Genomic DNA, 72,089 nt, shown 5'->3' on the forward strand with positions numbered 1-72,089 from the left:
CAAGCTCTGAATCTCTTTCCTTTTAGTGAGAGACTATTTAGCCAAATACTTATTTTCTAGTGTTGTCCAAGTTGAGAATACAGGATAAAATCAAGATATAATATTGTCCAGAAAGGGCCAGACAGCTAAATCTGTTAACCACATGAAAAGCCATATGCCTTTTCTTCCCAATTATCTGATCTCCCCACACCTCGACTAGAGTTTTCTATCTAAAGCTAACATTCCAGAATTTTATATAACTCAGTTCTGTTAACTGAACCCTATCTTTTGTAAAGGACAAATATTCTTGTTTATAAATATGAAGATCATCTTAAGGTTATATCAAGGGGAAAAGGTATACTTTGAAATCTAGAAAGGACTCTAAAAATTAGGTTTTAGTTTTCCAGTAAGTCATGAATGAAATTGTTACTTTTTTCCTTTTAAATAAGAAGCCATTCATTTTTCACTCCAAGTTCTATCAAAGACTTTCATGACTTTTACATCCCATTTTCCAATTAACAGTACAAATTAAAATTAAGTTCTAAAAGACAGTCATTTTTCCCAGCGGACAAATCCCCTTAACTGCAGTATATGAACTCTAGATTACTCAGAAATCTGATTCATCAGTTATATGTTGAGGCGGTATTACTCCACGTCTGTTTTTTCAAGCCATTTTAATAATAGTATGCAGACACCAGTTAATCAGTTCTTTGTTTTTGAGACAGACCCTCACTCTGTCACCCAGCCTAGAGTGCAGTGGTGTGATCTCCGCTCACTGCAACCTCCACTTCCTGGGTTCAAGCAATTCTGGTGCCTCCACCACCCAAGTAACTGGGATTACAGGCGCACACCACTGTACCCTGCTGTTTTATATTTTTAGCAGAGGCGGGGTTTTGCCATGTTGGCCAAGCTGGTCTCACGATTCCCGACCTCCTCAGGTGATCATCTAGCCTCCCAAAGTGCTGGGATTACAGGCATAAGCCACCACACCCAAGTACATTTGGCAGTGATACTCAACTCCTTCCAAAAAAAAAAAAATTCTGGAGTGGGAAAATCTTTTGGCAAAGTAAAAACTAAAAAATAAATTAAGCCTGCTGGCTGGATGTGTGAGCATACTAAATTAAAAATAATAAAATTCTGGCCGGGGTGGTGGCTCACGCCTGTAATCCCAGCACTTTGGGACACCCAGACGGGCAAGTCACCTGAGGTCGGGAGGTCAAAACTAGCCTGGCCAACATAGTGAAACTCTGTCTCCACTAAAAATGCAAAAAAATTAGCTGGTGTGGTGGCACATACCTGTAATCCCAGCTACTAAGGAGGCTGAGGTGCGTTTAACATTCCTTTTCATGTTTAGTTTTCCCTTCTAGTACAAGAGAGACTGAGATATTTTCCATATGGAGGGACTCAGTAAGGTAGTAAACTACAATTCTGGAGGGTGAGTGCTTTTTATTTATTGAGGCTCTTCACAGTACATGAAATCTGCAATCACTATGACAGTACCAGAGAGTTATCATTCCCAAATACATAGTTCATGCTGTGATTGTAAATCATTTCACACCACCTAAATGTACTGTTACTACTATCATATACTTCTATTAAAGAGAGAGCTCATTATTAATGAATCTGGAAGCTAGCCAACCCCAAATGATTAAGAAAAATTCAATTCAGATTCTTGGGGGAAAAGCATGAAAGCCTGCTCACGCAACCCTTTTCTATTTTCAGTATTACCTTCTGCACTTTGTTTGTGTTACAAATCAGGTCACTGGCAAAACACCAAAAGTATCTGTAAGAAAAATTTTCCTATATACCTATCACACTTAAGACAAATTAGATTAGTGAGATACATTGTTAAAGGCTCAAGGTATAATTTGGTAACATAAAGAAAACTGGCACCCTTAATGAAAGGTACAAGTTTGGTTTCATACCATCACTGACATAACGTTAATCATTAGTGCAAGTTTCTAAAACAAAAGAAGTCCAGCTCATAAATTAACACAATCTCCATGGCTCTCAAATCAATTAAATACTAGATTCCATACATTCCTGAATCCTAAGAAATTTAAAGTTTATTCATTTAAACTTCATTAGAATAGTGTACTAATTTTTAGTATAAACCCAATAAAATTTGAAACATTTAAGAATAGTTTGAACTACGTGAGAACTCTAAACGTATAAAAGATATTACTTTCTAATTTTTAAGTATACTCAAGAGATTGAGTCTAGCCAAATTAATCCCAAAGTCAATGAAGTTTATTTCTCCATTTGCCTTCCCTCTTCAGCAACTTTGTAAACTGAGAAAGGCCTCTGTACTTCTCTTCCTGGATGTAAAAGTATATTATTCCAAAAGGAAACTTAAGGTACATCCCCACCAAAGGGATTCCAGTGGAAACCCAGAAAAAGAAAAATAAGTTAAATGTCCCTAATAACGTAGCATACTTTTTTATAAGAAATTTTTATATAACAATCCAGTATAATCAAGCTACCAATGATCTTACACAACCCTTTACATGCATATATACATACACACAGTTTTCTCTCAAAAAAAATTTTTTTATAACGAAGTCTCGCTCTGTCATCAGGCTGGAGTGCAAGGGGTGCGATCTCAGCTCACTGCAACCTCTGCTTCCCAGGTTCAAGTGTTTCTCCTGCCTCAGCCTCCTGAGGAGCTGGGATTACAGACGCATGCCACCACACCGAGCCAACTTCTGCATTGTTTAGTAGAAATAGGGTTTCACCATGTTAGCCAGGATGGTCTCAATCTCTTCATCTCATGATCCACCCACCTCCCAAAGTGTTGGGACTACAAGCACGAGCCACCACATCTGGCTCTCTCACAAAATTTTTAAGGGATAATTTGCCATTTTTATGAGTCAAAATGTGTCAGTTTGTCTCAGCACACAAATTTCCCTGAAAATGTTTTGTTAAAGTTGACAGGATGGCACATGGTAATAATTATATCAGATCTTACACAAAGTGAGTAAAAGGACAATTCTTTTTAGTTATTCACTAGCTACTATGTTTTTAGAAAAAGAAGTAATCACCATATTACTATGGGTGATAAGGTCCCAGATTAAAAGAGGATTAAACTAAAAATCTAGAATTCCTCTATTTCAAAATAATGGCTTAGTTAGATTTACCAACTGTAAAATTTCCCATTTTCCCAGGGGAAACAAGAGGAAAAAAATCAGTAACGGGGTTTGAGAAATTTTATAAGGCATTTATCAAGCCTTACCACACCAGTAATCTCCCTAACAGATGTGCTGATATTCTAAAATCTAGAAATAGGCCATAGAACTAAGTGGTATAGAATAGACACAGGTAAAAAAAACAACAGCCGTTATTACTTGTGACATTTTATTGGCATATGACAATTTACAAGGGTCCCTGTTGCATTATACATCACACTGAGTAAGAATCATTTAGCCATCTACATTCAATCTTACTGGGTAATATTTTTCTCAAATTGTAATTCCCAACACTGATTTTACCTGTGACAAAAGGAACAATAGTAATTCCTGAAGTAGACTGTAATTGGAAAAACATTTTGCTTTTAATATAAAAATTCCTAGGATGCTGAAAGGTACACATAAACACTAAAAGAGTCATGGCCTTCTTAAACAGCTTTCTTAATCCTTTCTGGAAATATCCTTTGGTTCATTTTTACTGCCTTCTCTAGGCAAAACAAAGTCTGTTAATGCAGTATCAAAAAGTTATTTCTTAGCACTTGTAAGCAAATATCCTTATCAAGAGGAACGTTCAACTTTTATAATGTTGTAAAGTGTGGAGTTAAACTGTGGCTTAAAAAAATATACAGGCTACTTTTTATATGCTTGGATCTGAAAAAGATAACAACCACAATGACATTCTATTACAGAGTTCTCACAATCACCCTAGCCTAGTATTATATTCTGGTATCATACTCTTTCCTCAATTTTGCTTAACAGAATGAAAGTAACCAAAGGTTAAAGTAATGCATTTGAACTTAAAATATAACCCGCCCACAGGAATTAAGTAGATTTATTCCCACTCCCTATTAATTTCACAGATCTTTTACCCATTGTCTTAAGTAGATAAGCAGATAGTCATGCACACAGATTTGATGTCTAATCAAGTAACTCTTACTTATTTATTTGTATACAGAAGGGTCATGAAAATTCTGAGTTGGGGATTACATCATGTTGCTTTCACACGTAAATATTATTCTGAACAGGACAATATTAGTTATGTCCTGATTAATGCAATACATACTTGCTTTGGCAGGTATTTCCTCTGTTTTAATAGACAATTTCAGAAAGACACGTTATGGAGGGAAATCACACAATACTAAGGAGCTGAGGGCCATAAACATCACATATGTTGAGGTTGCTTTTAGTTTTGTTTCCAACAGCTCAGCTCTCAACCAATGTCCCTGGCTGTAAATCCAGGTTGCTAGATGCATTGCAAATTCTCAAAAGTGTTTAAGATGAAAGAGCAATACACTTAAGATCTTCAAAAGTTTACATTAACAGAATAAGCATTAGTTCCTTTTAACACACACAACTAAATTAACAAATGTGTCTAGTTTTATATATGCCCAAAAAGCAGACTTAACATTGAAATTTACTATTTCAGATTTTCACTTCTTTAAGAGCTATCATATAGACACAAAATAAAATTCACATTTGAAAAATTATCTACCTGAAGAATACAACCCTTAAGAAGAAAAAGAAAAAGCCATTTTACATACTGCAACTGAAACGGGAGGAAAAAAAACCAAGTTAGATCAATGCGGCAACAAGCTTCCTGCCAAAACTTTTATTGGTGACATTGGAAAACAATTTACTTAAAATACTATTAATGAACAGTATGTTATGTTTCTCTATTTTTACTAATAGATGCACTACAAACTAATGTTCAGCTCAAATAAATATGTAAGATATAAAATCAGGTACTAATGTATCAACTTATTATGCAGAATAAACCTCCTCCATACCAACCCCAGGATTACAGGTTTTGCTCTGTTTAAAACTAAGATGTTCAGTAGGAATGGGGTTTCTATTTGCAGCATTATTACAAACCAGTTTCCTCTCACAAATAGCTAATATCTAAGACCATGACTCAAACTATCAAATTAGAAAAAGAACACTCAATTTTGAACGCAAATAGAAAAGGCTCCTAAGAATGTTTATAGGCCACTGCTTACTTTCAGTAAAAATAACATTTTCTCAAACTTTTCAATCTAATTTTTAATAGCTTGTACATTTTAGTTATTGGCAAAGCTTTTTTTATACCTTAAGCATTTGCTTAAGTTCTAAACTAGCTTAGTTTACCAAAGTATCAACTTTTTGTCTGTGGTGTACTTCAAAAATTAGTCACCCTACAATGTAGTGTGTTCAAATTAAACAGATGTATACAGTTAAAATAATTAGTGTAGTCTCTATAAACAATTCCTGTTCCAGGATTTATATGCAGAGCTAACGTTTACTTCAGAATAAAACATTAACAAACAGGGAAGGAAGAGAATCAGAACTTTCACAGAGCTGTACTTGACCATATCTTATAGACAAAGCAGAATTACAAGGCATGTAACAAAAACGTTAAAATTTTTTTTTTTAAGTTGATAGTTACAAATATGGTACGTAACAATTTTCTACTTTATTCAATACAATTTTCAACATACAGTCTACTATTTCTCAAGATATTTGAAGACTTAAAACAAAATTTCTATAGACTAGTTGCAAACAGTAAAATTTAAGTAAAATGCTTACATTCTTATTTGAAAACAAAATTTCAGGTAAAAAATGGTGAGTGCAAGTTCTGCTCTCTGTTGCAATCTTACTTCATATTTATTATTCCTAAAAGAGAAAAATTAAAGATTAACAGAAGATGTGGAGAGTAAAAAGGAACCATATTAGTAACTGTTCCTAAAAATGAAATAATTAACCCACCAAACCTATACCAAAAAAATCTGTCAGAATCACAAGTTGAAGTCTTGTACCTTTTCTTCCTTGCGTCTGTCCTTCTTTTCTTCATTATTTTCCATGGTCTCTTCTTCATCTTCAACAATCCCATCCCCTTGGTATTTGTCATGAGTCCATTTAGGACTGCTACCTGATTTTTTGAAGTTAAAGCGCCCTCTGCCACGTTGAAAAGTACCACGACCTCTTCCTCTTTTGGCCCAATAATCCACACCATCATCTCTGTCGTCATGCTACAGAAAGGTTAAAAACAACTGTCAATGAAATGCGTTTCTTGTAAAGATGATGATCATTTCTCCAATCATAAATCATAGTATTAATCTTCTGAAGACTGGGTGTATGAGACTGGTAATATTCTAAAACACAATAAAACAAAACCAGTAAAACTGAATTTTTTCAACAAAAATACATTCCATCGTCAAGAGAATACCTACATCTTACTACTTAGCAACCCAAGCACTGAGGGTCACCCAGATAATCATTAGGAGAATCTCAACTGCTAAATTACCATTTTCGGAATTCTGAGTTTTGTTTTTTTTCTATTATTATGTCAATTTAAGTCCACTTCTTATTTTATCTCATTGCATGTGGCCATATGCAATGAGATAAGATAACTAGCTTTTCCCAGCAAAATTACCCTAGTCATCAAAATGCAGAAAGTCACAAATATATCATTATAACAACATTCACTAAATAAAACCAGTGTTATTATTTTATACTTTACATACAAAACTAGACTTTAAATCTTCTGAGATTTAAATCTAGATCAATTTATAGTATATATCAATGTTCTGGGCTAGAGAATTTCAGCGGTAAATCATGACACCGTCCCTAGAGTTAACACCTCACTCAGCTCTTCTTCATCTAAAGTGTTATCGCATTCCAGCTTTAATTATTCATTAATTGTATTCAAATACAGATGTTCCCCAAATTGTGAATTGTTCTATTAAGCAAAAACAATCTGCAAAGCGGAAAAGTACTCGATTTTGTAGATGAGTTGGAGATGGGTATTACGCATACAAAAGGTCAAAAAGGAGTCCTATAAGTAATTTAATTAACTGCTAATAATTTTTTGGCTTTGTCACCCACAAAAAATGGGTAATAAAGCACAATGATGACCCTTTATGAGAAAAGGGGGTATAATACTATGTAATCTATGTTGTATAATCTATGGAGTACTAGTAAGCGAGCAACCATCCAAAGCCGCTGAAACTTTTTTTTACATAGTATGTGATAGGAGTATTTTTTTTCAAAACATAGATTGTGCCTTTGGACACACTCAACTGATTAACCCCCTTCAGAGCTTGGAAAGTTCAATTATATGGGTAACTAACAGACCATATGAAGGAGAACTTACCAACTGCTAATAATCTATATTCACCAAACCAATGAAATCTTACTACATAGAGGTGTACATGACTCTGTAATGAATTAATTTTGGAACTATCAAAAGTGTAAATTTAAAGCCAAGAGCGTTTATTACAAACCAAAAACAAACTACTTTATAACAGTCTGCCACTAAAAATAATTCCCACTCAACTACGTAATTTCATGCTTCCTTATTGCATTAACATACCCAACATTATAGTTAGTGTTTTTTTTAAATGATATTTATGTAATACTCCATGGATTCTAGGTTTTGGAGAAGCACGAGTTTAAATCTTATCAGAAACTGTAACAACTCTGGGAAACCTCTCTAGAATTTACTTCCTTATTTCAATAATGTGTTCCTTGAGGAAACACAGACCAGTACAAAGTGCCTGGCCCAGTGTCTGACAAGCAAGCACTCAATAAACGGTGGCAAAAAATGTTTTTATAGTGCCTAATATAGGTCTGGCACTGTTCTGAACACTTTACATGTATTTTTTTCATCTAAACCTCACAACAACCCTCTAAAATACTGTTACTATTCCCATTATAGAAATAAAGAAACTGAGGCACAGAGAAATTAAGTAACTTGCCCAAGGTCACAAAGCTAGCCCTTTTTTCTACCCCTTGTGACCATCACCCATAAAACCCATTTCCCAGATACCTTGGTGGCAGTATATGATTACCACACCAGGCAACTAAGAGTTAACAGATAATAGAAAAGCCAATGGCAAAACTAGACGCTAGGGTTAAACTAGCCATTGCTTTTAATATACAATTATCTGAAACTTGGTAAAGACAACAGCAGCTAAACAAATTGTGTCTTTCATAGGGTATTCCTGGCAGCTACTTGAGATTTTTCATGCTAAACATACTCTTCATACTCAAATTTTTATATCAAAGATTTCAATCTCATTATTAAAATTGTTAAATTTTAATTATCTCAGATTACAAATAGCCAGAAGTGGGATATTTATACACAGGTAGGAACACGTTAACAAAGGAGTCTATATTAGAACCAAGACCTTCTGAATCATCTATTCTCCACTGATCATCAACTTTTGCAAAGGGTTAATTACCAAAACTTCAATCCTGAACCTCCTTCCCAACCAGGGATTTTCTCTTCCTTTGAAGACAGCAACTCAACACTGAGAACCTGCCTACTTCAGTACTTTCCCACTTGCTACAACTCTTCACACTCACCACCCCCCACCCCCCACCCCCCGCCTCCATAGAATTTTGGGTTCTAACTAAAACTACTATCTTTCCTGGAATTTTTATTATTGAAAACATTACCAAACCTTTGCATAAAACAAAGCTTAGAGATAGGAAATTTCAGAAAAGAATAAAACAAAGATTACTACAACTCAGTATTAAACAACAAATATACAAGCCTTTCAGAACCCTGACTCTGGAGCCCAATGCATGAATTTAAGTCCTGACCCCATTGCTACTAGTCACGTAACTCTGGTTAAGCTACTCAACCTTTGCACCTCAGTTTTTTCCATCCATAAAAATGGAGTAACAGCCCCAACTCAAAAGGCTTTTTGTAAGTATTAATACATACAGTACACTCAGAACAGCACCTAGCATAGTACCTAATGCCAAATAAATGTTATTTATTATTACTAAGTATTAATGTTTCATCCATATGAGCAAACTCTTACATTGGTCAATTGTTCTGAAAGAACCTAAGGGAATGAATGTCTAGTTTTAGACTTCTTTTCTTCTCAATTGTATTTTTCTTTCTTTTCCCTCAACATTGTCTGAAAGTTTCCTTTACATATAAGATACAAAATCTTTTAAATTCAACTATCCATGTGAAAACCAAAGTTGCCATTTTAATGGCTCATATGTAGACCAAAATAATTTGCTTTGTGAATTGATTTATAAGGGGAAAAGTGTGTTAATTTTACTTGATATTCTAGGGAACATCATCAGTCTGTGGCAAATCAATTTGTAGGCTTTATAAAGAGACCAAGATTTTTAAATATAACCCAGAAAAACAATATTTAAAAATATTACTCCTACTTACAAATGGCTAAATTCTTAAAATAAGACACTCTTCTTAATAAACTACTGCCTAATTAAAAGCCAACCCAAAATGAGTTGTACTAGTTAAGGGATAGCAGACTCAGAATGCCATAGAAAAGTGGCCTAAACTTTGTATTATTAAATTGTTAAAAGTGGTAAACAATTACTATCTACTTGTTCACCTCTCATTCCCTCCTAACTCTTTGACCTATCATACTTGGTCTACTTCTTTGACAGTGTTACTCTCTCTCACTTTTCACCCCACTTTTTAAATGTTGGTCTTTTTAGCTCTTCTGTGATCTTATCACAGCTTTAATGGTGACATATAAAATGATAGCACTTAGATATCTGTTTCTTTAAATTTGAATTAGCAACTATCCACTGGACAGTTCCATTTCTCCCAGGCACTTCAAATCCAACCTGTTCAGAACAACCCAATCTTCTGAAAGGAGCTTCTTTCCTATAGATTCCTTTAGATTCTTTCCTGTCACTACCAACATCCCTGAAATCAAGTCCCTATAAATGTTATTTCACCTTTTCTCAACTCTAGCCCCTTAGTTTAGGGACTCAATATTTCTCAAACAATTTAACTTTTAATAATCATGCTTTTTGTAAACTCTGCTTAAAACTCTATTTTCTTAATAAAGCACTAAGACCTTTCACACTGTGGCTCCTTGTACTCAATTTTCCCAAACTTATACCAACCATCTAGCTATCCGAGTACTAGAGTTCTCTATATCATGCTGTTTCACTCCTTCTGCTATGTGCAGTACATTTGCCTACCTCTTAACCTCAACATTAAAGTGAAGTTCCTCTACAAAAATCTCTCCTAATCGCTCCCTCCCCTTTGCAAAAATCCACCTATTCCTTCTGTGGGAAAAGCCACCATATATATTTAGAACGTTTGTTTCTCTACTACTAGTCTCTTAAGTCAAAAACTGGAATCACATCCTACTTGTCTTTCCATCCTTAGTACCTAGCATAAACTAAGTCTGTTAATACATAAATTCTTAAACCACAAAGTAGATGAATCTTTCAAATTTTTCCATACCTCAATCAAATGCCTTTTACTTTCCAGAATGTCAATTCAAGCCACTCAAGAAGCATAAACTGAGAAAACATTATGCATAATGCACTGTAAACATTTTTTGTTCTTGGTCATTAACATGCCAAAAAAAGAGGCAAATGGAAATGTATTTTTGAAACAAATATACTGTTTTCCCAGACAAAATAGAGATCCACTTCAAAACACAGCTATAACCTCTAAGTAGGTATGTCATGGACATTCACAGGCTTATTCAAATATATTTATAAAAAGTCAACTAAAAAAGTCAACAGTTCTTCGAGTCCAGTAAAATTTTCCTCCATGAAAGCAACTAATTTTCAGAACCAGTCTCTGAAACACCAATTCTCTGAAAAGCCATGACAAAAAAATGAGTATTTCTGAAAATAGTTTTGGTATGTTCTTGTCCACCTCTATAAGGCAGGAGGGACCCTTTTCCCCATGCCAAAGAGCCAAAAATGGCTATCTTTAGAGAATCCTTCAGCTACCATCTCTAGCTTCATTCTTGAAAAACTATTTCAGAGGGAAAAGCATCTCTGCCACAGGAAGCACAAATAAGTTTACCTAGCAGCAATTTCTCCATAAGGTAATTTTTCATCAACTTTTTTCTCCAATAGTTGACAGCCTCCCTGCAATTCTTAATTACAAGTGCTTTGAAAAAATTCTTCTCCCTTTAATTTAAACAAATAGCTATCATAAAAGATAGACCTTTTACAACTGTCATTGTCTTATAGACAGATATAAAACCAACATTAAGCTCAACTATAATATAATGTTCTCTGAATGTGGCTAACAAATCAGGTATATTTTTAGTTTACCCTGATCAGCCTATGTTTAATATCAAGAAAGTATGAACAGGACTAAAGGGACCCACATTTTCAAAACTTCAAATCATCTGGGTAATTATTTCAAAAAAGGTTTCCCACATAATGGTGAATCTTCTTATAGTGGATATCTGTACTCAAATGTATTCACCTAGTATGCTTTGAAAATTAATGCAAACCAAATAAACACAGATGTCTAACACCCACCAAGAAGTACTTCTTGCTCTTTGGGGTATATTCTGGATCCCATTCCTCTTCCTTCGGTCTCTTTTGAAAAGTAGTATTTGAGTTGTTTGGACCAGTATTTGTCCCAGCAAAAACTCCTCTGGCTCTTCCTCTGCCTCTAATTCGAAACTGATTAACATTAACAAAGTTGTTTAGTGATGCAATCAAAAGGTATTTAGTTACATGCAAACTCTAATTTTACTGCAGTAACAAAAACCATATGCCCTCATTTCCTATCTGAATCTCACAGCCATTGAGGATGAAAAGGATGGCCATTTTATATCATAGGCAAAAAATTCTGCCAACTAAAAGTTGAGTAGGTTAAGAAGAAATGATCAACCTAAGGGTTAGAATACTGTACTTTCATGGCCTGAACTAATATTTTTAAATAATCAGGTTGGTTTTCCTTTTTACTAACCAAAAGCTGTCGAATTTCTTTGAATTATCATAGAAGCCCCAAGTATTCAGCCATACCTATCATCATATAAGCAAAGCTCTTCTCCTTCCCAAATTATCTAATTAATGAACTCTACTAATAGCCAACTAGATACTTGCTCAAGGTAGAAGTGTGAATCTAGAAATTAAAGAGGTAAGAAGATGCACTACCATAAAGTCATTATATTAATAATTATAACGACTTATGGAAACATGGGGATAATATATATGCTATGTGGAATATTTCTATGATTTATACCCATATAAGCAAAGATTTGAAGAAAGCAGGCAAAATGAATATAACTCTAATACAGAGATGAACATACAGGGGGGTTTTATTAAAGTTTTAAAGTACCTTTACTAAGTGATTAAAGAAATGTTATCTCAATCATTAACTTTCCTTGATTCTTGGGTCTTTAAATACTAGGTACAGTTATTGATCTTGAAGTCAAGAAGAGTACCTAGTTTATACAGATGCTTCTAGATCTCAAAATGGCATTTCTAAATGAAGACAGCACTTCATATACCACTTCATGTTTCAATAGTACCTCTGACTTTAGAAATAATGACACACATAACAGATAATCTCTAAATCATATATATGACCTTCCTTATATATGGTACTCTAAAATAAACTAGCAAACTATCAAATATAATTTATTCACTTACAAAGGTTCCTCGTGGTCGGCTAACTCCTGCAAAGCCTGAGTATTCTTTCATTTCATGATGAGTTTTAAATTCTTCTTCTCTTTCCTTCTTACTTTCCTTTTCTTCTCGAGAACTGGGTGAAGAAGGGGATGCTGAAGAGGATGAAGATCGAGAATGATCTTGCTCTCTACTTTTGTGTTTACTGCAAAATAAAGAAAACAACAAAAAATGTGCTACTTTTAAAAAGATAAAGACCCTGTTGAATCTTACAACAGAAGAGATATTTTTCAAGTCAAAACCACTATCCCCTCATGAAATTATTATGTAAATAAAATAACTGGGTGTTAAACTTTGACACAGTCTGTTTCCATTCTCCTTCAGCATGTGTTTTACATCAATAATGAAATCATGCTAGGGCCTGCCAGTTAGAAAATAGTAGTCTGTAAAGGTCAAGAATAAGGTTCAGTTCTTTAATATTTTTAAATGAACTTGCATCTTTTATTACTTTAACAAAAGGAAGAGAAGAATAGGAAAAAGTAAGAATGTTCTTAAGGCCAAGTTTCAAAATGACTGCAGTTTGTACACCCTGGGTGAAAATAGTTGGTATGATTTGGGCTATAGTACCATTATAGCAAATTACAAGCATAGGACATTACAAATAACAGTCGTAAGTATAATAACACAAAATCCACCATTTACCTAATGAATAGCAAGGAAAAAGATTATCTATAATACTTTGTGTTCCTATTTACTTGACTCTATGATGATCAAATTTACAAGATTTAATGCAACATCCAAAAAGGTCATACCTGTGGTTAACTCTTACCACTGCTAACAGTTTCCATGGAAATACTATTTTGAAAGACTAATACACATTGCTATTTCTAGTCCTTCCTCCCCCCCATCTCGCCCATGTTAAACCACTAGATATCAGTTTAAAAATTCTTGTACTCTGGGTGTTATGAGTTGAAAAAGTGCGGAATCAAGCATAACGAACCAAAGTTCTTACACAAACTGTTTCTAGAAATGCACTGCATTGAAGTCCAACCTCCTGATGTAGCCTGGATAATAGGACACATTAATTTGTCATTTTTTTTTTCAGTGTTAGCTTGCTATTCCAAAGTTTTTGTCCTCATCCACCATAAGCCGTGTAAAAGACAAATACATTTTTGCTGTAAAACAAATAATTTTAATTGTTTAAATTTAAACATTCGATTACACAGTCAAAATTGAAAGCAATTAAGCTGACAATTATTAAAGGCTAATTAGAAGCTAAAACCTATCTTAGTCAGTTTGAACAATTACCTGTCATCTTTGTAAGATTTGTATTCTTTGTAATCTTTTGGAGTTTTTTCCTGCTTTCTTGATCCACTGGATTCTCTGGAGCCCTTGGAATCTCCCCGTTCTTTACTTCTTTCTTTTCTACGGCGATCAATGTCATGCCGAAGATCAGCAGAGTCACACCTTAATTTTTTATCTCCCTATAAAAGACAGATATAAAATACAGATTTCAGGGGACAAAAAGAAAAAATACATATACACATATTATAGAGTTAAGTTTATGCCAGTTTCTAAATTGGCATTTTAGTATTAGAAAAGAATGGATCACATAAGATACTATCATATAGTTTTTGTTTAAAAATGTACTTGATTATTTTTACTAACATTTGTGTACACAAAGTACAGTGGGACTGGGAAAATTATTAAAAGCTAATTATATATTGAGAATTTTACAGGTTATCCAAAACAATCTATAATAAATTTTTGTACAGTAAATGATACAAATTATTTTTTCCACTCAGCACACCCTCATTAAGTATTATCCCTCATCCTTCCAAATGTATTTTCAATAGCTAAACAATGACAGGTTATAATCTGTAGTTGTGATGTAGCCTTCTACCTAAAAAGTTAAAGAGATCCTAACATAATGGTTCTCATTACTTAAGCCTCATTATGATCAAGCTCTTCCCAAATAATCTGACCAACCCAATAAAAAAAAAACACTTAAAAAGAATTCTATAATTTCCATAACATGCACATGGAATATGATTAATGAAACCAATTGAAATTTAACAAGGGTAGAAACAAAGCCAGAAAGATATTCGCAATCCTGTACTCAGTATCTTGGGCCATATACTGCCCTTTCTCAATTCAGGTATTGCAACGGACATTAGTTTAACTGCGTCACAATTCACCTCCTTCTTGTTCCATTGCTTTTTCAAATACTATATAATTTAGGAAGATGGAAAGAGGCATCTAGGAATGAAGAGAAATTATACATCAGTAAGATGCTAAGCAATGTGGACATCCTTGCTAGTATTCAACATTAAGTAGTATTTACTCTGGGAAGTCTGGCTATAATCATAAGCATTCATAAAACTGAAAGTACGTATCTCCAAATGATATCAACTACTCACCTATTTGCTCCCAGAGTCAGAAAGAAAAAAATCTAATCAAGAGCAAAAAAAAACTTCCTATTTACCTAAGTATTACCAAGTCCACAAGTAACAAGATAATGTAAGTGGAACGACTTTGTAAATTACAAACTATATATACATAATTACATATTAACATGTTATTCATCCAGACAGGACAATGAAGGGTAAAAACCAATGTCATATCCTCTTGTCCATTCATCAGTTGTCTCTACTTTTTCTCCTCTGTATCAAATCTGGTCTAAGTAACGAGGAGAAGGTACTCACTGTCAGAGCTCGAGGATAGACTAAATTGTTGGGAAAACTAAATAAACAACTTTGATCTCAAGGTATTAAGTTAAAAACCGAAAAAAGTATTCACTTCTCAGAATCTGTTATTTCAAAATCAACATGCCCCACGGGGTAAAAAAACAAAAAACAGAAAAACACCTTTGTAAGCTCTAGATTCCACATCTATTAATTTAATAGCATGCCCTATTAGACAACTTGTATACTACCACTGTACCTGACAGCTTCTAGTAACAAATGTGCCTATGTTTTCAAAATAACCCAATTATTCAACAACTCTGCAAAACACATGCATTCTCATTTTTCTAATTAGAAAAGCAAGGTTCAAGAGGTTATTTTCCAAATATCATGTAGATGGTACTTAGTGACGGGCAGAATTGGAACCAAATAGTACTTCCAAGTCCCCTAATCTCTTCAAAACAGTTGCTCCCTTACTACCTTTCCCCACATTTCTACTACTAGACATTTTATGGCCAGATATAGACTAGTCTATGTGGCAAAGGTCATTTTGAATTGTGAGGAGTATATTGGAGTCCCCTCAACCATTCTCAGCAAAACCCATCCATGTCTTTCACAGACTCCTTTCTCATGTTTTAAAGACATTCCCCCAACTCCCAATCCCCAAATATTCCAAGAGTGACAACAGTCTTTGTTCCAAACGCTCATTTGTAAATCAGTTCTCAGAATGTTTATTTCTTAATCCACATCAAATATACCCAGTAGCATGGGGATTACTTCTGGTTATCTATGAAGAACCTAGAGATATTTAGACACACAAATCAAGATATATTTACTCTGGCTCATCAAGCTCATCTCAAAATTCTAATTTGTGTATTTATTTTATAATTTCCCTTTGTCTACCAACTGATTCTTTACGCTTTTCTTAGTGCTATTATTTTTTTTCCTTTCATTAGCATTTGAAAAAACACCCCTGGTTTAAATGTAAGATATTTAGTATAGTGTCAGCTTAATTTCTTCTAGGAAAGAAGAGTATGTACACTACCACGATGTAGTTATGAATTAAAAGTACAACACTTTTGCCTTGAGAAATTGTATTTGGTACAATACCATTAAGCTGAACTTAACATGAAAACAATTACATTCAAAAAACACACCTTTTGATTTTCTTCTTTAAAAACTCTCTCTTCCCCTGCTAAACGGGTATGCTTCCTCAGGGTACTTGGCGAGATGTCAATTCTCCTTAATGTAAAATAAAGTGTATCTTTAGTCATATTATTAACTTTTCGGTTCAGAAACATCCACATCATTATCCATTTTAGTAAAAGACATCTATGTCTCTCCCAATCAATTTATTTAACATATCAAGACTATTCACCTAATTCCTAATACACAATTAAGAATGAATTTTAATGCTCCAATCAGATTATTTTTATATTGAAGTCTGGCCTTTAAAACATCAAACTTATTTTAGCCATCAAAAATAGAAAAAATGTGTTCTGATTAAACTAGGTATCATGTTAAGCATCAACAAACACATATGAATAGGATTTGCTCCTGTCTTCAATATTTTTACATATTCAGTGCACCTTTGGTTTTATTCTGCACCTTTCCTTTTTAAGTTAGTATCGATCGAAACTATCCAGTGCTTCTTTAGCAGTCATCACCAAAATCACACCAACTGTGTACAAAGTACCAAGTTAGATACTTCATAGCCAGTATAACTAACTGTCACCGCCACCCTGCAAAATGGGCATGATTATCCATATTTTGCATATGAAAAAATTGATTTCCAGGAATTAAGTAACCTGTTTATTACAATGCAATGAAGAGATAGAGAGGATTTCAATACAACTATCTGACTTCATTGCTCATGCTTTTTTCATTAAAAACAGTTCTACCTCTCACTGAACATTTTTTATTTCACAAACTTACTAGAAATTCAAAGGTTACTCTAGGTTACTCTCTAGGCCTCCACCCCCCTCCCAAAACCCAAACAAACTGATAACATTTCCATACTGCAGAATTAATATTTCAAGTTCTAACAACCAGTTTCAACTAAGCAGAAAATGAGAATTGCAAAATTTTAAGACTTAGAAATATATTTATTCAAAGTATAAATGAGGAATACAACCAAAATTTATATTTGTATCAATCACAAATAGCAAACTACCAATATAATCTTGTTTTAATAATAGTGTCTTCCTATCAAAACAACATTTTTATATGCCAATTCAGCAGGGTACATACCTGTGTATCTCAGGGCTCTTTTGACGAGTACTATGTTCTTCAGTGGCTTTCTGATACGAAGTGAACCGCTCGTTAAGGGTCATTGCAGCTGATTTGAAGTATTGCTCTGTTGATTTAGGAGAAATACTGTCCAATTAGTTAACTTTACCTTAAGAGATTTGTTTGTGACAGAAGGGCATGTAGCAGGTGAAAAGAAAATAAAAATACTTAAGAAACCTAGCAAAAGAGAATCAAGTGTTACAAGGAATTCCTACCCTTTCTCTTTTAATTTCTTGCACCTCAACAGAAAAGTGCTTCCAAAGTTACTCACAGGTCCCTGTCAATACATCTAATCCAAAAGCAATTAATAGATTAAATCAAGAGTCTCTAATTCCACTTCATTAGTATACTACTTCCTCAGAACAAAAAGAAACATATATGAATGTTCTAATACCTTCCCAATATGAACCAATGATGTTACTTCAGGTAATCATTTGCAGAAAACAAAAATTAACAGGAAAATATGGAGTTAACTAAAAAGCTAGTTTGAGTAAACAAATTTCATCAGTGACTATGCTACCAAATCAACAAAAATGGATTTACAAAAAAACTCAATACTATCATTCAAATTGGAAAAATATCTTAAAATCAATTAACATTCAATAATTACTCCAAAAATCTGGCATCTTGGCAAACTCGACAGCACATTTGATATTGCTGTTTTGTCTCTCTCTAAACAATTTTCAAACTAGTAATAGCAATACTATTTTTAAAACCAGTTCAAGATTATGTTGTAAATGTAAAATAGAAAGACGCATAAAGTCATGAGCTATGAAATGTCACAATATGAAGCAAGCTATCTGCTTAACAGGTCAACATACATCTGTGTCAACTTACCGCCCAATATCCAGCACATGTCTCATAACCAATCATTAAAACTTGAAACGGCAACTACAAGGGTAGAGCCTCAATCATAATTCCATGAAACCCCGGAATTTGAGCTAGCAACTCAGTTTTTATGCCATTTTTGCCAGGAAGACAGAAGATTCAACTTTGCCTGTATCTTTCAACAGCTATTTTACTTTGAAACATGGATTTTGCCATTTCAAAACATATTCCAGGACCTAGTTACAATGAAAAAGAAAACATCACTGGGCATTTTCAGCTCTATATAAAGTAAGAGCTGTTCAGATCGGTTGCACAATACCAATTATGAAACATAACTACAGTTCCTTTAAAAAAAAAAAGGAAAAAGAAAAAGGAAAAAAATTTATCAAAACCTGATCTCAAAATTCAGCAATTGTAAAATGTGGAGATAGTCCAAAAAAGGTAAAAAAAAAAAAATTTTTTTTTGAAAAGTTAATGGTTCCTATTTTATGTACCAGTAATATGGTCATCAACTGGTTCACAAACCTACTTATAGGGCCAAATAGCAGAACTATCTCATTATCATGTTTAAATAATTATAGCCAAAAACAAATTCATTTCATATTCACTGTTCTGCTGTATCAGCTGCATAAAGAACTGCTAGAAGCATGTTTCATCTATTACAATGAGCCGTTCTCATGTCAAAAGACAAATTTTTTAAAAGCAGAGAGGGGAGTAATTTTTAAAGTCAACAGCCTTTGAGATTCCTGGAAAAGAACCTGTCTCATAAGTTGCTTTTTAAACACAAAAACAAAACTTAACATAATTGCCCAAAAGACATACCTACAAACCTCTGAAAATTATTAGTAACTTTGAAATTATAATTATATACTGGTAAAAATAAAAACACCATTACTTTAGTAGAAATAAACCACCTTATCTTTAGGACCTAAAGAAGTGTCATCATGATCCTAATTAGTCACTATTCATATAATCAGTATTTATACTCCTAAATTGCTTGAACTTTTTCCTTTAAAAATCCTAATAAATTTTGTTTTATCATTTTAAGATTTTTATTTATAAAAAATTAATCACAAAAGTGTTTTTCCAGTTTGATTTCTTTAAAAGTTGAAATACTAATATTCAACAATACTGTGTTATAAATCTATGCCAAGATTTATTATGATGTCATAGGCATGCAAGGAAATATTATCTGTAAGCCTTCTGCACTTCAAATATACTATAATGACACACTTAAACACTTTCAGAATTCAACAGATCTACATCATGTTCTATCATGATACAGATTTTTAGAATATAATTTCTCCAGCATTTCCATCAGTTTTTATTAACTATCTTCATGAGTTTCAATGACAGCAAGACTAGGGACTCTTCTATGAAACTACTTTTCCAAGTTTTAACAGTATTGATGTATATCTGCTAGCCCTGGGGTATAAGAATTATTAAGCATAATTAATTATTCATTTCTTAATCTGCATGCAAGAGAAATTTAATTCATAATACTAAACATACTAAGCGTACCTTTAACATGATGAACCAAGGACACAATGTGTTGAATAAATGACTCTGAAGTGCTTTTGCTGGCCTGTGGCAACTTAATGTGGTCAAAGATGGTTCGGAATTCTTGCTCCTTCTTGACAGAATGGACAAGTGTACTAGCAAGCAGCCTGTCTTTAGTCAAGGAAGCAGGTCTGGAACATATTGATAACACACATACACAAAATATGCCATTGGTTTAAATATAAAAATGGTATGTTCAAAAAATAAGATAATTAACTGGAATATTAACTACCCAGAGTATTTACCGGGCATCAATATGGAATTACCTGTTAGAATCATCAAGAGGAACAGGTGCCATTTTGAGTTTGACTTCAGGACGATGAGAATCACTCGCTATCATTTTGATCCTAAGTGGGCTTTCCTCTCTGAAGGTAGACTTTTCTCGAGCATCCAGATTCTTGTGTAGAGGGGGACTGTAATCAAAGAGGTCTTTGAGCTTTTCAGACTTTACCTGCTCAGGTGACTGAGTTTCTTTCTTTACTGTTATTCTTTCAGAATTTTTGTCTTCTTCTTTGTGCTTATCTTTTGTAGTGCTAGGCCTTTCCACTACATATCCAGTCTCTTTAAGTTTATAATTTTTTTCTTCTCTAAATCCATCACTTTCTCTATTGCCTTTAAGTGAAACTTTGGACTTGTACTTGAGTCCTTCCTCCTCAGTATTCCGGTGAGATGCAGTAGCAAAACTTTTACCCTGATCTGCGAGGACTGACTTCCTGAACTGTCTATAATCCTCTGTCTCCTCTGTGTCATCCCCTTCCGAATCATTAAACTTTTGTTTTCCAGACTCTTTATCACTGAAGTAATCTAGAGCTTCCTGATCTTCCCATTCTCCCTCTGCCCTCCCTTTCTCTGATCCTTTCTCTTTTGAAGCCTCTTTATCCCTGGTATTACCCCTATCAAGCAGGAATACTCTAGACTCTTCATCTGTGAACCTGTGAATAAGCAAAGAAGAGGATAGTAACTCTGGATTGCATTCATTGTAGATCGCTTCCACATTTAAATGTGTTGCCCAATCCCTCAGGACCAGCAAGAGAGAAAATAACCCTATTGAAAGTGCTTTTTCAGATTCCGCTTTTAAAAACCATTGAAAACATCCATATAGAACTTATGTACTGACTTTTAAAATAAATTTACTATTTAAGTTTAAAAAGTATAGCCAACCTCAAAAACCTGTCCTATTTAGTCACAATCCACAATTCTGCACTAATATGAACTTCTAGAGATAGCCTAAATTTAATTAACTTAAATTTAACTAAGAATTAATTTTGAAGCTAAGAACCACTGATAATACACATTACGTTGGAATTCTGATAATTATCACCCAAATTTCAGACTATTTCACTTATCTATTAATATAAACAAGAGTTCACACAAAGAATTAAATAAATGCCATTGAAGTAATTTAATACACTCTTTATGAAAATCACAAAACAGTTCATATATACTTGCTCTAGAAAATAATGGTTTCTGGCACTATTACGCAGAAACTAACGATGAGTTTAATCATAAATTCTAGGTTGTGCAGTGCTATCCCATAAACAGCATGTTTCCTCTATTTTCTCACTTTTAAGTCAAATCACAATACATGAAGCAACCAATTTTCATCATTAGACACTTTCAGCAACACTTGAAATCAAAATTTAAACAAAGTATGTTTCAAATGTCATTAGTGAGAAACATCATTATCTTTTGTACAGTCAGGCAGAAATCATTAAATGTTGACAGCCAGACTATGCCACATAAGAACATGCAATATAACTGCATTATGTATGTAGGTCACATTCTTATAATGAAAAGAACAAAATAAGTATTCAATGCTCTAACAAAATTAATTTCTAAAAGGTTTACAGTTATTAATAACATATATCATTAATTATGCTCTAAGCTACTCAACTTCTCCTCATCTGTACTTTTAAGTCTGGACCGACCGAAATTGCTAAAATTGAGGAGGAATAGAAATTAGTGTTGTTGTTCTTTTTTAACGAGACAGGGTCTTGCTCTGTCGCCCAGGCTGGAGTGCAGTAGGTGCAATCATAGCTCACCACAGCCTCGAACTCCTGGGCTCAAAAGATCCTCCCGCCTCAGCCTCCTGAGTAGCTGGATAAATTAATTTTTATTAAAACACTTAGCTTTCAAAGTTCACCAGATAAGAGTAAAAACAATCTGGAATTATCTTAAAAATGAAGGCAGGCAAGAGTAAAACCCACTAATTAAACACATATCAACAATTTTGTATCTTTCAATTCCAATTAGAATTCAAAGAACAAAAACTATATTATAATCTAGCACATTTTACTTTAGTTTTTACCTTTTTAAGAACTTCCCAGTCTTTGCAGTTTCCTGATCTCCACCATCAGGATAAAATGAGGAACGGCCCCTAGACTCATCTCTTGGAGCATTCTGTGGTGCGATTGTCTTTGCAGGACTTCTTCGTGAAGGGATGTGATGAATTGGACTATTCTGAGAAGGACTATATCTACTAGATCCATTTCCAACAGAACCAGACCCAGACCTTTCAGGACTATGCTGAATGGAATGTGAATGCTGAGAAGGAGTATTTTTTGCAGAGTGAACTGTACTAAGCATGGGAGCATCAGAGCAAGACGAACTCTGACTAGGTGGTGTAGCAATAGGTGAAGGACTATGGGGTGATCTGGGACTATTATCATAAGCTGAAAGGCCAGGCCAAATATCACCGGATGTGGCTGATGACTTATTAAATTCATCAATAGACTCAGATGGGTCATGCTCAAATGTATCTTTTGGTTCCTCCTGTGATTTACTTTTCAACGGACTCTCTTCTTGGGGTTCCCCTTCAGCTTTTTTGGTTTGTTTTTCCTGAGACCCTCGTCTTTTAGAAACAGGAGATTTGCTATATGGGGATGAAGAACGAGAAGAGGATGATCTTGGAGACCTAGAAGATCTATATGACCGGCGAGATCTGCTTCTGGATCTTTGAGAAGAAACGGATCTTCTTTTTGGACTCCTGGAACGTGAACGACCTCGTCTAGGACTCCTAGAGTGCCTTCTATTCCAGACAGGTCTATAACCACCTCGATGATATCTACCTCCTCCTCCTTGATAATACCCTCTACCCCTTCCTCTGTACCCATAAGGTCGTCTCATTCCTCTATTATTTCTGTAATCGCGACGATAATCTCTAGAATACATACGATCTCTACTACGAGACCTTGAATATGTTCTGGAACGAGACCTAGAACTAAAAATGAAATAAATATCAATGCAAGAAAAATAAAGTATTCCATCCTACCATTCTAAATACGCTGGTTGAATATAACATGTAAATAAATTATAAAGGTAAATTAGACTTTTTTAAAAACCTCATCTGTACAAAGGTTTATGGTTTCCAATCAAAAAGCCTCACTACTAAGGTAAATACTGAGAATACATTAAAGACCTTAGAAATGAAGGCACAAAACACACACACACACGTGCATGTGTTTTTCTGTGTATGTATATGCGTATATATTTTATACACACATATATACATATCACACATTAGGACATATTAGCAAACTGTAGTACATCTAGGCAAGCACTTAAACCAATATTGTAAAAGAGTACTTAATGGCATGGCATAATATATACTTAAATGGGGGAAAAGATTAAACAAACTTTATCAGTGAGATACTATTAATTAAATACATACATAATGTAAAGTTAGGCCTGGGGGGAAAAAGAAGAAAAAACATCAACTACTATTAATTCTTAATGGGATCACGGTCACTTCTATTTTCAACTTCTGGTTTCTGTTATTTTTGCTATGTATTACTATTTAAAGAAAAATAACCAGAGTTATTAATTTTGCTCTGTCACCCAGGCTGGAGTGCCGTGGAGAGATCTCAGTTCACTGCAACCTCCTCTCCCAGGTTCAAGCGATTCTCCTCCCTCAGCCTCCCGAGTAGCTGGGACTAAGGTGCCCACCACCACGCCCAGCTAATTTTTGTATTTTTTAGCAGAGACGGGGTTTCACCATGTTGGCCTCAATCTCTTGCCCTTGTGATCCACCTGCCTTGGCCTCTCAAAGTGCTGGGATTACAGGTGTGAGCCAAGTTGTTAATTTTTTAACAAAAAAGATTTCTTTTGTTAGAATTCAAAGAATCAAAGTCAGAAATGAGAAACTATAAAACAATATGCAGAGACTGTTTACTGTCAAATAATTCTTGCATTATCCAATTCAACTGTTAACATTGTGGATAAATACAAAGAAACCTACCATATTAGTACAGAAAAATTTGAGACCTGGAGTCAGACTAACTGGATTTCAACTCAAGCACTGCCATTTATCAGAGCTTGATACTTGGACATTCTCAATGTATTGATTAAGGATAAGGACAACAATAGACCCACTTCACAGGGTTGAGAATAAAACACATTTTTGGGTTTAGCACTGTGTTTATGACAGGCATTCAACAAATATCACTGATATAATCATTTAAAAAATTTAAAGTACATTAAATCACCTGTATCGCTTCTTTCTAGAATGCGATCTTGATCTTGATCGAGAACTAGACTGTGATCTAGACTTTGACCTTGAAGAATGAGATCTAGAATTGGAGCGACCCATTTCTTTTCTCCTAGTGAAATGAAAGGGCAAAAAGTTAAAATTACAATATGATTTTTTAAATTTCACATTTACTTATTTTCAGGTAAAATTTGATTTTTACAGGTTTCTCAAAAGCTATGATTCACCATCCTTTTCAAATGAGTATTCAGAAGACAAGTGTATTATTCCTGACTAAAACTGTTTTCAACTGCATGACAGGTACCATACATGAAAGATACAATTGAAGATTTTTATGGACTGCCCCACTTATGTGCCTCAATCCAAAAAGGCCCTTCTGCTTTCTGCAGAAGCCAGGAAGAGCAGTGAGATCAGACTGCAGCATGTTATATGTTATTCCGCGCCCAATACAAATGCCTACCTCTTCTGTAAGATAGTTAAATAAGGGTATTACAGATAAGGCAAATGACATAAAGAAAATAAAGTGACAATACTAACAAAAAAATAAACATACCAGGCTGTCATCACAGTGCTTTATGGCCTTGAAAATGAGACTGAACTGACCATTCCATATATACAATATGGTCTGAAGTGGTACTAGATAATATCCTAGTATAATACAGGACATTACGTTTCTGAACAGCTGGAGCCATGGCTCTGCTCTCAGTACTCATGACTCCAGAATACAAGTGGACTTATGTGACAATGCCTAGGTCACCCTGAAGTTTTCTGGTAGAAAGATTTTCAAAGAATAAAAGATAAAAGAATTAGAAGGATCACTTCAAGAAAGATATATTAGAACTACAAGAAAAAAAACTTGGACACCAGTAGTTTAAAGTTTCTAAACACTACATGGTATCCAATACTATAAATGACCTCAATGGGTACAGAAATCAGTAACTGTCAGAACGAATTAATTTATACGATCTATTCTTCACAAGATTCAAAAAATACACAGCAAATCACTCCACATATATCCCAAATGTTACATTTTCAACTTTTTAATGATTAATGAGACTGTATCTTAGCCTCTCAAGCTTGTTTTTGCTGCATATTAACTATTTCCAGACTTCCAATTACTCAAAAAGTATTCATTTCAAAAAAAATCAACTTACTAAACTTCTAACAGCTTGCAATTCCCATAATGTTTTGCAATTCCCAAAAATATTTCCCAAATATTTTTGAAAGCACTTATTTTACCTACCTAGACTATGTTCAGTATAAAATAAAATCGTATTTGGAGGTACTAAGATGAGTTCCGTTACAGAAGAGGCAATGATAATACTTGGATAGTTCCTCATCAAAGAATATAAATAACAAATTTAACATGTTTTGACATAAATGTTCATTTCAAAACATAACTATCCTCTAACACTACCACCTTTGTCTTCTCTCACTCTTCTTCTCAACCCCAAGTGAGCAAGAAACACGTAAAGACAGAAATAAAACACAAGTTCAGGGTTCAAAAAGGCAGAATTAGAATTCCACAACACATATGAAGTAAATTTAGCATTAACATAAGGAGATCTAATACCTGGGAGAACACAAATTTGGTTTAGCAACTGTAGTTTTGACAACATAACAAAATTGGCAAAAACCACATTGATAGCCTGTAAAGTAAGGAATCAAGGCCATTGGGAACTGTGACATTCTATTGCCATCTGATTTCAAAATTCTGTCCCTGCCAAAATTTTTAAAGAAAACAAGTAATTTATATTCATTGTGATTGAATTTACTTCAAGATATTGAATTTTATTCCACTCTGAGATAATCACACTATAGAACCAGAGCTGCAAATGATTTTGGAGATCCAGTCCAGCAATAAGGCAGCATTCTTTTCCACTATATTAATCACTAGGTAAAAGAAACACTCTAAGTTTACAAAGAGGTAGAGATGCTGTGTTGTGCTTTATCTCCAGAATCTCTGTTCTTGGCTCTTGAGGCTATTTGGATAATTTGTTAAGGAATGCAGGAATTCTGCAGGCTTTTCCTCTCACCAGGATGTATTTGGTGGCATGGCACAATACGTATTTAATAAGTAACTATCAAATGAATGTATTCCCCAGAACCTGGATTTTTAAAGCAGCAAGCTTATTTTTAAAGGTTTGCGTTTTGCTTTAATAGCTACACCTGAAACTTCAAAAACTAATGGAAAGAAAGCATACCTATCAAACAGTTAGCAGCCCAAAAGAAATGGGATTGCTATCTTCTGCTCTATTGCAAAAATACAGTTAGAAAAAAAGGAAGAATATGGCCTCTGCATTTAAACTACATGAATTCAAATTCCTTAAGCTCTCTGATCCTGTTCAACTGTAGTGAAAAAAAAAGTACCTACTTCACAGACTTGTAGAGAACTTAATGAGTTGATACACTTAATTCAATTAATACATCCAGAACATAAGCAGCAATCAATTTGAATTACCTAAACCCTACAGTAGGGAGAAACAAGTTATGAAATCTCCTCGTTTATATTAGGAAAAACAGGTTAAGTAGCAGCGTCTTTCTATCTTGTTTTAAATACTTCGTATGTCCTGAATCTTTTAGTATATGTGTTTATAGAAATAGAAAAAGCAGGTACACAATCTGGAAGGAGAGAGAAAAAGGATCTTTTTCCTAAAACTAACAACATCTGACTGACTTCATACAAGCCGCCAAAATAAACCAAAAAAGCTTCGGGCCACAACATTTTTAATCACTCTTCTGAATCATCAGTTCAGCAGTGACATTTCCTCAAGAAAGTCAAAAGTGAAAAGTAGAAAAATGAATGCTCCTTACCTTGGATTTATGCAGGATGAAGTAGTCAAGCGAAGTGTCTGAGATACTGTAAAACTGCTTCCTGGAGAGAATGCTCTTCAAAATTAAACTCTAAATTCAAATTCCTAGGAAAGACAAAAATATATATATTACTTTTATTTATGTTAAATAACCATTATTTACAATGCATATAATTGGCACTACAATAAACTAATAAAGGCACTTATAATTTCAGGGAAGGAAAAATTAATTCAGGAAATAGAAAACTTTTAATCATAAAAGCTTAAAACTCAACTTTTTGTAAATCACAATGCAGTAGTGTATAATGAAACTGACAGCATCTTTTTAACTACTTGAATTTTAATTTTAGCTATCGGAGCTATAAAAAAACGTATGATATATTGCCGTTCCATCAGAAAATTCCAAGGTAGATAAACAACGCCACCTTAATGGCTAGGCAAGGTAACACATGCATGTAGTCCCAGTTACTTGGGAAGCTGAGGCAGGAGATCACTTAAGCCCAGGAGTTTGGGGCTGCAAAGCACTGTGATCACACCTGTGAACAGCCACTGTACTGTAGTCTTGACAATATAGCAAGACTCCGTGGGTGCGCCCCCACCCCCCCCCCCCGCAAGCAATCTGTAGTTAATTTTGATAATGCTCTACTTTATAACATCTAAAATATGAGCTTAATGCTCTACTACCTATTTGCTTTCAGTACTTCCTTTCACACAATTTAGTTTCATGTGAAACTGATTTTAAACCCCACATTACAGCCATCACAATAACTTTAAATTCTGTGCCTAAAAGCATTTTGATACATGTACATTCAAATAAAAAGTCAGGAATGAAACAACTTATCTATGAAAATCAATATTCTTCCTAAAATAATTTATCATTACTCTGCAAATAAACTTTGCACAAAATATTCAAGTTACCAATACTGAAAAGTTGAGTTTTGTGAATATTCAGTGATCATCAATTGCGTGCAAAGGATAGTAAAAAACCACCAGGGGAACAGAAACTAAAGAAAACAAGATTTATATATGCTAGCCCCCAAATAATTCATGAACAATTTTAAACGGAAATCTGTAACTCTTACCAAGATCCAATTTTAAAAGTAATTGAGATTAGAAATACAAAGAAGAAATGGTAAGATTAAACTGGTGAATCATGAAGAGTGTCTCCCAGGGCCAGTCACAGTGGCTCGTGCCTGTAATCCCAGCACTCTGGGAGGCTCAGGCAGGTAGATCATGAGGTCAAGAGATCGAGACCATCCTGGCCAACATGGGAAGCCCCATCCCTACTAAAAATACAAAAAAGAATAGTGTCTCCTAAAATATCCATGGTCCTACAACTGGGGAGAGATTTGAGGTTCAGGCTAGGAAGGAGGAATCCAAACCTAGTTATTAAGGGAAACATACTATAAAGGTAGCAAAGTCAAAAAGCCAAGTAAAGTTGGGTAAAAAAAATAAGGATTTTTCAAGGATATATAAGTTCAGTTTTTAAAATATCAAAACCCCAAATGGACAGAGAAAGAAAATGGCAATCTTCTAAACTGGAGTACTGTTATAAAAACTTTATTTTGACCCTCAAAGTCAATACTACTGATTCACTCCTAGAGATGGTACGAGGCTCATCTTAGCTAATGCTTCCCTAAACAGTTCCAAAAGGCTAATTTTAATTTCTATATATATCCAGAAGACTCAACTGCCAGATCTCTTTACTCCAAGTCATGGTATTTGAAGTTCAAAGAAACTAAACACTAGATATAAAAAACTGAGGGAAGAGAGAACATAGGCTGTTAGACTAGTGGATATACATTTCTGTTCACAATCTATATATTCAGGCATCCACACCAAGAACTCAAATGACACACAAAACGTAACATACAATAAACATATCAGTCAGCACCAAAGACTGAATAGTTCAGCTAATTTTTTAAAATTGAAAGTCTATATACAAAGCACAATGCTAGTTACTATAGGAAATATATCAATATAAATGGTCCCTGCCTTCCAAAAACCAAATTGAGACTAGATATCAGCAACAAATCATAGTAAACTAAACATCTGAATACCAACCATTTGCCAATAACTGTGCTAGGTGACTTTAAATAATCTCATATTTGATCCTGATAATCTCTTTCGAGCTACATATTCATCCCATCTTTCAAATACAGGAATCCCTAAACTTTCCAAATAATTTGAAGTAAGTGCCTTACACGCCAGGTAGTACTATTCTAATGTTGGGAATACGGCATTTTAAGTAAGACATTAAGTTCCCTACTCTCTTGAAGCTTTCAGAGAGGCGAAGACAGAAAACAAGAAAACATCAAATAGTGACAAGTACCACATCAGAGAAGGGAAAATTACAAGTTACATGCAGAGGTAGGCAGGGGGATTATTTAGGTGGGTCCTAGGCCCTCTTTATGGAGGTAACATTTGGGCCTAAGAGAGGAACACTGCAAAGATCCACAGAGGGAAGAGCATACTAGGCAGAGAACACAAACTCAGCAAATTCAGGACAGAAAGACCAGTAAGAAGGTTGAGGCAATGTGATCACAAAGAGCTGAGGGTCTGAAATAAAGGCAGGAGGAGAAGAAATGGACCAAATCAAATAGCATCTAGTAGATCAACAAAAGGGGTGAGGATTTTACTCTGTTGAGAAATCCTCAGAGGCCGTGCTTGGGTGAGTCATTCATCTAGCTTACATTTTAAGATGGTTGCAATATAAAAGATAAACAATGGAAAAAAAGGAAATCCAAGATATGGTTGTGTCAAAATGCCTTGTTAATGGATTGTTACAGGTGTGAAGTACAGAGAGTGAGGAAAAATAAATCACTAGTGCCCCTAAATTCTAGATTTTAGATTCAAGCATCTGGGAAAAGGGCAACTTTAGGGGAGAAAACGAAAGATGTGTTTGCCGTTTTTTTTTAAGCCCAAAGTCGGAATGTAAATGGTTAACCCCAAATTTGACTGAAATCTCCTAACTCCAACTCCTGTGCTCTCTCTTCAATATCCTAGAAGGTGCCTGATGTGGCCAACACCCAAATTAAAAATTAAAAATGCCAAATTAATCTTTCCTTTATTACAACCAAGATCATTTGCTAATAGAGTGCACTTGTATACAGAGTTAAGGAATAAATTGCCTCAAATATCTCTTTTTTTTTTTGAGACGGAGTTTCGCTCAAACTCCAGGCTGAACACCAGGCCTGGCTAGTTTTTGTATTTTTAGTAGAGTCTGGGTTTCACTATGTTGGTCAGGCTAGTCTTGAACTCCTGACCTTCTGATCTGCCTGCCTCGGCCTCGCAAAGCGCTGGGATTACAGGCATGAGCCACCGCACCCAGTCAGTTAAATTTATTAAACAACTTCTGTGGGCAGCAAGCTGTACTAGGTTTACTATGTGATGATAGAACTCAGAAATGGAGTTTTATTAGTTCTACATAAAGTTTGTGCTGGAAATCAGTAGTTGAACACTAGGTGAATTCAGCTGTGTAATTTAAAGTGATTTGTTATTTAACAAATAAGTACATGACAGAATTAAGCTAAACATCTCTGGGTACTTGTTGGATATGAATTTATTTTTTTGAGACAGTTTCGCTCTTGTTGCCTAGGCTGGAGTGCAATGGCACGATCTTGGCTCACCATCTCTGCCCCCCAGGTTCAAGCAATTCTCCCACCTCAGTCACCCAAGTAGTTGGGACTACAGGCGCCCACCACCATGTCTTGCTAATTTTTTTTTTTTGAGACAGGGTCTTGCTCCGTCACCCAGGTTGGAGTGCAGTGGTGGATCTCTGCTCACTGTAACCTCTGCCTCCCAGGTTCAAGTGATTCTCCTATCTTAGCATCCTGAGTACCTAGGATTACAGGCGCCTTCCACCATGCCTGGCTAATTTTTATATTTTTAGTAGAGACAGAGCTTTGCCCTGTTGGCCAGGCTGGTCTCAAACTCCTAACTGGGTGATCCGCCCACCTGGGCCTCCCAAAGTGCTAGTATTACAGGCGTAAGCCACAGCGCCCAGCCCATTTTATTAAGCATGTCTGGAAAGACTTTTAAATGATGCTGATGAATGCTGTATCAAAAATATTAAGGTACCCTTACATGCAAGAATCTTTTTAAGTAAACTTAGTGGACAGCTTGCAGAAAAGCTGCCTAAACAAGGTTTACCAATAATGATGGCTAATGCTAGATTGTGTACCATGGGCCAAACATTAAGCTGTTTAAATGCATTATTAGTTCATTTAATCCTAAACTTGTAAGGAAGTACCATTAGTAGCCTTTTTTTTTTTTTGAGACAGAGTTTCGCTCTTGTTACCCAGGCTGGAGTGCAATGGCGCGATCTCGGCTCACTGCAACTCCCGCCTCCTGGGTTCAGGCAATTCTCCTGCCTCAGCCTCCCAAGTAGCCGGGATTACAGGCATGCGCCACCATACCCAGCTAATTTTTTGTATTTTTAGTAGAGACAGGGTTTCACCATGTTGACCAGGATGGTCTCTATCTCTTGACCTCGTGATCCACCCGCCTCGGCCTCCCAAAGTGCTGGGATTACAGGCTTGAGCCACCGCGCCCAGCCCAAGTAGCCTTTTTTTTTTTTTTTTTTAAAAACATCTGCAGAAATTGAAGCTGACAGATTAAGGTAACTCATTCAGTGTTGGGCAGCTAGTTAATGGCTAAGCCAGATTTGAATCTATTCTACTGGAATGGTCATGACGGGCTGTATTTTTAGGATTTGAAAAGACTGAAATAGCATTACTTTGTTTACAACTATCTGAGGACCAAACTCCTTGACTCTGCTAAAATAAAGACTGGCATCAAGTATGCTTTCAGTGGTAATCTTAAATAATTCATTTTGGGTGGCTTTGTCTTTGTTGAGCCCTTTTTTTTTTTTTGCTTTCATCATTTTTTTTTTTTGAGACAGAGCCTCACTCTTGCCCAGGCTGGAGTGCAGTGGCACAATCTTGACTCACTGCAACCTTCATCTCCTGCATTCAAGCGATTCTCCTGTCTCAGCCTCTGGAGTACCTGAGACTACAGGTGTGCACCACCACACCTGGCTAATTTTTTTATTTTTATTAGACATTTGGTTTCACCACGTTGGCCAAGCTGGTCTCAAACTCCTGACCTCAGCTGATCCGCCTGCCTCAGCCTCCCAAAGTGCTGGGATTACAGGCGTGAGCCACCATGCTCAGCCTGATCAATTGTTTTCTAGCTGGTTTCTGATCACGTATGTTCTAGCTGGTCATTATGTATTATTTCAAAAAGACAAGCTCTGTTTAGGTATTTAAGAAATTTAATTTTAAAAATAAAACCTGCTGGGGAAAGATCCAAGATGGCCGATGGCTAACATCTTGGGATTGCAGCTCTCAATGAAAGCGCAGAGAACTAGAGGATGCCACACTTTCAGACAAATTCTGGTAGCTCACGGAGCAGAAGATCCCCAGTGGAGGAACCACACGGGTCGCCAGGCCGGCGCAGCAGCTCTCGGAGCAGAGTAAACAGGGCTGGCTCCCCTTCTGACCGAGATTTGGAGGACCGACACGGGTCCCCAGCACCACTCCAGAGGCCAGCGCGGCGGCTGTGACGGCACCTCGGCGCAGCAGCTCTCGGCGCAGAGTAAACGAGACTGGTTCCCCTTCTGACCGAGGTTTAGAGCCCCGGGAAGGCAAAGTTGCCTATTATGGACACAAGAAGGAAGCCAGACAGGAGAATCCGGGGCAGAAAAGCACCATCAGTCTTAACGCCGCTGTTCTGGCCCTGGGAACTAACAACTTGGACGTCCACTCAAGAGACCTAATCTGAAAGTTGGTAATTTCAAAGACGACAGGAGGATAAATTTACAATGATGGGAAGAAACCAGCGTAAAAAGGCTGAGAATACTCAAAATCAGAATGCCTCTCCCTCTAAAGATGATCACAGTTCCACATCAACAATGGAACAAGACTTGACGGAGAACGAGCGCATCCCAATGATGAGCGCATCCCAATGACAGAATCACTCTTCAGGGAATGGATAATAAACTTCTGTGAGTTAAAAGAACATGTTGTAGCCCAACATAAAGAAACTAGGAACTTTGAAAAAAGGTTTGACAAAATCCTAATGAGAATAAACAACTTAGAGAGGAATATAAGGGAATTAATGGAACTGAAGAGTAATACAGGAACTCCAAGAAGTATGCACAGGTTTAAACACTCAATTGTTCAAGCAGAAGAAAGGATATCAGAGGTCGAAGTCCAACGTAATGAAATAAAACAAGACAAGATTAGAGAAACAAGGATAAAAAGAAATGAGCAAAGTCTCCAAGAAATGTGGGACTATGTGAAAAGACCAAATTTACGTCTGACAGGTGTACCTGAATGCGACGGAGAGAATGAATCCAAGCTGGAAAATACCCTTCAGGATATTATTCAGGAAAATTTTCCTGAACTAGCAAAGCAGGTCAATATTCATCCCCAGGTAATACAGACAACACCACAAAGATATTCCTCAAGAAGAGCAACCCCAAGGCACATAATCGTTAGATTCACCAGGGTTGAAACGAAGGAGACAAAACTAAGGGCAGCCAGAGAAAGGTCAGGTTACCCACAAAGGCAAGCCTATCAGACTTACAGCAGATCTCTCAGCAGAAACTCTACAAGCCAGAAGAGAGTGGGGCCAATATTCAACATCCTCAAAGAACAGAACCTTCAGCCCAGAATTTCACATCCAGCCAAACTAAGCTTCACAACTGAAGGAAAAATAAAATCTTTTATGAACAAGCAAGTAGTCAGAGATTTTATTACCACCAGGCCTGCTTTACAAGAGCTTCTGAAAGAAGCATTACACACAGAAAGAAACAACCAGTATTAGCCTTTCTAAAAATATACCAAAAAGAGCACCAACATAAAGAATTTACATCGACGAATGGATAAAACAGCCAGTTAACATCAAATGGCAGTAACCCTAAATTTAAATCGACTAAATCCCCCATCAAAAGACACAGCCAAAACCCAATGGCATGTTACATCCAGACCTGTTTCACATGCAAGGATACACAAAGACTCAAAACAAAGGGATGGAGAAAGATTTACCAACCAAATGGAGAGCAAAAATAAATAAATAAAATGCAAGAGTTGCAATTCTCGTATCGGATAAAATAGATTTTAAAGCAACAAAGATATAGTGGTAAAAGGATCAAGGCAACAACAAGAGCTAACAATCCTATCACCCATATACATAGAGACTTAGATTCAATGAGACAGAAAATTAATAAGGATATCAAGGACTCGAACTCAGATCCGGAACAAGTAAACTTAATAAATATTTATACAGCTCTCCACTTCCAATACACAAAATATACATTCTTGTCAATATCACATCACACCTACTCATAGGTTTAAATGAAACATTGATTGGCCATTATTAATACCTTTTTTTTTTTCAGAATAAAGGAATATTTCTGTTCACCCTCCCTCTTTCTCTTCCTCTTTCTTCCTCTCTTTTACTCATTTTTTTTTTCTTTCCTTCTCTCAAAAAAAAATCAACTTGTAAACCTCTAGATCCAGGTCGGCAGTGTTTCTCTCATTGCTTGATTTCCTTCCTTCCCTTCCCTCCCTCCCTCCCTACCCCCTTCCTCCCTTCCTTCATCCCTTCCTCCTTCCCTCCCTTCCTCCTTCCCTCCCTTCCTTCTTCCCTCCCTTCCTCCTTCCCTCCCTTCCTCCTTCCCTCCCTTCCCGCCTTCCTCCCTTCCTCCTTCCCTCCCCCCCCCCAAAAAATAAAATAAAATAAAACCTGCTTTATTTTATCCGGTGTTCTTCATTGGTTGGTGTATCAACTGGATAAAGACATGAGGATGGCTCATGCCTGTAATCCCAGCACTTTGGGAGGCTGAGGCAGGCGGCAGATCACCTGAGGTCAGGAGTTCGACACTAACCTGGCAAACATAGTGAAACCTCATCTGTACTAAAAATACAATAGGCAGGTGCGGTGGTGGGGACCTGTAATCCCAACAACTCAGGAGACTGAGGCAGGAGAATCGCTTGAACACAAGAGGCGGAGGCTGGAGTGAGCCGGGATCAGGCCACTGCACTCCAGCCTGGGCAACAGAGCAAGACTCCATTAAAACAAAAATTGGCCAGGCATGGTGGCGGGCGCCTGTAGTCCCTGCTACTGGGGAGGCTGAGGCAGGAGAATCGCTTGGACCCGGACCCGGGGGTTGCCGTGAGCCAAGATCCGGCCACTGCACTCCTGCCTGGGGGACACAGCTCAACTTCCAGTCTCAAAAATAACAAATAAATAAATAATTCAACCACACGTGAGCCCACCAGTGAGTAGGACTTTTTACAGGTCTGTCACCAAGTCTTATAATACTATTGTTCTTTAAAGTCAAGAATGAGCTCTGGGGAAAGAATTTCCTTTGTCACCATTTTAATTATCTGAATTAAAGAATATATTTCAGTGTTTACCACAATGTAGTGGTTAAAGTATGAAATCCCTAAAAGATGATGCTCCAGAGTTGTTTAACATGAGCTCCTTTTTTTCTGTGACAAGGTCTCATTCTCTTGCCCCTGCTGGACTGCAGTGGGACGAGCATAGCTCACAGCAGCCTCAAACTCCCGCCAAGGAGCTACCTTAGACACAATCCCTCCCATCAAATTACCCTGATTGGTTATGATCAAAAATGCAAAACCCTTGTAGCAGTTTCTCCTACGTAAAGGTTCTTTACTGTCTAAAGAGTATCCTAACCATTCCAAACAGACTCAAACTGGAATGAAAATTCACACGAACAAGAAATACCGAAAAATGTAAAAGACGCTGTTGGAACGGGGTACAACTCTGAATCAGCTCATCTGTTTCGTCAGTGTTAGCCACACTTGCTTTCAATTTGTCTTAATTTCTTCCAATTCTAAAATGCTTTTTTAAAAAAAACCTGAGGTAGCAAAGTAGTTGCTGGCACTTCGGATTGATTCTGAAAAAGTAAATCTTAAAAGCAAATCAGGCCAACTCACGAATTTAAAATGAATGCAAAGTCCAATTCGCCACTCCCACCCATTTCTCACAGCAGCTGTCTACCAATCGTGGCTGCAACACTTCAGACACGATTTAATGGGCTCAATCACTTGCTGCAAAGACTCGGCTTCGCTCGTAGTCCTAAAGAACCGCACTTTCAGCCGGATGGGGCACGGCCACGCTCAGAACCACCAGCTAAGACCCGATCCCCTCGCTAGGGAACCGTAACTAGGCACCCACCACCAGTCAACAACGCGCGCTCACTTCAGAACAGCGGTTGCCAGGGGTACAGAAATTAACTCCGGAGAACCCTCCGAGGGACAGACCAGAGCCCTAAAACCGAGCAGAATCATAAAAACGAAGCATCAACTGATGGGTAGTCCCAAGCCGGGAAGGAGTTTTAAAGACCACGCGGAAACAGGCGGACCTCCCAATGCCTCCCAATGCACTTCGCTGCTGGTCGCAGTTATTTTTCTCAAAGCCCAAAGGCCAGGAAGTAAGGTGGCAGTCTCAGCCAATGAGAGGCGAACACAAGTTGCGCCGCCGGCGCCGTATGCCGGGGGAAGAAAGGAAGAAGCGCGCGTGCGCGTAGCGTTCAGTCGGGCACGCGCAGGGGTCCGGGCTGAAATGGGGGAAGGGTGGAAGAGGAAGATACGCGCACGCGCACGGGAGGCCGCGCGGGCTCCGGGTCTCGAGCCAGGTTCCCAACCACGCGCGCGCGCGCGCCGTTAACACTCCTCAGCCCACCCCGCTACCTTCTCGGCCTGTAGTGCCTCGAAAACCTGAGGGAAGCTGACGAAAAAACGTATAAATAACGGCGCAACGTCTCCTTGGTTCTCCTTTCGCGGCCAACCCGTCACCGCATACAAAAGAGTCAAAAATATGGCCTGTCCTCGCTCTTCACTGCCCTTTGAGTAACTTGAATACAGCGAGAGTCCTACCTGACACGCTGAATCGCGGTTCCCGGGATTTATCTCCGTTGCAACTACACAGCGGCCATTTCCCGACTCAAGAACGCGAGGAAAACCATAGAGGTAGCTTCGACGCGCTACCTCGCCTCCGTCACTTCCGAACTGGGGCGTGGCCTCGGGTGCCGCTAAATATGCGGGCAAGCCCCGCCCACCCGTCCGCCCAGGACCGGTTCCCTGGCTGCTATTAAGTTGTTTCCAGAGGCCTTCTGGGAAATCGCGTGGCTGGTCTCGCGCGAAGATGTGGCGGCCCCGCCCTCTGGCCCGTAGCTGCAGCCTTAGCCCAAGAGGCAGTAGAATGGGGCGGGTGTTTTGTTAGGCCCTGAGTTAGCTTGGTCACACGGCGCTATTTGCTGGCGTCTCTGCCTCGTTCTGAGGAGACCCCCTAGACCTCACCACTGCCCCCACTTTTTATTTATTTACCTTAGTAAGCTCGTCTGTCCATTCTTTCGGTGGGGCCAGTTCAGACCGGGCAAATACAAAGACAATCCCACGCTGAGGAAAACACCAGGAGGCGGGACGCGGCTGTGACTGGAGACCCGCTGCTCCCTCAGCAGCAAGCGCCACGTTTCTCCCTCTTGGACGCCTAACTGAAGATTAGAAAGTAGCTTTTGCTTTGCTATTAAATGCGCCAGACGCACTTAGTCGAAAAATGGCCAAAATCCCCTTTCCTGAGTGGCGTCTGATCAAATCAGAGCTCCCGCCGCAGCAGCCGGAAGCCGCTTAGGCTGCTGGCGCCGTAGGAGGCCGCCCTCCGTGCGGCGTGGTGACAGCTTTACCACATCGGCAACGTTGGCATAGGCATAAAAAATAAAGAGCACGACGAAGCAGTTGAGCTTTCAGCCTGTGACGATGATTTGTGGCGCCGAGGAACACAGCCTAACGTAGCTTGGCTGGCCAGAATTATAAGGTTATAGATAGGCAAGCCCCCTTCGCTTTGAATAGAATTTAACAGCCTTAGCACATTTTCTATTAATGCTTCCCTGGGCTGCACCTTCTTCCTTGGGGCCTAAAACCGCTATTACTTTGATGTTTAGGGATGTTAACTACCTTGATGGATTTCAGACTTGTAATTAGCAACCAGGGTGTCAGTGAGTGAATGGAATCTAGTATTGAGCCCTAGTTGTGAATTTCACACTGTTCTTAGGGCATTCTTTCTTCACAACCCAATTTACCAGCTCAGCTAGAAAAACGACATCATTTTCACGGAATGAATCATTAGTTTTTTGTCGTACAGTCTGTCCCTCACTCTGTTACCGCCTCAGGATGTGGACACGGGAATCTTTGGCCATTGTTGTGTCCTGATGTCCCAAGCATTTGCAGGTGCTCAGTAAATGTTGAGTGAATGAACTATATTTAATAAAGGGAAAAAAAAATTAAGGCCTCACTACACCTCTGCTATCTGCATGTATTGGGAGTTGGAGCACTCAGGGCTGACAGCTCTTACTCATTTATTCAAAATACGCCAAATTGCGGGCTAGGATATTATCTTGAACCTCCCTCTGCAATTCTGTTGCACATGTGTTGAAAATGAAGTCATCTATCTTAGACAATATAATTGAATATGATTTTATTTACATAACCTGAGGTAGTAACAAAGGAGGAGATCCTTTAGAACAAAGCCTTTAGTGGATGGAAGTTATCCAGACTTTTCTTGAACTAGATCCTCTATCTCTAAAGTAGGAGGTCCTTGAATTTAGATGTTTTATGCACATTCTTATTTTCAAAACCTGAAATTCCACCATTACAGATTCATTCTTTGTAATAAAAATGTGTATTGAAAACTCTGAAAAGAGCAGAAGAAAAAGAGCCCATTTAACAAATGGGCATTGCAGAAAAATAGAACATTATCTCAAGAAGAAATACAAGTTGTAAACAAATGACCAAACCTGCTAAGAAGATACAAAAGAATGTTGAGATAAATTAATAAGCTGATTTTAATTTCTTTTTTAAGACAGAGTCTTGTTCTGTTCCCCCAGGCTGGAGTGCAGTGGCACGATGTTGGCTCACTGCAACCTCTGCCTTCCAGGTTCAAGCAATTCTGTTGCCTCAGCCTTCTGAATAGCTGGGATTACAGGCTCCCACCAGCATGCCAGGCTAATGTTTATATTTTTAGTATAGACAGTGTTTCACCATGTTGGCAGCCGGGTGTCAATGTCCAGGCCTCAAATGATCCACCCACCTCAGCCTCCCAAAGTGCTGGGATTACAGGCATGAGCCACCATGACTGGCAAGCTAATTTTAATTTATAGGTCATGGAGATATTATTGTGAATATGATTATAAAACTCTTTCTTAAGAGTTGTTGGTTTTGTTTTGGTTTGATTTTAATTTAAGATCATTGAAAAACAGAAATGGGCCAGGTGCAGTGGCTCACACCTGTAATCCCAGCACTTTGGGAGGCTGAAGAGGGCGGATCACTTGAGGTCTGAGTTTGAGACCAGTCTGGTCAACGTGGTGAAACTCCATATCTCCTAAAAATACAAAAATTAGCCAGGCATGGTGATACACTCTTGTAGTCCCAGCTACTCGGGAGGCTGAAGAAGGAGAATTGCTTGAACCAGGCAGGTGGAAGTTGCACCTTGAGCCAAGATCACACCACAACACTCCAGCCTAGGTGACAGAGCAAGACTACAGCTAAAAAATAAAAATAAAAATAAATAAATAAATAAAAACAGAAAAGAAAGGAAAAAGAGGTTGGTGCAGTGGCTCACACCTGTAATTCCAGCACTCTGAGAGGCCGAAGTGGGCAGATCACCTGGGGTCAGGAGTTCGAGACCAGCCTGACCAACATGGAGAAACCCTGTCTCTACCATAAATACAAAAAATTAGCTGGGTGTGGTGGTGCATGCCTGTAATCCCAGCTACTTGTAGGAGGCTGAGGCAGGAGAATCACTTGAACCCGGAAGGTGTAGGTTGCCGTGAGCCAAGATCATGCCATTGCACTCTAGTCTGGGCAACAAGAGCGAAACTCTCACTCAAAAAAAAAAAAAAAAAAAAGGAAAAAGAGAAATGAAAAAGGATGACTATCTGAAAAGGACAAAGACAAGAAAATAGGAATGAGAATGGAGTTGGAAGTCTAGCACGAAGACAAGCTCCAAGACCTCACTGGTTTGGTTTTGTTTATCTTTTTAGGTGGAACATCTGAACTATTTTCCTATTTGGGGAAATTGAAGTTGAGGTGGTATTTGGAGTCCCACTCTTCCCACTCCCTGAAAATACTGGCATTGGGAATCCAACAGCAGTAGTGAGGAGGAGACAGCAGAGGAAAAGTGACCAACAGAGATTCCCTAACTAGAGTGCTGATGGGCCGGACTTTGACTGTAGTTCCTGCTGCATGGGCCTCCATGTGTGCATATCCCTCTCCAGGCTTTGTGTTCATTTCTTTTTTTAATTTTAATTGTGGTAAAATATGCATTGATTCTTTGAGCTAGTTGATATCCTTCCAGTAAATTTCTTTTTTTTTTTTTTTTTTTTTTAAAGGCAATCAGTTATTTAATTAGATTATTAGGACATTTAAAACACCAATCTGTGAGGATAAATTCCATTTGTCAGGGCAAACACAGATCGCAGGTAGCCCTGGAGCTGAGGAATAGCTTTGATTTTTGGTAGAACTTGTGAGTCCACAGCTTTCTGATCAATCTTGCGCTGCTCTGTTATCTCGTATTTCTCTTTTTCTGTGTCGAAGATCTCACCTTCCTGGTGTCTGGGCTTCCGCAGCTTCTTCTTCTTAAAATAAGCATCAGTAAGATGTTTTGGGATTTTTACATTGCTGATATCAATTTTGGTTGAGGTGGCAATGACAAATTTCTGGTGCGTTCTTCGCAGAGGAACTCGATTGAGGACCAGAGGTCCAGTCACAAGTAACAAGCCACTAGCCAGCTGCTTCAGGAAAACCACCCTCTTGCCCCTGTGGCGACCAGTGAGGATGATCAGAATGGTACCGGGGGTAATGCTGGCTCGCAGTTTTCTCACGTGCTGACTAAAGGGTTTTTTGCCGTGGCTCAACAGCTTTCGAGGCACATCTTCAGTAGGATAATACCTAGGCATTTTGTGAAGTTTAACCACCCGGGTGCCGCCGTTTTTGTCACCACCAACTGGTTTTGTAACAGTTGCAAGAACCTTCTCTTTCTTTTTCTTTTCAACCTTGGATTTAGCCGCTGAGTACTTCCTCTTGTACAAGGCTTTTCTGGAATACATGGCAGATCGGGAATACCTGCCAATTCCTCTGACAAGAACAGGACTGCGGCTGCAATGGGGCTTCCCCTTCTTGGGCTTTTTTTTAGCCTTGAGGCTAGCCTTTTTCACTTTGCTACCAGCATCAGCCTTCTTGGCTTCAGGTTTCTTCTCTTTAGTATCCGGCTTCTCAACTTTTTCACCGGCCATCTTACAAGATGGGAAAGAGCCCTTCCAGTAAATTTCTTTTCCTGATGAGTTAATCAGAGTTGGTTTCTGTGGTTTGCTAAGAACCCTGAACTTCATGTCACTGTGTTGAGTAGAAGCAGTAGAAGCAGAAGTAGTCCTGTTAATGAGGACTTCATGTCACAGTTTTGAGTAGAAGCAGTAGAAGTAGTCCTATTTGGAAACTGAGGCCAGTTTTCCAAATGGTCTGGCATTTTTCTAGATCTATACCGGTGAAATTTCGTTCCTACTGGTGAATAAATTGACTAGGATATTTTCCTTCTTTTTCTATCCCCTTTAACATACTAAAAATGTGGTTATTTTATTTAAAATATTTTAATTTTATTTTTTCAATTTTAATTATTTTGGTTTTAAATTACCAAACTTAAGAATTATGTATTTACAGTGATGTTCCTTAGTATTCATCTCTCCATTTTGAAAAAAATAATTGAAATATCAAAATGAGCCAGGTATTGCGGCTCACACCTATAATCCCAGCACTTTGGGAGACTGAGGTAGGAGGATCACATGAGCCAAGAGTTTGAGACCAGCCTAGGCAATGTGTGAGACCTTACCTGTTTGAAAAATTTAAATATTAACAGAGTGTGGTGGTTACCACTTTTAATCCCAGCTACTCAGGAGGCTGAGGTAGGAGGATTGCTTGAGCCTGGGAGGCAGAGGCCATAGTAAGCCAAATTGTGCCACTGCACTTCAGCCTGGGCAATAGAGCAAGACTCTCAAACAAACTAACAGAAAAATACCAAAATGTGACTGTTAATCATTGTTTCTAAGTTCCACCAAGATTCATGTGCATCTTTCTCATGAAGATGGAAACAAATGGAACATTAAATTTTTTCAAAGTTTTCCTAAGAAATCTTTGCCCCACAATTATGCCAACTTACTGTTTAATGTAACTACTGAAGAACAAAGAGGTAACTCCCCTAAAATGGGGCAACAGAATTATGATGAGATTTATCTCCAGAAATCATTTCTTCCTTAAGAGAGGTTATAAGAGCAACAGAACATCTCCTTCTTTTAAAGCAGTTATCCAGTTGCCAACAAATGTGTCTGTTTGCCCATTAAAAAGTCTGAAAGCTCAATTCTATCCAGAAAAACAATTTGTCTCACAAAAGGCTAAAATCACCTAAGCAAAGGGCTGCAACCAATGATAATATTTAAAAGTAGTGAAATACAGAGCATAGAGTATTGGAGGTAGGAGTGAGGTTGGGGAGCCTCTCTGGATGTCTTGGAGTGCTGAAATTTCAGCCTCATTGCTTATTTTAAAAGAACTAAGAATTAAGCTGGCCTGGAGAGGGAGTCACCATTGACACTGACAAGCCCTGATGCTGGTTTTTTTAAAGTGTAATATAAAAGCCAACTCATGAGAATAACCTAGGTGGTTTATTTTAAGGGGAGAACTGACTCTCATTACACATTTATTGAGGCAGAATCTGTGGGGGTAAGCATACACACTAAAGTTTTAGAACCACTGATTTATTGAACACCTATCATATACTAGATATTACAGACCGAGTGTTCCCAATTCCTGGACCAGTCTGCACAGAAGCAGTTGAACATCAGTCCAGCAAAGTTTCATCTGTATTTACAGCCACTCCCCACCACTTGCATCACCATCTGAGCTCCGCCTCCTGTCACATCAGACAGAGGTGGCCTTAGACTCACAGAAGCACAGACCCCATTGCAAACTGAACGTGCAAGGGATCTATGTTGCAGGCTGCTTGTGAGAATTTAAGGCCTGATGATCTGTAACTGTCTCCTGTCATGCCAAGATGTGATCATCTAGTTGCAGGAAAACTAGCTCAGGGCTCCCGTTGATTCTACATTATGGTGAGCTGTATAATTATTTCATTATGTATTATAGTGTATTAATAGAAATAAAGTGTGCAGTAAATGTAATGCACTTAAATCATCCCAAAACCATTCTACTGCCCTCAGTCTGTGGAAAAATTGTCTTCCACAAAACTGGTCCCTGGTGCCAAAAGGTTGGGGACTGCTGTTACAGACTACAAAGCAGTATGAGACATCATTGCTGCTTCTCTGTTGTAACTCAAAATCCAGCAGAAATAGGGTATAACTCCCTCATCAGACCTACATGGGAGGCAGTGCCAATGGTAAAAGAGGGAAAGAACTAGCATTTTTAAAGAGTGAGATTTCACCTGTCATTTATTCATTTGTTTATTTAGTCAGCAAATATGCCTGAAACATATGCCATTTACTTGTACTGAGCCAGGTGCTCAGGATGGAGCAGTGATGAAATCTAATGCCGACACTGCTCCCAGGTAAACTGCCTCTCTGTGAGGGAGGCAACACACATAAGCAGACACAAAGTCTGCTATCGATCAGGAAGTGATGGAAAATCAAAGAAGATCGTATTTATTTATTTAACTTTTAAGTTCCGGGGTACAAATGCAAGTTTGTTACATAGGTAAATTTGCATCCTGGGGTTTGTTGTAAAGGTTATTTCATCACCAAGGTATTAAGCCTAGTACCCATTAGTCGTTTATGCCAGTCCTCTTTCTCCTCCCATCCTCCACCTTCCTAAAAGCCCTAGTGTGTGTTGTTTCCCTCAGTGTGTCCATACGTTCTCATCATTTAGCTCCCACTTATCAGTAAGAATACGTGGTATTTGGTTTTCTGTTTCAATGTTAGTTAGCTAAGGATAGTGTCCTCCAGCTCCATCCCTGTCCCTGTAAAGGACATTATCTCATTGCTTTTTTTGGCTGCATAGTATTCTATAGTGTATATTTACCACATTTTCTTTATCCAGTTCATTATGATGGCCATTTAGATTGATTCCATGTCTTTGCTATTGTGAATAGTGCTGCAGTGAATGTAGGTGTGCATGTGTCTTTATAACAGAATGATTTAGATTCCTTTGGGTATATACCCAATAATGGAATTTCTGGGTCAAATATTTCTGTCTTTAGATCTTTGAGGAATCACCATACTGCCTTCCACTATGGCTGAACTAATTTACGCTCCCACCAAGAGTATATAAGAATTTCCTTTTCTTCACAACCTCGCCAGCATTTATTTGTTTGACTTTTTTTTTTTTTTTTTTTTTTTGAGACGGAGTTTCGCTCTTGTTACCCAGACTGGAGTGCAATGGCACAATCTCGGCTCACCGCAACCTCTGCCTCCTGGGATCAGGCAATTCTCCTGCCTCAGCCTCCTGAGTAGCTGGGACAACAGGCACACGCCACCATGCCCAGCTAAGTTTTTGCATTTTTAGTAGAGACGGAGCCTCACCATGTTGACCAGGATGGTCTCGATCTCTTGACCTCGGCCTCCCAAAGCGCTGGGATCACAGGCGTGAGCCACTGTGCCCAGCCTGTTTGGCTTTTTAAGGGTAGCCATTCTGACTGCTATGAGATGGTATCTCATTGTGGTTTTGATTTGTATTTCTCTAATGATCAATGATGTCGAGCTTTTTATCATATGATTGTTGGCTGCATATATGTCTTTTATTGAAAAGTGTCTATTCATGTCCTTTGCCCATTTTTTATGGTTTTAATTGTAAATTTGTTTAAATCCTCATAAATGCTGTATTATAGACCTTTGTCAGATGCATAGTTCGTAAAAATTTTCTCTCTAGGTTGTCTGTGTACTCTGTTGATAGTTTCTTTTGCTGTGCAGAAGCTCTTTAGTTTAATTAGATCCTATTTGTCAATTTTTGCTTAGGTTGCAATTGCTTTTGTCATCTTCGTCATTTGCCTGTGCCTATGTCCTGAATGGTTTTGCCTAGGTTGTCTTTCAGGGCTTTTGCAGTTTTGAGTTTTACTTAAGTCTTTAATTTACCCTGAGTGAGTTAAATATCTCATTTCTGGAATGGAAAGAATAGTAATGAGTATAACAAATCGGGAAGAAAGTAGTTCAAGATAAGGGCAGAGGCCAGGCATGGGGGCTCATGCCTGTAATCCCAGCACTTTGGGGGCCGAGGCAGGTGGATCACCTGAAGTCAGGAGTTTGAGACCAGTCTGGCCAACATGGTGAAACCCCATCTGTACTAAAAATACAAAGTTGCTGGGTGTGGTGGTGCATGCCTGTAATCCCAGCTACTTGGGAGGCTGAGGCAGGGAGAATTGCTTGAACCTGGGAGGCGGAGGTTGCAGTGAGCTGAGATCACACCATTGTACTCCAGCCTCAGCAACAAGAACAAAACTGTGTCTCAAAAAGAAAAAAAGAAAAAAAAGATAAGGGTGGAGATAGAAAGGGGCAGGTTATGCAAAGCCTCTAAACCATCGAAGAGGTTTGCATTTCATTCCAACTGTGATAGAAAGTTATTGAGATGTTTTAATAAAAGCTACGACATGATCTATTTGTAAAAGATCATTGAAACTGCTGTGTGAGAAATGGATTGATAATGGGCAAGGAGACCAGTTAGGAAGTTGTTTTAGTACTTTAAGTGACATAACGATGATCCTTGTGAGAAAGGGAAAATGTAGATAATTGCAAATGTATTTTGGAAATAGGATTGTAAGGTCTTGCTGCTGGATTGGATTCAGAGTTTAAGGCAAAATAATGTTGCCACCTAGATTTTGGCCTTGATGAACTGGGTGGATTTTTGGCACCATTATAATAATTGAGAAGATTGGAGAGAATGATAGGGAAGAAAAGAATGGAGTAGATTGGGAAAAGGGAAGGAAATCCATTTTGAATATATTAGGTTTGATATGTGTGTGAAACTTTAAAGTACAGAGGCAAGGTATGAAGTTAAATGTGTGCATTCGTGGTTAAGAGGTGAGTTCTAGCCAAGAGATAAAGCAAAAAGACTACATTTAAAATTATTGGATGAGGCTGATAGCAGTGGCTCATGCCTGTAATCCCAACAATTTGGGACCCCAGGAGTTCAAGACCACCCTGAGCAACATAGGGAGACCAAATTTCTATTAAAAGTAAACAAATCAGCTGGGCATGGTGGTGCACACCTGTAGTCCCATCTACTTGGAAGGCTGAGGCAGGAGGATTGCTTGAGACCAGGATGTTGAGGCTGCAGTGAGCCATGATGGCACCACTGCACTCCAGCCTGGGTGACAGAGAAGACCCTTTCTCAAGAAATAAAATAAGATTATAGGATGAGAAGGAGACTGAGAACAGCCTATGAAGTAAGAAATAAGTGAAACCAAATGTACTGGTTATCTACTGCTGCGTAAAGAATGACCCCAAACTTACCAGCCTAATGTTTACTATCTCACAGCTTCTGTGGGTCAGAAATCTGAGAGTGATTATTTGAGTGGTTCTGGCTTAGGGTCCCTTGAAGTTGCACTCCAGCCTGGGCGACATAGGGCGACCATCTCGAAAAATAAATAAATAAGTCATTTAAAAAATCTCATTTAAAAATTTATCTATTTATCTATCTATCTATCTGTCTATGTAGAAACAGGTAAAAGAATCAACCTCAAAATGATAATGATCAGTGTTTACATTGAATGGCCACATTATTGGCAATTTTTAAACTATTTTCTTCCTTTGCTCTTCTGTATTTTCTAAAATTTCTGTGATAAAAATTCCTTTTATAATGTTAATACCAAAAAAGTTTGTTTTTTATTTTAAGATGAAGTCTTGCTCTGTTGCCCAGGCTGGAGTGCAATGGCACAATCTTGGCTCACTGCAACCTCTGCCTCCCAGGTTCAAGCGATTGTCCTGCCTCAGCCTCCTGAGTAGCTGGTGGCAAGCAGTGCATACCACCACGCCCAACTAATTTTTGTATTTTTAGTAGTGGCAGGATTTCAGCATGTTGGTCAGGCTGGTCTCGAACTGCTGACCCCAGGTGATTCACCTGCCTTGGCCTCCTGAAGTGCTGGGATTACAGATGTGAGCCACTGTGCCCAAAAAACTTTCAAAATGTAGACCACTGAATTTTGTTTGAATTGTGTAAGGTAATAGAAACCTAAAAACTGATAGGCTTTTAAAATATTTTTTGTGTATGGTTCTTCCAAATCAAGTGTAAAAGCTCTCATTTAATAAAGAAGAATAATAAGGATGGGTGTAATCATGCCTGTAATCCCATCACTTTAGGTAGCTGAAGCGGGAGGACTATTTACACCCAGAGTTCAAACTATGTGAGCCACTGTACTCAAACTGGGTGACAGAGAGAGATCCTGTCTCTAAAAAATATAGACATATATATATATGTGTGTGTGTGTGTGTGTGTGTGTGTGTGTGTGTGTGTGTGCGTGTAATAAAATACCTATTACTAAATCACAATCTTGATAAGCCTAATTGTAAACTGCTTCTAGAAGCATATTTGCTTTCAGAGAGAATCTTTTAGATTTGTCTTTGTATGATTTTGGGTTTTTTTTTCCTAACATGCCCTATAGCCCTCTTTTAGCTGCATGCATTTTATGTCAAGCAATGAAGGGGAGTACTTAGTTCAACAAGAGAAAAATATACATAAAATTGTTTCCTTCCATTTAAAAGGAACCTGTATACTGAATTCCAATCAACTGTGACAGATATGCCTAAAAATAGCTTAATTCTTTGGAAGACAGTTATTTTTCAAAATTCAATTTGTCATATTAGAGTCTGGCTAATTAGGTTAAAAGCACCACTGGCTGATTTTTAAAGTTGCATTTTAGAGAGTATAGTAAAAGCACAGACCTGACTTTGTTTTTCTGGCATTTGTGCCATTATTTTTTAAATCTATATTATTAAGCTTAACTTTGTACTGTAATGAAGTTAATTTCTGCCCACACAAGCCTATCCAGTAGCTTTACCTAAATACATTCATTCTCCTTTATATGTTCCAGGGAGATATTTCTGTCAATGGCATGTGAAATCATCTGTTGACCCCATGATGAGATGCTTACTGTTTGGAAACAAATTCATTCACATGCTTAATAATTATTCAGGAGCAAGAGCTATACAAATACTTATTGGTCATTTATAATTTGTTCATAGGGATCCAGCTGGCAACCATCTGGTGCATAAAACTGAAACTTGGAAGAAAAAATGAGTAAAAGTCACCGGAAAAATATAATTTAGTCTCCATATGTCTTTGATATGTATTCAATTTATTACTTGATAGTGGTCTAAGATGCTCTATAATAATAGATACATATATAAAATTTAACACAAAGGGAAATTGAAATTTTACTCAAAAGTGTACATTGAAGGACCAAGTAAAGACAGTAGTAATAATACAGTAATTAATTAGCAAATGTATATTGGCAAAGGTAGTATAAACTAGGCTGTGGTAAAAAATAGACTCCAAAATACATAGTGGCTTACATGCAATAGAAGCTTTTTCTCAAACAGCCCAAGACAGTTGAATTAGGTTGGTAAATATTTTCTCTATGCAGTAATTCAGGGCTTTAAGCCATCTTGTGAATCCATGGATAGAACTCAGGGGTCTAGCAATTCCCAAAGAATCCATGGATAGAATCTAGAGCTGTCATTATAAGTTTTTTTTTTTTTTTAATTCAGTAGTTTTTGTGGTACTGGTGGTTTTTGGTTACATGGATGAATTCTTCAGTGGTAAATTCTGAGATTTGAGTGTACCCATCACCCCAGCAGTGTACACTGTACCCAATATGGTATTCTTATATCCCTCACACCTCTCCCAACCTCCCATGATGTCACTATATTTGTATGGGAAAAATTACATCCCTGTTTGGGGCCAGGCATGGTGGCTCATGCCTGTAATCCCAACACTTTGGGAGGATGAGATGGGAGGATCACCTGAGGTCAGGAATTTGAGACCAGCCTGGCCAACATTGTGAAACCCCATCTCTACTAAAAATACAAAAAAATTAGCTGGGTGTAATGGTGGGCGCCTGTAATCCCAGCTACTTGGGAGGCTGAGGCAGGAGATTTTCTTGACCCCAGGAGGCAGAGGTTGCAGTGAACCAAGATTGCACCACTGCACTCTAGCCTGGATAACAGAGCAAGCCTCTGTGTCAAAAAAAAAAAAAATTACATCCCTGTTTCAAATTGAAATTTATCATTTCTCTTAATTATGAACGTAGGCAAAACCACAGAAGTATTACCAGTACTTCTGACTTTGTAACAAATAAAAATCATCCATTTAAAAAAATCATTACTGTAGGCCAGGCCTGACGGCTCACGCCTGTAATCCAAACACTTTAGAGGCCAAGGCAGGTGGATCACCTGAGGTCAGCAGTTCAAGACCAGCCTGACCAACATGGTGGAACCCATCTTTTTAAATAAATTAATTAATTAAATTTAATTTAAAAATCATTACTGTTTTGCAGATCTTTCAAAGAATCGTTTCTACTTGGAATGCTTTCAAAATTATAGTAGTTGTTGTATACTCACCTCTAGATCTCTACTTTGATATATTTTTTAAACAGCATATTATGGTAAGCAACCTTTATGGTAGCTCCCAGTGATCCTGGTTTCCTGGCATTTGTACCCTTGCGTAATCCCCTTCCAGTGAACAGAATATGGCAGAAATGATGGGATGTCATTTCTGAGATTAAGTATATGAATCTAGATTCTGTGCTCTCTCAGAGAACTGCTATGACCTGAGATAACTGAGAGGTTGTGGAGAGTGACTCCACGACTCTGTGGAGAGGTCAATATGACAAAGAACTGAAGCTTGCCAACAGCCATGAGCGAGCTTGGAAGTGGACCTTTCCCCAGGTAATGCCTCCAGTAACTACTTATTTAGTGGATATCTTGATTGTAGCCTTGTGAGATACCCTGAGCCCGAACCACCCAGCTAAGCTGTTCCCAGATTCCTGACCCCCAGGAACTTGAGAAGTAAATATTTTAAGCTACTAAGGTATGAGATAATTTATTATATGTCAATAGAGAGCTAATACATACATATATCATCATATCACTTTCTAAATGTTTTACAATCATATTCAGTAAAGGTTGTTTCCTTTAAAATTCTATTATTTTATTTTATGCATTTTAAAATATTACTCTGCCAGGGATAGTGGCTTGTGCCTCGAATCCCAACTATGTGGGAGGCTGACACAGGAGGATCACTTGATGCCAGGAGTTTGAGACCAGCCTGAGAAACATAGTGAGACTCTGTCTCTAAAACATAAAAATTAAAATTAAAAAAATAAAGCATTATTCTGAAAAGGGATGCAGAGCATTGTTCAGTGTGCCAAACAATCCATGCATGGTACAAATAAGATTAACCCTTCCTATGGCCTCATTGTTGCCTTGTACTATCTGGCAAACAGGACAGATATCCTTGACCTAGGAGTAGCGGACATTTCTGATCACTTTTATTGCTATAAACATGGACACATCTTGATGCAATAGAGAATGGCAAATAGGGTTCCTAGGTAAACTGTCATTTGCTCTATATGACGGGAGGACCTATTTTGAGAGATAGTAACAGAGCGAATGCCCAAAATATTAAGAAAAGCAATGAAAATAATATCTGCCAGAATAGAATCTTAGGGTTCTTTTGGAAAATAAACACAAGGAATCTAAGAAACAGATGGTGGTAACAAAAAATTTTTGTGAATTTTTATTCCAAATGATACGATATTTGAAGATCTCAAGATGTGAAGAAATGATTTGGATTTAGCATCTAGATCAGAAATAACAGAAATCAAATTACTCTTCAGTCTTCCTTAAGAATGAATAAATGTTGTAAGATTATGAACATAAAGTCTTATTTTCCTGAAGTCATAGAACAAAGAATGGGATAGGATTATTGTTATTTATTTATTCATTTGTCCAGTGAACATTTGCTGCGGATCTACTGTGTAACAGGAACTGTACTAAGTACTGGGGAAAATGAGACTGCCAAAATATGACAAGACCCCTTCAAGGACTGAATGTTTGTGTTGCCCCAAAAATTCATATGTTGAGACAGTAATCTCAATGTGATGGAATTTGGAGGTAGGGCCTCTGGGTAGTAATTAGGATATGAGGGTGGGGCACTCATAAGTGTATTGGTGCCCTTATAAGGAAAGCCCAGAGAACTAGCTAGCTTTTGGTAGAATTATTGAAAATGCACTGTGATGGTTAATGAGTGTCAACTTGATTAGATTAAAGGATGTAAAGTATTGTTCCTGGGTGTGTCTATGAAGGTGTTGCCAAGGGAGATTAACATTTGAGTCAGTGGACTGGGAGAGGCAGACCCACCCTCAGTCTGGGTGGGCACCATCTAAGTAGAGCTGCCAATGCAGCTAGAAAAAGCAGGCAGGAAAAAGGTGGAAGGAGATGACTTGCTGAGTCTTCGGGCCTTCATCTTTCTCCTGTGCTAGATGCTCCCTGCCCTCAAACATTGGACTACAAGTTCTTCAGCTTTTGAACACTTGGACTTACACCAGGGGTTTGCTGGGAGCTCTCAGGCTTTCAGCCACAGACTGAAGGCTGCACTGTCGGCTTCCCTGCTTTTGAGATTTTGGGACTCAGACTGGCTTCCTTGTTCCTCAGCTTGCAGATGGCCTATTGTGGGACTTTCTCTTGTGATCCTGTGAGTCAATTCTCCTTAATAAACTCCCCTTCATGTCTACATCTATCCTATTAGTTCTGTCCCTCTAGAGAACACTGCATTTATGGGACCACAAAAATGGTAGTCCCATAAATGCAGTGTCATGTGAAAAAAATTAGTTATTTTGATGACTAATGATTCCTGGAGAAAAATCAAGACACAGGTAAGTTGGGCTGCCAATAGCTCATCAGATGTCTTTGAGAAGATGAGGCAAACCTACCCTTTCCTTGGACTTTCTGCCACTTGAGGATACAAGGAGAAGTTGGCAGTCTGCAACCCAGAAGAAGACCCTCACCAGAACTGGACCATGGTGCCACCCGATGTCAACTTTCCAGCTTCCAGAACAGTGAGAAATGTTTCTTTTGTTTGTAAGCCACCCAACCTATGGCAATTCATTCTTTCAACCTGAACTGACAGTCAGCCTGTTTCCAGAGATCTGATACTGATGGAAATGACTCCACTAAGTAAATCCATGCAGTGATCTCTACTAAGTTCTGTGACTTACATACACAGAGTGCTAAAAGCAATGTGCTAATGGCAAAACCACTCACAGTACTTTAATGTCAACATCATCAGACTAAAAAGATTACATTAAAGTGGAATCTCAGGCTTCAGTTGTTAAATAGGGTAGAGTTCCTATGGGCATAATTTTTATCCTTTCTCAGGACCCTGAATCCACAAAGTAAAGCTGTCCCACAATGTTCACAGAAAGTTTTCAGAAAAGATCTTAGACTTCTGCTAATGGGGAATGATAAGAAAGACTTGAAAATCCATGATGTGGTTCCATAAATGCAGTGTCAGGTGAAAAAACTAGTTATCCTCTGCTCCTTCCAGTGTTTACAGGCTGACTCATGACTGATAACTCCTGGGGAAAAATCAAGACACAGGTAAGTGGAGCTGCCAATAACTCACCAGATGTCTTTGAGAAGATGAGACAAACCTACCATGCTGTGGCATCCCCACGCTTAGGCATATGGCTTGAAGAGCAGGTGAGCAGAGGGCAGGCTGGGGCTCTGCCCTATTGGAGCCTTTGGCTATGCATTCTGGCACAGCAGAGGCCCTGCCAGAAGCTCCTCACTGCACCCTCTCTGCACTGCACCCTTCCTTCTCAGCACCTATTACTTTATTATTCATTCCTCAGCAACTTGGAGTTCCTAGGACTATGTCATTCTTCCTGCTCAGTTGACAGTGTTATACAAGATTATATTCATTGTCATAATGTTGAATAGTCATTCTTCATTCAACAAATATTTATTGATAAATTATGCCTTTGAAGAAATAAAGTATTATACACTTATGACAGATAAATAACAGAAAATTATCTCATTGAAACCCAGGGTCACATCAAGTAACTGGTATAATCTGTATTTCATTGAAACATCACTCTTTGTCATTACATATTTCAGGAAAAATAAGGGAATAAGCAAATGATTATCCCAGTTCTATTCAAGGAAATATTTGATTTTTCAAGAGCTGGTCTTCAAAGAGACCTGATTGCCTCTTAGGAAAGATACTAATGCTGGCATTCTGCCCAGTGGATAGTATTTTGCCTCTGTGATAGTTAATCGATACCCTCCCTTCATTAAATTGTTTATTACAGTGGTACTTAAGCCTGTTGTTTTAACATCCTGATGAGTTGTACAGCATTTTCAATGTGACTTACTACCAAGTGGGCTGAACTGAGATAGTCCTTCCTCCTTCTTCCAGGAGAGGAAGGGTATTTCCATTTATTCCAGGTAATTCTAATAGAGGAAATGGTCCTTGGACCTGCAGCAATAGCGTCACGTGGGGACTTGTTAGCAATGCAAGTTCTCAGGCTCTGCCACAGAACTACTGAATCAGAAATTCTGGGATGAGGCCGAGCATTTCATGGTCTAACAAACCCTCCAGGTGATTGTAATGTACACTTAAGTTTAAGAACCACTGTAATAGACCCATTCCTGGTTGACTAAACGGTTCTTATATTGTAAATAAGCAGAAGAGTCAAATGTCCCTTTACACAATAGGCCAGGGCTGTTATTTGACAGGATTATAGTCATTTTAACAGGAGGAATATGATGACTCTGAAAATGGAAATAATATTTGCAGTGGCAGTTGTGTGTCCCTTTGCAACATGAGGCCGGGAGGCTTTGAGGATTCCACTGATGGAGAGAACTGAGCTGAACTCTGCCATCCTCTTCCTCCTCTCCCCTTCTGACAACTGCATGGAACCATAGAACTCCCTTCTTTCCTTTAGAGCCAATGAAGCATGAAAAGGGGAAAGTCACTGCCAGCATCCACCAAGGTTTAGAGGTAGTGTCATAAGCAAACATCTATCTATGCCAGCAAGTTCTCCAGTAAGGAGAGGCAGAGGCAGCGTGGGGGCCACACACTGAGCTTGAATAATAGCAGAGCTTCAAAAGGAGTTAAAGGGTTATGGGCAAGAGATTAGGTAGCCAGTGGGAGGACATTTGGAATAAATAGAGCAAATGTCCTCCTGAAGCAAAGCAGAAACTCTCCAAGACCTGAGGCATGTGGCTTAAAGGGCAGGTGAGACATTTTTGCCTGCCCATGCAGTTAAAAGTTGCAGATCCCAGTTTATTCTAACTGATGCAGATTTAGGGGTGATTTTACAGTAAAACCCCACTGCTCAGAATGTCATTATCATTTGTTCTGAGAAGACAGGTGTAGTGGCACTCCATCCTGGAAAGACAGCTCTGCTTTCTGATCAGGCAGGACTTTTTCACGCCCTCTCACACTTCAAGTTGAAAATTCAACAGCCAGTTGTTTGGGTTAGTAACCCAAACAGCCAGCAGACAGTTGCCTCTGATCGACCATCGTCCATAGCAATGTCTTTGTTCTCTGTGAAGTAAGTGGAATAAATGGAGCACTGCCTTAATGCCCTTGCCAACTGAGTACTCAATAGTTCTGTTGTTTCAGGGCTCAGCCCCTCCCACTACATGGAGAGTAATGTGCTCTGAAATATAGTGATAACTCAAGGTAGATGGGCACTCTAGAAAGGAGGCATGGCCTGGTTATAATTCTTGTCATATCAGACTTTCTTGGGACTAGAATGAAATGAAGCATATTGAAAATTCCAATAAAGGCCGAGCATGGTGGCTCACACCTATAATCCCAGCACTTTGAGAGGCCGAGACAGGCAGATCACCTGAGATCAGGAGTTGGAGACCAGCCTGGCCAACATGGTGAAAACCAGTCTGTACTAAAAATACAAAAATTAGACTGGGCATGGTGGCTAATGCCTGTAATCCCAGCACTTTGGGAAGCCTAGGAGGGTGGATCACCTGTAGTCAGGAATTTGAGACCAGCATGGCCAACATGGTGAAACCCCATCTCTACTAAAAATACAAAAATTAACTGGGCATGGTGGTACATGCCTGTAATCCCAGCTACTCAGGAGGCTGAGGCAGGAAAATCACTTGAACCCAAGAGGCAGAGGTTGCAGTGAGCCAAGATCGTGCCATTGCACTCCAGCCTGGGTGTCAGAGCAAGACTCTGTCTCCAAAAAAAAAAAAGAAAGAAAAGAAAATTACAAAAAAAAGTAATAGTCACACATTAGGTTAAGTGGTCTGGGCTAAATGTTGCCTTAAACCAAGGGTGGGAAAACTATATGTAGCCCATGAGCCTAATTTAACCTGCAGCCTGTTTTTGTAAATAAAGTTTTATTGGAACACAGCCAGGCTCATTCATCTAGGTATAATAATGCAAGTCTACTTTTGTCACACAACAGCAGAATTGAGTAATTGTAGTAGAGAATAGATGGCATACAAAAGCCTGAAATATTTACTATCTGGCCTTTTGCAGAAAGAATATGCTGGCCCTGCCTTAGACTCAACTCTTGGAAGTCTCCACAGTCCCTCCATTTTAGGGCTGTTTTATCAATGCAAGGACTTTAGTTATGTGTACTACTGTTACTCACTAGTAAATGCCCCAATTTTTACTGGAATAAAGTAGAATATCTACCTCTCCTTGCCTATTTTGCTTTTTCTTTACTTCAAAACTACATTTAACATTCACTTTCCCAAAATAATGAGAAATTTTGATTATCCCAGTTCTATTTAAGGAAATATTTGATTTTTAAGATGCCTCTTTGCTTTTTTTTCAATAATGACTCCGCCTTCTGCTTGGCAGCTTCAGTTGATGGCTTCTTACTACTTCATACTAGGTGCTCATTTGTCATCCATCTCCACGTGACTTTCCCATTTTCTCATTCTCAGCCACTGACAATCAACTTATTTTTAAAAAGCAGGCCTATAGCACTAACAAGCCACAGTAAAGATCCACAAGTCCCCTGTGCCCCTACTTCCCGCTTTGAAATCACAGATGCAGGACTTCATGCACAGGTGCCCTTACAAACACACCTTGACATATAGCCTGCATTTTTTTTTTTAACTTCTTTTAGACTAAATTTTTCATTCAGTATGAAGTCTGGTTTATTACTCCATATTTTTTAGGGCTTGAATTCTTCCTAGGTGGAAAATGGTGGGAGCTCTAAAAACTTGGCATATTCTGAAAAGAGTGTATTACAGCCATTTGTTTTCTATTATTATGGACACGTGGTGGGTGGCAGCATAAGTAGGTAGGCCTCATGTTCGTTTTTGATGTTCAAACTATGTATTAGATATTCAAAATACTTGATAAATAATTTTTAAGAGTACACACCAGCTGGGCACAGTGTCTCATGCCTGTAATCTCAGTGCTTTGGGAGGCCGAGGTGGGAGTATCACTTGAGGCCAGGAGTTCAAGATAAGCCTGAGCAACATAGCAAGACCCCAGCTCTACAAAAAATTTAAAAAATTAGAGGGAGGCTGAGGTGGGAGAATTGCTAAAGCCCAAGAGTTGGAGGTTACTATGAGCTGTGATTGTGCCACTGAACTGTAGCCTGGCAACAGAGCAAGACACTGTCTCTTAAAAGGAGAGAGAGAGAGAGACAGACAGACAGACAGAGACAGAGAGAGACAGAGAGAACCCCTTTGAAGACTGACCATTTTTATAGGCAACATGGAAAAATGTTGACGTAGAAGATTCCAGATCATTGCCTTCCTAGAGAATTTCAAATCTAGGAGAACTGTTTCTATACTTTCTTTTGTTTTTGCAGTAAGCCCACAGCTCTCCACTGAATGTGTAAAAAGCTTTAAATTCTGCTAAAATTTAATAAATAGAGGTTCTGCAGAGGCCACTTTTGAGTCTAGTGAAATTCTTGCTCAAAAAGAGCCATTATGAAATGGCAGATTCATTTATCTTTTCTACATCAAAATCTACAGTGTAGAGGGAAATAGCTTCTCACCACTCTAGACAAGGATAGGAACAATGGCAGAGGACCTGGTGAGTTGGACATTCCTGACCATGAAAAAAAAAGGGAAGATGAAAAGGAGGTGGAAGAAGAGGAGGAGATGGAGGAAAAGAAACAGAAGTGAGACGTTTAAGGGCTGTTGTTATGTCTTTCTTTTTTTTGATCTCCTGGTCTCAAGCAATCCTCCTACCTCAACACCCCCACCAAGTAGCTGGGCATACAGGCATACACCACTATGCCTGACTAATTTTTGTAGAGATGGAGTTTCACCATGTTGTTCAAGTTGGTCTTGAAGTCCTGGGCTCAAGCAATCTGCCCACCTTGGCCACCCAAAGTATTGGGATTACAGGCTTGAGCCATAATGCCCAGCCTGTTGTTGTATCTTTCCTTTAATTAATTGTCTCATCATGTTTTTTAATGTTTGTTCCTCTCACTTTTAGATAAGTTTTTAATATATTAGACATATTAGACCTTTATGATATTGCAAATATTTTCTCCCAGCTTATCAACCTGACTTTGTTTATGGTACTCTTGCCATGCAAATGGATTTTTGTTGTTGTTGTTGAGACGAGGTTTCACTATATTGTGCAGGCTGGTCTTGAACTCCTGGGCTCAAGCAATCTGCCCACCTTGGCTTCCCAGTGTCAGGATTACAGGTGTGAGCCACTGCATCCGACCCCTTTCTTTCTTTCTTTCTTTCTTTCTTTCTTTCTTTCTTTCTTTCTTTCTTTCTTTCTTTCTTTCTTTTTTCTTTCTTTCTTTCCTTTCCTTTTCTTTTCTTTCTTTCTCTCTCTCTTTCTCTCCCTTTCTCGTCTCCTTCCTTCCTTCCTTTCTCTTTCTTTTTCTTTTTTTCTCCCTTTCTTTCCTTGCTTTCTTTCTTTCCTGTCTTTCTTTCTCTTTTCTTTCTTTTCCTCTCTTTCCTTAAAACATTCTTTCTCCAACATAAGACCTAAAACCATAAAAGCCCTAGAAGAAAATCTAGGCAAAACCATTCAGGACATAGGAGTAGGCAAGGACTTCTTGACTAAAACACCAAAAGCATTGGTAATAAAAGCCAAAATAGACAAATGGGACCTAATTAAACTCCAGAGCTTCTGCACAGCAAAAGAAACAATCATCAGAGTGAATCAGCAACCAACAGAATGGGAAAAAATTTTTGCGATCTACCCATCTGACAAAGGGCTAATATCCAGAATCTACAAAGAACTAAAACAGATTTACAAGAAAAAACAAGCCCATTCAAAAGTGGGCAAAGGATATGAACAGACACTTTACAAAAGACAACACATATGAGGCCAACAAACGTGAAAAAATGCTCATCATCACTGGTCATTAGAGAAATGCAAATCAAAACTACATTGAGATACCATCTCATGCCAGTTAGAATGGCGATCATTAAAAAATCTGGAGACAACAGATGCTGGAGAGGATGTGGAGAAATAGGAACACTTTTACACTGTTGGTGGGACTGTAAATTTGTTCGACCATTGTGGAAGACAGTGTGGCAATTCCTCAAGGACCTAGAAATAGAAATTCCATTTGACCCAGTAATCCCATTACTGGGTATATATCCAAAGGATTATAAATCATTTACTATAAGGACACATGCACACGAATGTTCATTGCAGCACGGTTTACAATAGCAAAGACCTGGAACCAACCCAAATGCCCATCGATGATAGACTGGACAGGGAAAATGTGGCACATATACACCATGGAAATGGAATACTATGCAGCCATAAAAAACAATGAGTTTGTATCTTTTGTAGGGACATGGATGAACCTGGAAACCATCATTCTCAGCAAACTGACACAAGAACAGAAAATCAAACACCACATGTTCTCACTCATAGGTGGGGTTAAACAATGAGAACACATGGACACAGGAAGGAGAGCATCACACGCTGGGGTCTGTGCGGGGGGACTAGGAGAGGGACAGTAGGGGGTGAGGAGTTGGGAAGGGATAACATGGGGAGAAATGCCAGATATAGGTGATGGGAAGGAAGGCAGCAAACCACATTGCCATGTATATACCTATGCAACAATCTTGCATGTTCTTCATGTGTACCCCAAAACCTAAAACGCAATAAAGTATATATTAAAAATAATAATTAAAAAAATTTTTTTAAACATTCTTTCTTCTTTCTTTTTATTTCTCCTTCCTTTCTCCCTCCTCCCTCCCTTCTTTGATTCTTTCCTTTTTTCTTTCTTTCTCTCTTCCTCTCTCTCTCTTTTCTTTCTTCAGGTTCTTACTCTGTCACCCATGCTGGAGTGCAGGGTTAAGTGACCCTCCTGCCTCAGCTTCCCAAAGTGCTAGGATCACAGGCCTGAGTCACAGCACCTAGCTAGCTTTTATTTTTATGTAATCACGTTTGTCTGTTTTTCTTTCATTGCATCTGGACTTTCAGTCATAGAGAGAAAGTCCTTCCTGACACCAAGGTAAAGATGACACCCATGAAATGAAAAAAAATTTTTTTTTTTTGAGACAGAGTTTTGCTCCATCACCCAGGCTAGATAGAGTGCAGTGGAGCAATCTCAGCTCACTGCAACCTCCACCTCCCAGGTTCAAGTGATTCTCGTGCTCAGCCTCCCTAAGCTGGGATTACAGGCACCCACCACCACACCTGGCTAATTTTTGGTAGAAACGGGGTTTCACCATCTTGGCTAGGCTGGTATCAAACTCTTGACCTTGTGATCCACCTGTCTTGGCCTCCCAAAGTGCTGGGATTACAGGCATGAGCCACCATGCTCAGCCTAAAAATTTTTTCATTTTTCACGTTTAGATATCTGATCCATTTGGAGCTTATTCTTATATGAGAAATAAATTTATTCTTATATATGTGAAATATATATCTAATTTTATTTTTTTCCAAATGGATAACCAGTTGCTTTAACACCACTTATTAAAATTCTTTCTTGGTCTCAGTAACTTGAAATGGTACCTTTATCATTTACAGTACTAAAGTTTCATATGAATTTGGGTCTTTTTCTGGACTATCTATTCTACTCCACTGGTTTCCCTGTATATCATGTGCCAGTACCATACTGTTTTAATTATTAAGGCTTTATAGTGCGTTTTCAGTCTGGGAGGGCTACTGGGCTTGTCCCTTCTCAAAGATTTTTTTTTAGGGTTCTCTGTTATTGCATGTTTATTTTTTCATATGAAGTTAAGTATCAACTTGTCTAGCTTCATGAAAAAAAGTTAGAATTTGAAGTGGAGATGGAGGCTAAGTTAAACTTACAAATTAATTTAGAGAAAACTGACATCTTTATGATAGTAAGTCATCCTATCAGAATATGAGATTGTCTTTCTTTTATCAAGTTAATTTTGTCTCTTTTAGCAGAGTTTTAAAGTTTTCCTCATATAGATTTACACATTTCTTATTACATGTATCCCTAATATTTTATCTTATTTGTTGCTATTATAATGATTATCTCTATCATTGTATCTCTAGATGGTTCCTGCCTGTGCATATGAAAGTTATTCATTTTCACATAATGTTGTTATATTCTGCTATTCTATTCAATTGTTTGAATTAATTTTATCATTAATTCTCTAGGGTTTTCCAGGCACACCATTGTATCATCCAAAAACAGCTAATACAATTTTTGTGGAAATTGTCAAGTTGATTTTAACACTTACATGAAAATGCAGTGACTCTCGAAGAGCCAAAACAAAAAGAAAAACCAACTGACACCACCTGATTTCAGATTTCACTATAAACCACAGTAATTATGATGGTGTGCTATTGGGGTGAGGGTGGACAGATCCGTAAACAGAATAAACAGCCTAGAACTGAGAGTCACCAAGACAGTTAAATGGGGAAAAGAAAGTCTTTTTGAATAAATGGTGCTGCACAACTGGTTACACACGTGGAAAAGAAATAAACCTTAACTACTACTACTTCCTGCTCTTCACTGCTCTTTTGTGGTCTTCATTGTATCATCCATGAAATGATTATGCTATATAGGTCCACAGTTTCTTACCTGTGGATCCCAAATCCAAAATTCTCTAAAAACTGCAAGTTTCTCTCTAAGACTTTCGATACCAAAACCCAATCTTACCTGGATTCATTTGGTTACAGACCTGATCTGAAATGATTTGAGGCTACTTGTAGTCTCTATGTAATTTATTATAGTCACACATTTCACTACAAATATAAACATTTACTTGATTATAAGTTGTTACTTGTAGACCCTGCTGATTGTGTTGCATACGACATATAGTATAACAGTATATTACCTTACTAAAATCCAAAAATTTCTAAATTCATACATATATATGAATTAAATACTCCATGTATAGCACTTACTATAGTGTCTGGCACAGACTAGCCACTCAGTGAAATATAGGGGTAATACTGGCCAGGCATGGTGGCTCATGCGTGTAATCCCAGCACTTTGGGAGGCTGAGGTGGGCATTCGAGACCAGCCTGGCCAACATGGTGAAACCCCATCTCTACTAAAAATACAAAAGTTTGCCAGGCATGTTGGCAGGCACCTGTAATCCCAGCTACTCCAGAGGCTGAGGCATGAAAACCACTTGAACCCGGGAGGTGGAGGTTGCAGTGAGTAAAGATCATGCCACAACACTCCACCTTAGGCAACAGAGAGAGACCCTGTCTCAAAATAACAATAATAATAATATAGAGGTAATACTACCACTATTAATAGTACTACTACCTCCATAACTACTATTATCATTACTATTATTGTAAATTGTAGTAGTCATTGATAAAGTGACTAAACACAAACTAAAAGAAATGAATAACAAGAGTAGAGGTTTAAAGAACTCGTGCGGTATCTGTAGGTGCATCAAGCCTCCCTAGAGTCTACCGGGAAGTGGCATTGGGGATTCAACAGAGATACCCAGGTGGAGATGATGAAACAAAGCTGACTTCCTGTCAGGAAACTTGCCTCCTGCCCTGGCTCTTGGGTGGGGATTCTCCATGCATTGCTAAATTTAGAGAACCCAAAGGGATTTGAAGATGCGCCTTGCTTCCTGATAGACCACAGTCAGGAAAAGATTGTTACCATCCAAAAGGCATTTACTTTTCAGGGAAAGAGAGGAGAGGATAAATAAATACATGAGGAAAAAATAGGGATGGGAGAGAAGAACAAGAGAAAAAACGCTTTTCCTCCTCCTTTTTCTTTCAGTCAGTGCCTGTCTCGCACCTGTGGTGACTCTGACTGCTGCTGCAGGTGACCTCAGGGGAAAAATCAGTCGCCTGCACAAACCCTGAAGGGGTGGTAACTGAGGGCAGCAGGTGAAGAATGACTACCTGGAATAGTCACCTCCCCACACTTCAGGCCAAATCCCCAAGGCTGACAGCTGGCACCTAGAGAAGGGGCTCCTCCTCATTTACTCGCTAGAAGAGCATATCAAATACAATGGGACAAGAATCAAATTGATAACTATTGTCGATATGAACATTGGAAGTAACATATATGTAATATACAAATACATATTTATTGTTGTCCTATAAAGGGGAATACATCCCAACCCTTTTTTAGGATTAGTATAATTTTGTTATCAAACCAGGAAAAGACATTATCAGAGTAGAAAGCTATAGGCTTATTTTACACCTAAATATGGATTCAAGAATCCTTTAAAAAATTAGCAGATCAAATTCAATAATGCACAAGGAAGGTAATACGCTTGCCCAGTTGGGTTTATCTCAGGCATGCGTATGTTTTTTGTTTGTTGGTTTGTTTTAGCTTTGTATGATTTTACTTTCTGTTTGGAAAGCTTTACAAATTTAAAGTAATAAATGTATTCATTTTCTTATTCTTTCCAGAAGTTCAATTTTTAAAAGAACATTACTGCTTTAAAATTTCAAAACATACGACATAGTCTGTGCTTGTAACATTTTCAGATTTGTCTGTGATAGCTCGATGTTATAAAAAGAAGGGAGAGTAGCTGTGAGAGGAGAAAAGAGGGAGAGAATATTCTTATAGTAAATGTTAGTAAAATTAAGAGAAATAATGGGTACTGTCTCTCGCTACATAAAAACTTCCTGCTGTTTTAGCACAACCTGGTGACGATAAATTTTAGGTACAGAAAACATCAGAAAAATCAATAAAGTTTTTAATTACTTGAAATCTACTTAGAGTATGCTACTGTAAGTTTTTCAATTCAGAAATCTAAATATACACATTCAGAGCACTTAGAAAAGAATAACATATGCCTTGTACAAAAGACTTTTCCAAAAAAGGAGTTAGCCAAAAGCAATAGCATAATTACAGAATTATAGTAAGCTGAATTTGTACACAATATTATTTAAGTAAACATCAGAAAGTAAAATAAATACTACCCTCTCTCACCTCATCAAATTACTTTTGTAACACCTAATATTGGTACCTCAAAGAACAAAAGTATAAAAACTACTGTATGACTACTCATGACAGTATACACCCTGCTTTATTTCATTTCTTCAGGATCTTTCCTTCTAACACTCAGCTCCTACAGCAACTACTTCATTGGAAGAAACGTCTAAAAAAATAATAGCCAGGTGTCATGGTTTGTACCTATCATCCCAGCTACTTGGGAGGCTGAGATGCCAGGATCTCTTAAGCCCCAGAGTTCAAGGCTGCAGTGAGCCATGATCTCGCCACTGAATTCCAGTTGGACAGAGCAAGACTATGTCTCCAAGAAAAAATTAGTAAGGCTTTATGGCCAAGCATGGTGTCTCATGCCTATAATCCCAGCACTTTGGGATTCTGAGAAAGGAGGACTGCTTGATGCCAGGAGTTTGAGACCACCCTGGGCAACATAGCAAGACCCCATCTCTAAAAAAAAAATACAAAAATTATCCTGCCATGGTGGTGTATGCCTACTGTATTCCCAGCTACTTGTAAAGATCACTGAAGCCCAGGAGTTCAAGGCTACAGTGAGCCAAGATCACACCATGCCCTCCAGCCTGAGCAACATAATGACATACACACACACACACACACACACACACACACACACACACACACTAATAAGGCTTTATATGAGTGGTCACTGGTTATTGATGTTCTTATTCGTTATAACAGAAAATCTGTATATACTGTTACATCTAAATGGCATTTGGTATATGGCACGCCAGTCTTCCACATGTACTGGAGTTTAAGAAAGACTTGGATCCAGTATGTATTCTGGATGTCAGGAGGTAAAAAAAAGGCTTGGAAACCAGATTATCCTGTTATTTAAAATATTAAAAATTACATTATTTCAGGAACAGAGAACCAAATATAATTTGATATTATAATAAAATAGTTTTGCTCTAGCTCTTTTCACTATTTACACTTTTCCTCCTTATATTAAGTTGTAAGTCCTTGAGAAACATACTTAACACTGAACTTCCCAATATATTTGGGAGGGTATGATGTGAATGTTGAGTGTAAAATAGTACAGGTAGTTAATGTTAACAGAGCTCAGAAGAACTTTCCCTCCAGGGTAACTACAAAGATGTTTTTTATGCTGCATTTGTCCTGAGATGTTCATGTAACTCATTCCACTATCTCACTCATTACATAATACTCACACAAACACTCATATTGTGCTCATATGTGCTCTCTGAGCTCATCTGAACAGAACAGAACTGAGTCAATGATTAGAGTTATGATTTTCTCCATCATCCTAAGGATTGTACGTAATTAGTACCATTCTAGATGACACAGGAACTTAGGAATTTTCTCCTGAAAACCTAATTGAGAAAGCCTGTGATAGACACTAACCTACCTCCTTCTCTTCGCCCCTGCTCCTAAACTGCTCTAGCTTCAAACCCATCCTCTCTATTTCACCAATGACTGACATTGTCCTGTCTGCACCCAGATTGAGAAGCAGTGCAGGGAAAAGTTATCCTAAAACATCCAACTTTATTATATATTTAAGCTTCATCTTTCCTCATAAGCTACAATTTTTCTCTTCCATTCCTACCTTTGTCAAGCTCAGCATATAACAAGTCATCTTTTTCTTTTTTTTTTTGAGACGGAATTTTGCTCTTGTTACCAGAACTGGAGTGCAATGGCGCGATCTCAGCTCACCGCAACCTCCACCTCCTGGGTTCAGGCAATTCTTCTGCCACAGCCTCCTGAGTAGCTGGGATTACAGGCACGCGCCACCGTGCCCAGCTAATTTTTTGTATTTTTAGTAGAGACGGGGTTTCACCATGTTGACCAGGATGGTCTCGATCTCTCAACCTCGTGATCCACCCACCTCGGCCTCCCAAAGTGCTGGGATTACAGGCAGGAGCCACCGCGCCCAGCCAAGTCATCTTTTTCTGACATCAACATCTTCAAAGTCTTTCTGGAGATCTGGAATCTGTAATTTCTAAATATTTTGCATAACATATAAAGTACATATAAATTGAGTTATCTTATACCTGTGAACTGATGATGAAAGATGAATTATTCTGCTCAAACAGATGGTGTGGATTTTGAAAACCTTGCTTGACTCTCCTAAAAGGATAAACAAATGCCAAAGAAAGATGGCTTTCAACTACAGTGAGGTTTTTGTGACATGTGCTAACTGGAAAAGGTACATTTTACTAAGCCATAACAAATAATTTTAAAGGAATCTCATTCCACACTCTATGGATCTTTGTCATTATACTGCAATGCAATTTGAAACTAGATTATTTTCCTTGCTGACACCGAGAAGCTACAATTTGTTTAGCTTATGTAGTGATGACCTTTTTCCTCTTAAAGATGACAATGATTCTAATACAAGAACATCTGAAAACAGTTGAAAAAACTATCCCAATACCTCAATACATTGGAACAGTGGTCATATCACACTATACTATTGACCATGGGTTGGCGAATTTTTTTCTGTGAATGGACAGACAGTAAATATCAGGCTGTGTGAGCTATGATTTCTATGGGAGCTACTCTGCCACTGTAACAGAAAAGCAGCCACAGACAGCAAGTAAAAGAGTGATCTTGGTTGTGTTCCAGTAAACTTAAGTTACAAACACGAAATATTCATGTTAATTTTTGTGTATCATAAAAGTCTTTAAAATTATTTAAAATTATAAACACAATTCCTATATCACAGGCCATAAAAAGCAGGCAGCAGGCTGGATTTGGTCCATGGGCCAAATTTCTTGAAATTAGAAAGAAGACATCACTTGTAATACTTCAGAGAATATCAAGAGCCTAGAAAAAAATTCTAGCAAAACATGCATAAAACATACACAGGGAATTTTTTTAAATTTATTTTTTAGAGACTGGGTCTCACTCTGTCATCCAGGCCGGAGTGGTATGGCACTATCACAGCTCACTGCAGCCTTTAATAAAGTAACCAAAATGAATGAAATAGAGCAACATGAAACAATATGGATGAATCTGGACAATATAATGATGAATATGGATGAATATGATGACAGTATGAATTTTCAACAATATGGATGAATCATATCAATATGAAGTTTAAAAAGTCTTAGCATATTTACACACAGCATATTATCCTTTTCATAAAATGGAAAAGTATATTTTTTAGAAATTCATATAGTTGAGTAAAGAAACTGCATAGAAAGAAAACAACAGACTGATGAATGCTGGTCTTTGGATTGTGGTACTCCAGGAAGGCAAGAAAAAAGAGGAAAGAGAACCTAAGTAAAGGTAAGGTATTGCCAAAGTCCTAGTGTTTATAATGAAAGATAGATTCATGGATGCTTACTGTGTAATAATAATACAAGCATGAGAAGAGAGAGAGAGGGGAAGATTCATGAGTCAATAATAAGAGTGAGTTGGCCAGGTGCAGTGGCTCACACCTGTAATTCCAGGCTTAGGCGAGCAGATCACTTGAGCCCAGGAGTTCGAGACCAGCCTGGACAACATGGTGAAACCTCCATCTCTTCTAAAAATACAAAAATTAGCCGGGTGTGGTGGCACACACCCATAATCCTAGCTACTCAGGAGGCTGAGGCAGGAGAATTGCTTGAACCCAGGAGGCAGAGGTTGCAGTGAGCCAAGATCATGACACTGCACTCCAGCCTGGGCCACAGAGTGAGACTCCATCTTAAAAAAAAAAAAAAAGAAAAAGAGTGAGTTGTGACCATGGATTATAATTAAGTGAACTTTGATATTCAGCGAAAAACAAGAAAACAGGTGGTTTGGATTTTGCAAAGTTTCTGGAATAAGTAAACCCACTTAGCCAAAGTGTGATTAACATTTGAGTTTAAAGTGATATCTGAGAGTAGGTAGAAGGAAGATTAAAAACTTTTTGTTATAAGGGATAAGAAACTTGATAAAGGAATTCTCCAGGTTCAGGACAGTTGGTAGAGGATGAAAAAGGCTCAGACACACAGCAGAGAATGAGGGAAGAAAAGAATCCCCACTGGACCAGAAATACATCAATGCTCTTCATTAGAGCTAAGAGCTTTGCCAGCTCCTTCCGGAGCAACCCTCTGTACATCTTTGCAGTTAGTTGTTTTTATAGACTGATCACTTAGGCTCCCCTCTCTCAATTCATAAGTTGAAGCCTCAACCCCTGATGTGATGGTATTTCCAGATGGGGCCTCTGAGAGGTAATTAGGGTTAGATGGGTTTATGAGGGTGTGGCTCTAATGATGGGATTGGTACCCTTATAAGAAGCAACACCAGAGAGCTTGCTCTCTTTCACTTTCTAACATGTGAGGACACAGTGAGAAAGGGGCCATCTGCAAGCCCAGAAAAGAGCCCTCATCAGGAAATGAATCAGCTGGCACCTTGATCTTGGCCTTCCCAGCCTCCAGAACTGTGAAAAAATAAATTTCTATTATTTAAACCACCCAGTTCACAGTATTCTGTAATGGCAGCCTGAGCAGACTGAGACGATTGTATAGCATTATACTTACATGTTTACTCATTCATTCAATGGTGTCAGGTTAGTTGTTTCAAATGAATCCTGTTGCCATGAGTCCAAAGCGAAGAGCCCTTCCAGATATTTTTATATTTACATGGATTGAGTGGATCCTATCTAAGCATTGTAGACCAGTGAGATCAAAACCAGGGAAGAAGCGCCCCTTACAAAACACTGCTTTAGTGAGGACTATTTCTGCCTGAGTGCGCTACACATTAAATCACCGAAAGAGGATAAAATGGCTGGATAGGCCAACTTCTCTGCACAATTCAAGTTGGTTATTGGCCTTTGAAGGCAGAGAAACCTGTTGGGCTGAAATCTCAGTGGCTCGCTGCCTCCACCTTCTGGAGATTTGGAGACATGGTAGTGCTGCTGTTAGACACAGTTTGCTTTATAATTTTCTTTCACTATTCTTATTATTGGAAATTAGTATCAGGATAAAAACAACTAAAATCTTATCAAGATATTGCAGCTTGAAGGATTTAAAAAACACTATGTTCTTTTTAGTGTCATTTTATACTTGGAAACAGATAACTGGTACCTAGAGTCTCTTGCTCAGCTTGTTCAGTTTAAACAGATATTTTGAACCTGGGCAGCAAAGCAAGACCTCATCTCTACAAAATGTTTACAAGTAAGCTGGGTGTGATGGTGAGCACTGGCGGTCCTAGCTACAGCCCAGGAGGTCAAGGTTTCAGTGAGCTATGATTGTACCACTACACTCCAGCCTAGGCAACAGAGTGAGACTCTGTCACTAAAAATAGAATAGATACTTTGTGATCTGTAGTCTATACCATTTTCAACTACGGACAAAGTAAAAAGGTGCCTTCTTTCACATACTTACACAGGTCTCTGTTTTACTTTCTACATCTTTATGAGTACAAGGCTGTGTCTTTCAGGCTCTTACAATAATGCACCATCAATTCATCACAGAAACTCTTGGGAGACTGGTACTAAAAAATAATTTTCTTTATCTGATAAAGGCTACTCACAAAAAAATGTACAACAAACGCCTTTTTCTTTTGGAGACGGAATCTCGCTCTGTCTCCCAGGCTGAGTGCAGTGGCACGATCTCAGGTTTGCTGAGCTGGAAAAGGAGACTGATTGCTGTTCTGGGAAGAAGCTGGAAGATGGCCCCAAATTCTTGGACTCAGCTGATGCTGCCATCATTGATGTGGTTCTTAGCAAGCTCAAGTGTGCTGAGAGCATCTCTGACTATTCTCCTCCGAGTTGTTTTGCTGTTCATGATGTGAGATGCACAATTGCTGTGGGTGTCATCAGAGCAGTGCACAAGAAGCCTGCCGGAGCTGGCAAAGTCACTGAGTCTGCCCGGAAAGCTCAACAGGCTGAGTGAATATAGTCTCGCTCAAACCCGCCCCCAGTGGTGGAAGAATGGTCTCAGAACTATTTGTCTCAACAGGCCATTTAAGCTTGATAGTAAAAGACTGGTTGATGATAAAAATGCACCGTAAAACCTTCAGAAGGAAAGGAGAATATTTTGTAGCCCACACATCACACAATGTGTGTATGTGTGTTTGTGTATATGTCAGTTTTAAGTTATTAGTTTTTAAAATCAGTCGTTTTAAATAGAAGCAACGTGGGCTGGGCATGGTGGCTAACACCTGTAATCCCAGCATTTGGGGAAGCCAAGGCAGCCGGATCATTTGAGCCCAGGAATTTGAAACCATCCTGGGCAACATAACTACACCTCATCTTTACATAAAACACACACAAACGTTAGTCAGGTGTGGTAGCACACACTTGTAGTCCCAGCTACTCGGGAGGCTGAGGCAGGAGAATCACTTGAGCCCAGGGAAGTCAAAGCTGCAGTGAGCCATGATCGTGCCACTGCACCCCTTCTGGGGTGACAGAGCCAGACCCTGTCTCAAAATAACAAATACGTAAATAAGTGGAACCAACTTGGCAAAAAATCTGCCACAGAATTTTGAGAAGCATTAAAATAAAGTTTAATGAGAAACCTGTGTCGTGGGCAACACTGAAACTTCTATAGGCATGTTTCTAGTGCTGAAAATCTGCTGAAACTTAATGAGAATTTGAACTTTTGGGGTTAACGTTTTCTCCTGGGCATGAATTGAGGAGGTTTGTTTTGTTTTGTGATGGAATCTTGCTCTTGTCACCCAGGGTGGCGTGCAAAGGCATGATAGCTCACTGCAACCTCTGCCTCCCAGGTTCAAGTGATTCTCCTGCCTCAGCCTCCTGAGTATCTGGGATTACAGGCACCTGCCACCACACCTGGATAATTTTTTTTTTGTATCTTTAGTAGAGAGAGGATTTCACCATGTTGCCAGGCTGATCTCAAACTCCCAATCTCAGATGATCCACTCACCTCGGCCTCCCAAAGTGTTGGGATTGCAGGCGTGAACCACCACACCCAGCATAAATTGAGTTTTTTTCTACTTATGTCTAAAGAGGAATCCTCTTTCAAGTACCTAGTGAAAAGCTGTGGAAGGGATTTGTTGGTTGCAACACTATTAGTTAAGACAGAAAAGCAGAGTAACTTTGTTTATATGAAATCTAAGTTAGGGCCAGGTACAGTAGCTCATATCTGTAATCCCAGCATTTTGGGAGGCTGAGGTGGGTGGATCACTTGGACCCAGGAGTTCAAAACCAGCCTAGGCAACAAGGCGAAACCTATATTGAGCCCTAGAGGTTGAAGCTACAGTGAGCTGAGATTAAACCACTGCACTCCAGGCTGGGGGACAGAGCAAGACCTGTCTAAAACAAAACAACAACAAAAAGGTCTTACATGACCTCTGGATAGTACAGCTCCAGTCTTTGAAAAAAAATCCATGGTTACATAGCACGTGATTCAACATAGCCAGTGTTACCTGATGTAATTGTGGAGGCCTGATTGATTTTCATTTAGGTTGAAAGTTTGAATAATGGACTTAGTCCATTTATACTCTCTTTTGCATTCTATCCTTTGTTATACATTCAGGGAGGGTAAATCTCAGTGTCAGAAGAGCCGTGACCAGGGCATACAGTACTTAACAAAGATTATAAGTTGTGTTCAGAAAATGCCCAGTGTTAAAATGAAGGTTAGGATGTCTCTGCTGGCTGTTTGTTTAATCCCATTTTCTGTGGCCTTGAATAGGATTAGGGCTCAGAGGCAGCCCTGGAAGGAGGTGTCTGGCAGAGGGAGAGAGCTTCGAAGTGAACAGCGTGTGCCAGTTTCCCACAGCATTGCTTGGCCTGTGGTGAGGAGACTTTCAAGCCCATGGAGCTGCAATATTAAAATATGGGCTGGGCATGGTGGATCACGCCTATAATCCCAACACTCTGGGAGGCCAAGGCAGGTGGATGACTTGAGGTCAGGAGTTCAAGACCAGCCTGACCAATATGGTGAAACCCCATCTCTACTAAAAATACAAAAATTAGGCGGGTGTGGTGGTTTGCACCTGTAGTCCAAGCTACTTGCGAGGCTGAGGCAGGAGAATCACTTGAACCCGGGAGGCGGAGGTTACAGTGAGCCAAGATCATGCCACTGCCCTCCAAGCTGGGCGACAGAGTGAGACTCTGTCTCAAAACAAATAAATAAATAGATAAACAAAATAAAATATAATGAAATTGGTGGAACTTTCTCATACAAGTTAAGTTACTGTCTCTGAGGGAAGGAGAGCCAAGTTTTGTTTTGTTATTTTGTGCCAGACACCTTATTATATTTGGAGAGAACATCCTAGATATATTCCCTTTAACTAATTAATTAATTTTTTGAGATAGGGTCTCACTCTGTCACCCAGGCTGAAGCCATGACAGTTCACCACAGCCTCAACCTCTGGACTCAAGTGATCCTCCTGCCTCGGCCTCCCAAGTAGCTGAGACAACAGGTGTGCACCACCATGCTTGGCTAATTTTTTTTTTAAAAATGTAGAGATTGAGTCTTACTGTGTAGCCCAGGCTGGCCTGGAACTCCGGGGCTCCAGTGATCCTCCCACCTCAGCCTCTCAAGTAGCACAGTCATTACATTTT

At 38.4% G+C, this 72,089-nt stretch overlaps 1 protein-coding gene and 1 pseudogene across 16 annotated transcripts; both read right to left on the reverse strand.

The window, feature by feature from the left end:
• Nucleotides 1-3,319: 3,319 nt before the first annotated feature.
• Nucleotides 3,320-37,933, reverse strand: BCLAF1 (BCL2 associated transcription factor 1). 15 transcript variants are annotated; one of them, XR_013534553.1, is made up of 14 exons: nt 37,102-37,230; nt 27,192-27,295; nt 24,376-24,489; nt 22,200-23,105; nt 20,158-20,823; nt 19,853-20,022; nt 17,465-17,570; nt 16,372-16,456; nt 13,839-14,014; nt 13,543-13,705; nt 12,555-12,735; nt 11,433-11,579; nt 5,957-6,169; nt 3,320-5,813 (listed from the first exon to the last, which is right to left on the reverse strand). XR_013534553.1 is itself a non-coding variant. In XM_078370133.1 (13 exons), exons 3-13 carry the CDS (start codon nt 24,477-24,479, stop codon nt 5,808-5,810), a joined length of 2,760 nt encoding a protein of 919 aa, XP_078226259.1. In that variant the 5' UTR covers nt 24,480-24,489; nt 27,192-27,295; nt 37,552-37,933; the 3' UTR covers nt 3,320-5,807. The 15 variants fall into 15 exon arrangements, 12 of the variants coding, with proteins under 12 accessions (XP_078226259.1, XP_078226261.1, XP_017826906.3 ...); XR_013534551.1 differs by having other exon boundaries at nt 22,200-23,111; XR_013534552.1 differs by lacking the exon at nt 11,433-11,579 and having other exon boundaries at nt 22,200-23,111.
• Nucleotides 37,934-40,580: 2,647 nt separating this feature from the next.
• Nucleotides 40,581-41,533, reverse strand: LOC118152993 (large ribosomal subunit protein eL6 pseudogene; annotated as a pseudogene). Its single transcript, XR_013534554.1, has one exon. The product of XR_013534554.1 is annotated as a large ribosomal subunit protein eL6 pseudogene (transcript).
• Nucleotides 41,534-72,089: the final 30,556 nt, after the last annotated feature.

This window comes from Callithrix jacchus, chromosome 4, assembly GCF_049354715.1.
Source record: "Callithrix jacchus isolate 240 chromosome 4, calJac240_pri, whole genome shotgun sequence".
Lineage (NCBI taxonomy): Eukaryota > Metazoa > Chordata > Mammalia > Primates > Cebidae > Callithrix > Callithrix jacchus.

Excerpts from the sequence above, each read along its gene's own strand:
- BCLAF1 (XM_017971417.4), bottom strand. The coding sequence starts at position 24,479 with ATGGGTCGCTCCAATTCTAGATCTCATTCTTCAAGGTCAAAGTCTAGA. Across the intron at positions 23,112-24,375 it reads TCTAGAAAGAAGCGATACAG|TTCTAGGTCTCGTTCCAGAA; the intron begins GTGATTTAATGT and ends TTTCATTTTTAG. Across the intron at positions 6,170-11,432 it reads AGAGCAAGAAGTACTTCTTG|CATGACGACAGAGATGATGG; the intron begins GTGGGTGTTAGA and ends ACCTTTCTGTAG.